Source organism: Lissotriton helveticus, chromosome 3_1, assembly GCF_964261635.1.
Source record: "Lissotriton helveticus chromosome 3_1, aLisHel1.1, whole genome shotgun sequence".
Lineage (NCBI taxonomy): Eukaryota > Metazoa > Chordata > Amphibia > Caudata > Salamandridae > Lissotriton > Lissotriton helveticus.
The window spans coordinates 500402388-500474476 of NC_136061.1; positions in this window are offsets into that span (position 1 = coordinate 500402388).

Sequence of the window (72089 nt, forward strand, 5' to 3'; positions counted from 1 at the left end):
CTGAAGATGGCCGCTCTGTAAGAGGGCTGCACTAGCCACCAGCGAACAAGCCCGATAAATCCGACACGATCCGGCGTTTAGACAGCAACCAGGGACAGGAAGCCGCTGTAATACGAGGTGGCTGTCCTGCAACTTGCAACGGCCGCTTAAATTGGTGCAAGACACTAGATAAGCAGTGAAATGGAGGAGCAGCAGGCAGGGCAAGATGGCGCTGCCAGCCTAACGCGGGGAGTGGGACCCGAGACGCCAAGACCCGAGACGCCAAGGTGCCCTGCGGGCTCACAGGGAGTTTCCCTTCAATGCCCCGGCACATAATTGTTATTGTTAATTTAATCTTACTAGGCGCACAGTTACCCAAGGTTTTCCCGGTGCCGCCTGTCAGGACAGAGGGAAGACAAAGATAGGCTCTACATATTAAATAGCCAGGTTTTTTTAACCCTTACGATAATTCTCGTAACTGGTTTCAGTCCAAAGTGCCATCAGAAGGGAGTTCCACATCAATGGGCCAAGATAAGAAAACGACCGGTCGCCCGTACGGGACAGCCTGATCCTCTGCACCATAAAGTTAGCCTGGGTGGCCAAACGTAAGGCACATGATGGAAGGTAGAGATGAACTAAAGCGTTCAGATTTTAAGGCGCTTTACCATTTTTGATTCTGAACTTATAGCTCAGGGCTTTGAACTTTATGCGGTTCCCAACCCTGAGCCAATGCAGGTCGCGGAGAGTGCTTGAAATGGAAGCTGTTTTAGGGATCTTATAGAGCAGCCTGGCTGTCGCATTTTGAACCAGTTGCAGCTTTCGTACCACATCCTTATTGGCTCCAAGATATAGAATGTTGCCATAGTCCAGCATAGATGTAATAAGAGCATGGACCACAGTATGTTGTGTGGATGATGGCATCATCCAGAGGATTTTCCTGAGCCATTTAAGGATGGTAGAACAAGTGGACGACACTTTCACAGCTTGCTGCCTCATTGAAAATTGCTCATCAATTATGACAACTAAGTTCTGAACCTGCTGAATGAGTTGGAGTAAGACACCCATTTCAGGTGGCCAATGTCGGGGGCCCCATAAGTTTTCTTCCTGCCCAGTATGAACACCTCAGTCTTTTCTCCATTTAGTTTAAGCAGGTTGGCGTGCATCCATCCTGCGATGTTCCTCAATCCCAATTGGAGAGAGGATGGTTTAGATGCCCTATCAACTGGTAAAGAAAAGACAATCTGGGTGTCATCAGCGTAGGAAAAAAGAGAGAGCCCAGATTCTTCAGCAATCAGCGCCAAAGGCCTAACATAAACATTGAATAATAAAGGGCCTTGAGGGACACCATAGGGTGAGGAGTAAGGCTTTGAACTGGATGTAGGAGAAAAAACTTGGAAAGTGCAATCCGCCAGAAAGTCTTTTAGCCAGTTAAGTGCTACGCCAGTCACTCCCAAGGAAAGCAAAGCTTGCAAGAGCAGCGCATGAGAGACTGTGTCAAACGCGGCACTTAGATCAAGGAGTATAAGTGCCACGGTATCACCATTATCCACACAGTTGCGTAACATTTCTGTGACTCCTTATAAGGTGGCCTCTGTTGAAAAGCCTGGTCGAAAACCAGACTGTGAGCTATATAGGAAATTATGCGATTCAACAAAAGATGAAAATTGAATGTTGACATGTTTTTCCAATATTTTCGAGAAGGCCGGCAGCAGAGAGATGGGCCGGAAGTTAGACAGTTGTTTAGGATCAGCATTGACTTTTTTAAAAGTGGAAGAACCATTGGTACCTTAGCTTCCATTAGGGAGGCTTAAGCAACGCCATCATTATCAGTAGAAATGACGTTTTAAGTTTCTGGAGCACAGAAAAAGGGATACGGTCCCTAGGGGAACCAGATTTCAAACTATCCAAAATTCACCTAAAAGAATTGATGTCTAGAGGTGCCCAAGTTACTAGATTGCTAGTGGCTGTAAAAGATGTTCTAGCCCGTGGGGTTGTACTTGTAGTGGACTGATCGGGTGTCTTCATGTGCTGTTGGGTATCAACTGCTTGCTTCAGTGTGGCATAGATATTTTCTACTTTGTTGAGAAAGAACTTGGCAAGGTCATCACATTGTGATTCAGTGACATCAGGAGATTTAGGCAGGCACTTTGCGCCCGATAGTTCTTTTACAAGTTTGAATAGTGTTTTGGCATTGTTTTGAGCTTTAGCAATAGTGGATGTCAAATGTTCAGCTTGTGCAGCTTCACAAAGTGCATGATAGTTTCTTTTTTGCCAACTTATAGGCTAATTTAGTGTCTGGGGCATAGTTCTTTCTCCAGCGTCTCTCAGACGCTTTACATTTACTTTTCTCCTCTTTTAGACTCTCAGAGTACCAAGGGGCCGATGGCAGGTGGTTCTTCATCTTTTTGTCTGAAAGTGGTAAGCAGACATCAATGGAATTAAGTAACCAATTATGTATTACATCCCCATTACCTGCCAAAATTGGGCTGGTAATGGGGGCACTCTCCGTTAGAATTTTGTTAAAGGTATCCATGTTTAGTTTACCCCAGTTTCTTGAATTTGCCTTGTCACTGAACATATTGGGGACTGGGCTCAGATAAACTTTACTGACTCGAAAACTCAGCAGAAAGTGATCCGACCAGAGAACAGGAAGTGCTGGAAGACAGCTAATGTTCAGCATGTTAGAGAAGAAGGCATCCAGTAAATGACCCTCTACGTGAGTGGAACCAGAGTTACGTAACAAAATGTTCATAGTTGCTAGATCTAAGATGAGTTTAGCGCTAATGGAGCATGCTGGGTCATCAAAATGCAAATTGAAATCCCCCAGAATGGTGAAATTCACGGTGTCTAAGAGATATGGAGCAACTAGATCAGGAAAGGAGTCTGCCCATACCCCAGCAGGTCCCGGGGTGCGGTAGAGCAAGATGCCAAAAAATGTGACCTGAGGAGTAATGATAAGTTTAAATAGTGCAGACTCACTGTCAATGATAGGTAAATCTTCAAATTTACATGTGTAGCAATCTTTGTAAATAATTGCGATACCACCACCCACTTTTAAAGTCCTGTGTCTCCTAACTATTAAGTAATTGGGAGGTAATGCAAGCACAATGTCTAGTCCAGAACACTCCTGTTAACAGGTTGCCGTGAGAAAAATGGGGTCAGGGTGTTCCTTGGCCAAAAGGTAAAAAATGTCTGACTTGTGTTTGGGGAGTGATTGACAGTTTATATTATAGAATATATAATCCTTTTTATGAATTTGCACTGATTCATACCCACCTTAACCTGGGCCTTATTAAACCTTAGAGGGGCAACAGGCGAGCTATATCCTTTATATAAGTCTATGGTAGGTGCACAACTGCAACATGGACAGTTAAAGGACAAGGATTCTGGATTTAAAAGCTCACACTTGGGGGATAGAGCGCTTTTAAGGCTTATCAGCTGCTCCTTTGAATACCTTATAGATGGCCTCCTGATCGGTGCAGGGATCGTGGCCCCTGGCCCCGGTCGGACGCAGACGGGCGCAGACAGGCTTGCCTTAGGCGTGCCTTCGACATGCCAACGGCGCGCTGGCTGCGCATGTCCGCTGCGCGCGTCCGCTGGGCCTCCGATCCCGGTCAATTATATGGGGTAATGGCAGGAAGGCGTGCAAAGACTGGCGCGCCCACCCTAGAGAGCGCATGGCAACCTGCCAATGGCTGCCCACGATCCTCACAGTGAGGAAAAGTTACGAGGAGTATAACACACTCCACCACAAAATTAATATTTTACAAGCCCTCAGATCTTTGTGGAAATGTAACCCCAGAAAGGAGGAAACTGATTAAAAAAACTTTCAGAACACATTTAAAACATCAGAGATAAGAAAATGTAATTAAAACGACTCTGCAAAACCTCTCAGGCACTGCAGGTCAGATCCCGGTCCATTATATGAGGTCATGACAGGATGGCGTGCAAAGACAAGCGCGCTAACCGTAGAGATCGCGTGGCAACCCACCAATGGCCGCCTGCGATCCTCACGGTGAGGAAAAGTTCAGTTACGAGGAGTATAACACACTCCACCACAAAATTAATATTTTACAAGCCCTTAGATCTTTGTGCAAATACAGCCCCCAGAAAGTAGGAAACCCATTTTTAAAATTTCTTTCAGAACATATTTAAAACATCAGAGATGAGGAGAAAACGTAATTAAAACGACTCTGCAAAACCTCTCAGGCACTGCGCCTCCAATCCTGGTCCATTATATGACGTAATGGCAGGAAGGCGTGCAAAGACTAGCGCGCTAATCGTAGAGATCACGTGGCAACCCACCAATGGCCGCCCGCGATCCTCACGGTGAGGAAAAGTTTAGTTACGAGGAGTATAACACACTCCACCACAAAATTAATATTTTACAAGCCCTCAGATCTTTGTGCAAGTTCAACCCCCAGAAAGTAGGAAACAAATTTTAAAAAATTCTTTTAGAACACATTTAAAACATCAGAGATGAGGAGAAAACATTATTAAAACGACTCTCAAGCCAGAGAATGGAGAAAACGGAGTGCCCACCGCTGAGACACCAAAAATTTGAATGGAGACTGCAGCAGATGGACCTACCTCCACAGTCGGGGTGTGCAAGTTCGTACCGCGCACTTGATCCGGCTGACGAAAACTGAGCCGGTAAGGAGACAGGCAGCTGAGGAAACAAGCGCTTCAGGGACAGCGCAGGACAGGAGGCCAGCAAGCTGGGTTGTTGGAGGGCCGACTGGGAGCTTGTGATATGCTCCCCCGCTCATTGCCGGTGCAAGAGGAGAACTGCCTTACAGTTGGTCGAGTAGAGACACTGCCCACAGAGATTCATGACCAGCGATTAGCTTGTGGGTGAGGGGCCGGATTCTCAACAGTGTGCACAGTGAGAGCCCCGCACAACATCATGCATGAGCAACTGGCCATACAGGGTGAGGCTCTGGTAGGAAGTGGCAGGGGGAAATCCCACCCCTGGAGCGACTTAGACTGTGGGCTACTCTCGGGTTGGGAGGTGAAAGCTGTGGAGCGCCTGGGATCCAAGGTTGCACCTACAGGGAAGAGAGACACTGCACAGTGGCCCCAGTTACTGGTGCTAACACCACATACCCAGGCCAGCAACACCACAGAGCGCAGAACCTGAGTCAGTTGGTGAGACCCTGCACAATCTGGCTATGGGCCACAACAAGGTGTTGGGGCCTGGGCAGGCCAACCACTTAGATAAGTACACTGTGGCGGTGAGCAGAGAGGGAGGTGTGACAGGCGGTAAAACACTGCTAGGGCACCAAGATCAGTCCCCAGATCCCTCCCTGAATGATATTATGAAGGCAATTAAGGAACTGCATGGGACCCTGGAGCCTAAGCTGGACTCTGTCACTGAGGAGGTAAATCTGCAACGTGTTGACCTCTGGAAAATTTCTGAGAAGGTATCTAGGCGGAGGCAGGTATTGGGTGCCTACAGTCCAAAATCAAATGCCTAGAAGAGCAGGTCTCAGCACTTACTAAGAATCAAACCAAAATCTTTGCCAGACTTGAAGACCAGGAGGGAAGAGCCTGGCGCAACAACATTTGGGTGGTGGGTGTACTGGAGGGAATGGAAGGACCATCGACTGACCTCTTCCTGGAAGGTCTGATCCTCAACAAATTGGAGCCTAAACGCCTATCCAAATTTTTTCGTATAGACAGTTCGCACCGGGGCCTGGAAGGCAGATGCGTCTGGGGGCGCCCCCTCGCACGATCACAGTCCGGATTCTGAATTTCAGGGATAGGTACGCTATCCTGCATGCAGCGGGCCAGCATGGGGACTTGCATCATGAAAATGCAGTTCTCAGTACCTTCCCGGATTTTACACTCCATGTCCAGCGCCAGAGGCGGACATTCGATGCAGTCAAGAGGGCAATTTGAGAGCAAAATGTGAAATACATGATGCTGTTCCCGGCTAAACTTAAAATAATTGACGAAGGAAAGGTGTATTTTTTCGACTCACCGGCTGAGGCAAGCAACTGTCTAGAGGGCTGTTAAACTGTTGAACGGAAAGGGGTTAAAAGTCGATCATTGCCCAAAAATGGCCACACCGCTGAGGGGAGAGGGACGGAGCAGGCGCCAAACAGCCCTGATCAGTGACAATGAACAGATAAGTGACAAAATGGGTGTTCTCCTCAGTAATGTAACTAAATAGTCCACTCCTGGAGACATTATAAGGGAGGGGGTGGAATTTCATGACCGATGTTATAAGGATATGGACTAATTTGAAGCGAGGAGCCCAAACGGACATTTGCAGTGCTGAGAAAATTCTCATCCATTGCAGGGATCAGTGGAGGCTTCTGACAGATAAGGTTGCTATCGAAATATTATAGAAGGGTTCACCTGTATACAACAGCAGAATGATTCCACTTCATGCTGGGAGCTAGCCTATCGCCCCTCATTAATGTCAGTTAATGCACAGTTGGGGCGACAGAAATTCTGCGTGTTTGGGAGGTGGGAGGGTTGTCACTCACCTAGCAGGGTTGGGAGGGGGGAGTTGGGTAAAATGTTTAGATTCATTTGGGGTGTTTATATGTGTGCTCAAGACCACTGCAGCCGTACAGTACAGCAGGTTGATGTAAAATTATCACGAGGGAGGGGGGGCGACCGGAAGTTATGGGAGACCAAGCTAACATACAGGTTTGGACCTGGAACGTAAACGGGATGGGGAACAAGATCAAGCGCACACTGGTCCTTAAACATATCAAGAGACATTCCCCGGACGTCGTACTAATACAGGAATCTCACCTGAAAGGGAGAAAATTCAGTGCTCTGGATCGCTTTAGGTACAGACTAGTGGCCCATTCTGGGTATTCGACAGCGGCGCGGGGAGTGGGAATCCTGCTTCGCAACATGTTGCCCCTGGTTGTGTCTTGCACCTGGGTAGATGAGGCGGGGGTGCTGTGCTGCAATAGTGGGTAAATGGGTGGGGCGATTGATTGTATTGTGTTCAATTTATATACAACTGGGGCTACACAACATTATCTTTCCGAAGGTCAGTTCGTTCCCGGTTGCACTGCCTCTGGGCACGTTTTTAGTTGGGGGAGACGGGAAATGCTGTTGTGAATCCGGAACTGGACCGGTCTGGCAACCGAGTGGGCCAGAAGGGTGAGCGCGACCTGCAGGCTTCCTGGAGGCCCTAGGCCTGGTACATCTGTGATGGGTGTATAACCCGATAACCAGTCTGCACAGCAATATACATATTACTCAGAGTGTCATGGATCCTTCTCTAGGCTAAATTACCTCTTCACACGGAATGATAGAGTGGGAGAATGTGCAAACCCAAGGGTTATGGCAAGGGGCATCTCGGATCACTTCCCGGTCGGGATGACCATCAGGGGCCCACTGCTAGACAGGGCAGCATTCCCGTGGATTGACCTCTGGCACCTGTAACATCCGGCACTAAGAGACAAAATCCGAGAGAGCTCAGAGCTATACTTTCGGGAAAACAAGGGGACAGTAGACTCATACATAACTTTATAGGAGGCCTGCAAGACGGTGTTGAGGGGGCAAACACAAGCACTAATTGGAGCCAAAAAGAAGGAAGATCTATACAAATAAGGTTGTTAGAGCAGGAGATAATTCAAATGGAGGCAGAGATGACAACACTAGTGACCTGCGCCACAGACTGGCATTGCGTCAGCGTGACATACAAGCTATGGCTGAAAATGAACCGAAAGCATATGCCCTGGCAACTCAGCATCACCTATATGATGTTGGCGACAGAGCATTAAGACTCCTAGCGTGGATGGAAAGGTGCAATAGGGAATGATCGTGGGTGACCGAGGTGCGTGACACAAAAGGGGTACTGAAAACAAGGAGTACAGTTATAGAGGAAGCATTTTGAGGAGGTTTATGCACCCGTATGCACTAGATCCAAAAGTGACTGTGAAGAACTACTTAGAGACTTCTCCCTACCTATGTTAACTGAAGAAGCAAGTGAGATCCTTGAAGCTGACCTCACGGAAGAGGAATTAAGGGGGGTCCTGGGACTTCTCCATTCAGGGAAGGCAGCGGGTCCACATGGACTCCCTGTTGAGATCTACAAACGTCAGGCATCCATAATAATACCTCCGATACAAGACATACTGTTAGAGGCATGAAAACAGGGGCAGCAGCCGCCGGATCAACGGGTGGCCACAGTAGTGGTGATACACAAGGAAGGGAAGCCATCGGACCAGTGCGCCTCATACCGCCCAATTTCTTTGATCAATGTAGAGGCGGAAGTACTAGCTAAGGTTCCAGCGAACAGGTTGGTGCTGGTCATTTCGCGGATTATACCATGTAGACAAATCGGGCTTCATGCCGAGTATAAGCACCACAATCTCCGGAGGTTGTACTGAGTGCTCCATCTGACACGGGACCCCGCTTTTCAGCAGACGGCATTGATGGCATTGGATATGTCAATGGCGTTTCATAGTATAGAGTGGCCCTACTTGTTCATGGTATTGGGCAGGTTGGGCTTTGGCCCTAACTTTTGTAGGGTGGGAGGAGAAAAATTAGCTTTATGTGGAAGACATCTTCCTGTACCTAGCAAGATGTACCACTCTATGGCCAGAGTCCTTCATATTTTTGAGTTGTTTCGGAGTTACTCAGGATATAGGCTCAATTGGACTAAATCAGTGGTTTTCTCGTTATCGGGCCCTCAGTCGAGGATACCGACGTGATGTGTGGCCCCAGTGGTGGAAGAGGGATTTACGTTCTTGTGCATATATATTGTGAGAGACCACGGGACGTTCCTGGAGAAGAACCTCGAACCCCACATAGATCGGCTGAGTGCCAACGTATGCCACTGGCGTACTCTCCCATTGTCTCTAATGGGCAGAGCAGCCCTTTTTCAAATGATGGCCCTGCCGCACCTTTTATATGTCCTCCAAAATACTCCCTGTCCAGTTCCCCCTGCAGTTTTTAAAGGGATAGTCCAGGAAGTTAGAACACTTCTGTGGCTGGGTGGCTCTCTCAGAATAGCACTCCATAAACTATAAAAGGGAGTGTATGAAGTGGGAGAACATATAGCAATCATGGCGCCAATACAGAGAAACGTTGGGTGAATAGTAGGATGGGTAGGCTATGTCTTGATATAAGAGTGGAGGGGGACTGTTGGACGGGGTATTTTGCCTTCTGCCTGTGGATGTCGTCTGTGGCCAACCTGTGTCTTTAAAGCTACTGAAGGTATATGTCTCCCTGCCTATCCCTCATGCAATAGCTGTGATGTCAGAGCTGTACCATGTAAGATTATATGTGATTGATGTTAAGTATGGTATTTTTTGTTTGAGCAATGTTAATAAAAAGATTTATAAACAAGAAAACAAATTATATAATAATAGTGTGTCTAATACAGCACAAGAATCGTTAAAAAACTCATTATTATTGGTGTATGAATATTGTGCATAGCCCCTGCTGCTGGTGTCTGTCGTAGGAAGAAGGATAATGAAGAGAAGCTGGCAAGAGTGAGAGCCAACAGAGTGGGTGTCACCTCCAAAAGGCAGGTGATCTGAGTGATATGAGAACAATCATTCACTGCCTCCCTTCCCCACCCCGAGAAATGCTGAACGAGTTAAATGCCAATCAGGCTGTGCATAGATAATGAAGTAGGTAGATGACACAGTTACCCTAAGCTGCAAAATCTCGCACTACAGTGCTGTGACAATAAACGTTGTTGAATGTCTCTTGTTTAACCATCACCTGATCTTGTATGTCTTCACTATCAACCTATGCTTGCTTCTTGTCTCCTAGACCCGTAGGTGATTTTGTGGTAGCTGGTTCTCTTCATTCCAGTGGTATAAAAGGGGAATGTCTTTATAAATATTGGGAGCTTAACCTCTATGTCCAGATCATATTCCCAAACTCCTCTTTCTAACACACACTATCCACCTTAGACAATTAAATATTTTCCTCTGCAGTCTGATTTATCCTCATACCCAATGGATTTGCTTGGGGTCTGAATAATGATATTCTGCAATGCTAAATTACTAATCTGTTTAAAAAGTCTCTAATGAATTTGGAGGCAAATTGCACCTCATCATCCTATATCATGGTCTTGGGAATACGTCTTTAAATAATATGTATTCTTAAAAATTAAATGATCCTATCTGTTGTCACCTAAATACATTTTATTCCAAACCACTTTGTCTGATAATCAGATTCCTTAGCTCTAGATCATATTATCTCAACAGGTCCTAGAACATCTAGTGCTAATTTCTCCCGTGGTCTACTGGGTGTTTCTAAAGAGATGAATTGTGGTTCTCTATCAGCTCTGGTTATTTCTCTGTTAGTGGGGGCATAATACATTTTCACGGGGAACGACCTTTACAACGCAACTTTTACGACGAAGTACCATCACAATGCAACTTTTACCCCGCAGGTGCCATTACGGCGCATTCCATTACAACGCATGGCATTACAACGTAGGTGCTTTTACAACGCATGCCATTACAACGTAAGTATAGGTAAGGTAAGTATTTAATTTTAGTTTGTATTTTTTTTAGTTTTATAAATTACTGTATTTAAAATAATTATAACATTTTTAATACATTTAATATTTTTTTAAATTATAATGTAATTCTTTTAATTAAATTTTTTTTTAATTAAATTTATTTTAGAATTGTAGTTTAAACCCCTACACTATCCAACACTTACCCTACTATTACACCCCCCCGGAGTTAGAATAGTAATTTTCACCCCTACACTATCCAACACTTACCCTACTATTACACCCCCCTGGAGTTAGAATAGTAATTTTTACCCCTACACTATCCAACACTTATCCTACCATTACACCCCCCGGAGTTAGAATTGTAATTTTTACCCCTACACTTAATCCAACACCTACCCTACTATAACACCCCCCCCGGAGTTAGAATAGTAATTTTTACCCCTACACTATCCAACACTTACCCTACTATTACACCCCCGGAGTTAGAATAGTAATTTTTACCCCTACACTATCCAACACTTACCCTACTATTACACCCCCCCGGAGTTAGAATAGTAATTTTTACCCCTACACTATCCAACACTTACCCTACTATTATACCCCCTGGAGTTAGAATAGTAATTTATACCCCTACACTATCCAACACTTACCCTACTATTACACCCCCCTGAAGTTAGAATAGTAATTATTACCCCTACACTATCCAGCACTTACCCTACTATTACACCCCCCAGGAGTTAGATTAGTAATTTGTACCCCTACACTATCCACCACTTACCCTACTATTACACACCCAAGGAGTTAAAATTATTCATTAAAAAATATATTTAAAAATTAAAAATTAATTACAATTATTTATTGAATAATTTTTATAATTTATTTAAAATTAAATTAATATTAAAAAAAAACCTATACTTACGTTGTAATGGCATGCGTTGTAAAAGCACCTACGTTGTAATGCCATGCGTTGTAATTTAATGCGTTGTAATGGCACCTGCGGGGTAAAAGTTGCGTTGTGATGGCATGCGTTGTGAATGCATGCGTTGTAACGTCGTGCTTCTCCTGTGATGCCCCTTTTGGGCCACCCTTATTATTTTTGCTCTTATTCTTCACTCAAGAGATCTTTACGTTGTAAAATCTCTTTTCTTCTTCTCTCCAAATACTTATATCTTTCCCACTATTAGTAATCTGCCTCCTTTCCTTCTTCCTTAGCTAATTCGTCTTCAAGTAACACAAGCAGTCTAAATGTATCACAATCATGTTATCAATTTCTTCCTTAATTGAAAGCCTAAACATGCAGTCTGCCAACTCATTTTCAGTCCTTTCACATACTGAGCTCTATGGCTAAGACCCAGAACACAGTATTATTAATCTCGTTATGTTAAGTGTCACATTGATTGTCACATTTCCATCTAAATCTCTTCCACGTTTTCAAGTATTAACTAGTGGTCTATGATCAGTCTTAGCAGAACCAACACAAAGTACTTTACATATTCCACCTCCCTTTAGCATCCATTGCCTGTCTTTCAGTTACCAAATGTGACAATTCTACACTTTTCAATCTCCTAGTAGCAAATACTACTATTTTCTCTTAACCATGAACTTTCTCCACCAATACTGCACCTAAACCATGATTGCTGGCATCCATAGTTATAAATGTCTTACACTGGCTCTCAAAATGCTCTAATATGAGTGCCCTTACTATGTTTTATATTATTCTGCTGATTGCTTCATAACATCAATAAATATAATAAAATTGCACATTTGTATCATAATCCCCTTAATAGAATCTGCGCTTTCAAATACATTCCTGACATACTTTGATTAATATTCACCTAACTACAAGAATAACCACACTTGTTCTCAGGGATTTCTCATCTACAGGTGCCCGAAACCCAGAATTATTACACAAATGCAAGTATTTGTATTATATAATAAACTTCCTAATTCTCATGTATTATTCTGCTACAATTCAGCAAGAATGACCATAATAATTATATCAACATAGCAAATACAACTATTATAGTGCATGTGAGATATACTCTAACGATATTTCATCCCATATCTCTTCACAGGTAGTCTACAACCCTACCTAATTAGAGTTTGGCGGATGCATATGGTCCGTCAAAAAAACGTTCTCTTTACTCATCTGTCTGGCTGATTTAGAGTATGGCGGGTTGACAGACAAAAGTCCATCAAACGTCCTCCATCGCACGTTCCTTTATTTGTTGACAGAGTTGTACTCCAAATATAACAGATGGAGCGACGAAAAGTCACTACTCTATCCACCATATTTAGAGTTTCATTTTAATTTTCATTGACAGAAACATGGAGGTTTATCCACAACACGTGTTCTGGAGGGTAAAAGAGCATCAATGGCAAATTGTTAGACAGGTTTAAAATACAATATATCTTTAAGTAAACTACAGACACATTTATTTTAAAATAATATTAACAAAAGAGAAAGGAACACCATATCTTCCTCCTTTGGGTGTAATATATCTACAAAAACAAAATGATAAAAAGATGTCAAAGTCTGCAGGTGGGTTTGAAGCAAATTGTGACCTGTCACCGTCAATCAATTACCAAATCATTCCAGGCATGGGGCTTCCCTAACTACCATGTTTAACAATGTCCCCCGCATGGATCTGTCCATTCTTCTGGAGCTGATGTCATTCTGTGCATCTCCTTCTTGGGATGTGTTTGGGTTTTGTGGATGTGTTTTAGGCAGGGTCATGGCCAGGTGGTTCTGGAGAGAGAGGGTGATGGGAATGGTGATGTTTGGAGTATGTGAGTGTTTGTGGGAATGGAATTTGTTTTATGGGTTTTGATTGTGGATTGGTACAGGTGGAATAGCAGAAGGAGGTGGTGGGATGGGGTTAAAAGACAAATTGAAGCTAGCTTTGGAACAGGCTCAGGGCTTTGAATGGGGCCTGGTGTTGTATAGTGTCAGGGGAATGGAAGCAGAAGCAGGAATAGGGGCAGGGGTTCACCGGTATTAGCTGAGGTACTAGGAGACAGCAAATCTTTCTGTAAGGCGGACAGGGCAGAGTGAATGCCATCCAGTATGTCTATTACTTGAGTCAGTTGCTGACTTACAACACGGATGGCATACATCAATATTAGTTGTCCCACAGAGAGGTTTTTAAGAACTTCTAGGCTTCCTCCGACACCAGATTTGTTGCAGGGATTCTGTTTGGAAACAGAACTTGGCCTGGGATCACAGGATGTCAGAATGTAGGGACTGAGTCACCATATCACATCAGTACCAATGGGCCCAAATCTGACTAGGTCACAGTGTCTCACCTGTCCTCCTAATTTTCCCAGAGTAACAGGTGAATTTGCAACATAACAAAACTCTCTAGTCCTGAAGGGCACCGTGGAAACAGATCATCACTTTTCGTTTTTTTACATATGCTTGTCCATAATAAACAAAAGAAAAGGAAAGTTTACAATATTTATTGAAACTATTGTAATCTATTATAAAACAACTGTGATGCGATTTGAAAACATATACAACTGAGGAAAGTAATCAACATTACTGGCAAACTGTATAAAATAAAAAGCCCTATCATGGCGAATGAGATATCTACGTAAGCCTACCCTCATTACGTGAGCACAGGGATATATCAGTGATCTCTGGGGTTAGAAACAGACCCAATACCTGGCTTATGTAGTTAGGTGGTCCTCATCTCAGGTTGCGCAAGGCTGGTGCATCTGTTCCAGTATCTTTGCCCTCTGCTAGAATCCTACTCTCTGTTTTCCAAAAGGCAAGTCTCAGTTTATATGATAAGAAGTGCGTGTTAAAAACCAGCAACTCTGTCTCTATGTTGTGTCTAAATGTTAGTCGATGTTGCTAACCAAGTATAGAAAAACAGGGCACCATGTTGTTTGACCTTGTTCGAAATGTTCAGACTGACTCCCAAGAAGAAGAACTGAATAATAATAATGTACAGCGTATTTCTAAAATACGTGTGGCTGTGCAAAGCAAAAGCGCCCTAAAACAGGTAGGCTAAAATAAGGGAGAACCAAATTGGGCCCTAAAGTGAACTTACTATACCCACTCCTTGGTCGGGAAACTAACTTAGCGAGTAATAAAATAATAAGAGGCATTCTGAAAGCAAATTCAATGCTTTGCTAATAATCATGGCATATATAAATATATACATAGGTTTCAGGGGCGTTATAGTTAGTTGGACATTTCACTCGTACAAAACCATAGAAATTCCCCCGTTATAGTTAGTTCAGCTAATTATAACTTGTGCGCCCGCAATGCACTGCTGATGACATTACATATTACATCACTCATGACATGGTCAGTGACATCACTCATGACATCACTGAGGACATCTCAAATGACATCACTGATTTAATCATCCAGTGAATGTGTGTTTTTCTGAAAATTAAATATGTTTTATATATGTACATCTCAAGGTCGAAGGAAGAATAAATGTGTATATAAGTGTCTAAATGGATGATTTTCTTTTGTAAAATTGATTGTATAACTGACTGATTAAGTGTATCTTGGAGAATACATGGGTTAGCCATATAATTTGTTGATCAAATAAATAGGAACCAACTTAATCTTGAGTTCACTGCCAATATGAGTAAATCCTCAGTAGTTTTCTTAGATGTGGAGGTATTTATAAAGCATAAAACAATCTCCACCATAATGTACCGCAAGCCTACAGCGGGAAACTCCTTGCTACATGCTATGAGCCATCACCCGCAACACCTGATTCAAAGCATCCCCATGGGGAGATGCTTCGGGTATGGCGCTTATGTAGCAGCGACATTGATTGTCAGGTGGCTCAGTTAAAGAGTAAACAAAGGTTCTTAGCGAGAGGTTATGCCCCGGGAGTTGTGGACAGAGCGATTAACAAAACAAAACTGCTCACCAGGGACCAGGCACTTGTTAAAAAGAAAGACATACAGGTGCCATTAAATAAGGTGGAACCGTCCAGCAGGGTCATACTCACATATGACAAACAACATAGAGCTATCAGGAAAATCCTAAATAAAAACTGGAACCTGGTATTGAATGACCCCGTAATTGGTGGGGATATGTCTACACAATGTCACAAACCTCAATTGACTATCAGAAAGGCCAGATCTATGGGCAACTGGCTGGTTAAAAACAGTCCAGAAATTAGAACACCGACTAACTGGTTTTCAGCACAGAAGGGCTTTACTAAATGTGTAAAATGCAAGGCTTGGAAATTTGCTAAAAATACAAAGGATTATATAACACCTTTCAAGCCAAATCCAGTATGTATCACTAAAACACTTAATTGTAAAACAGACCATGCCGTGTATGTGTTGGAGTGTACTTGTGCATTAAGGTACATTGGTAGTACTAAACCACCAGTACACAAAAGAGTACTCCAACACATACGAGCCATTACCAACAAAGCTCAGGCATATCCTGTGGCTAGGCACTTCGAGGTGGCTCACGAAAGTAATCCAACACATCTCAGTTACTTTGTAATTGATTGGGTTCCGCCGCTCAGAAGGGGTGGTAATCGTGAAGGCACCCTCCGCTTGTTAGAAACACGGTACATACTGGAACTAAATACAAAGTCACCAATAGGGCTGAACTCCAGTGAGGATTTATACTCTTGCCTTTGATTAATGTGGCTTGCTCTTTTAACTTGTCAATCCTCCATAACCTGAATGAAATTTGTACAAATGGCGCTAAGTTCTCCAGACCCTTTTCACATATCTCCCTGTTTTGCACATATTTATTCACTACATTTGGTTATGGTTATTGGTCTAATGTATCTTATGACACTTAACACATATCAGTGCACTCCTTGTGCCGGCTGGCTCCAGGATTATTCATGTTTGTTCGTCCATTCTTTTGAAATTCAGCTGTATATGATGATCAGAAATATACACATTGGCCCACTTGGGCTGTATGTTATGGGAGGACAATCAACATGTTACCTGTTCCATATAGATATACATTTTAGCGATATTTGCACTTAATATTGTGCTTAGTTGGACATTCAGGGTATAATCACTTTTATTTATTCCATGTTGGTATTTAAATTGGCATTTTTAGCTTTTCTACATTATTTAATGTTTTTTATAGATTGTAAATGCTCAATGGTTTACCCTTTTATGTACAGACAATATTTATTTATTTATTTATAAATATGTCCTCGCTATATTTATTTATTTATATTTATATGCATTTATGCCGTGATTTATAAATATGTTACTCCTAATTATTTTTTACTTCTGCATCATGTGGACACTTGAGAAAGAAAGTCTTTCTTCCCTGTCTCTTGCACACTGATCAGCTGATGACAATTGTAATTTGCACTTGCACTTTAAATGTTCCTTTACACATACACAACACGTCATGTGATCAAGGCACAGGTGGGGCTGAAACGCGTTGTGGCGGTGATGCAGGGTGATGAGAAGAAATAAAATATACCTGGCAGAAAGAACCTTGGGTCCGCGCTTCATCTTTCCTTGCGAGTAGATATTCGGATGAAAAGACTGTAAATATATATATATATATATATATATATATATATATATATATATATATATATATATATATATATATATATATATATATTATAGTTAGTTAGACATTTCACTCGTACAAAACCTTAGAAATTCCCCCGTTATAGTTAGTTCAGCTCATTATAACTCGTGCGCCCGCAATGCACTGCTGATGACGTCACATATTACATCACTCATGACATGGTCAGTGACCTCACTCATGACATCACTGATGACATCTCAAATGACATCACTGATTTAATCATCCAGTGAATGTGTGTTTTTCTGAAAATTAAATATGTTTTATATATGTACATCTCAAGGTCGATGGAAGAATAAAAGGGGTATATAAGTGTCTAAATGGATGATTTTCTTTTGTAAAATTGATTGTATAACTGACTGATTAAGTGTATCTTAGTAAATACATGGGTTAGTGAGTAATGTTTAAATATGTAAATACCTGTATCAGTTTCTCACTTTGTGTATAAGTGGCTGCATGGGTTGGTGAGTAGCTACATGAGTGTCTATATGGGTTATTAGTTGGTTTTTGAGTATCAGTATGAGTATCTGAGTGTCTGTATGGTTCGGTGGGGGGTATTACTTAGTGCATAGATGCATGAATGAGTGACTCACTGTTTGTATGTGTTGAACACAGCATGTATGCAGGACTGTATGGGTGGATGAGTGTGTGTATGGGTGTTTTAGTGAGTGAATGACTGTCTCAATAGTATCTTTATGAGTAACTACATATGTTCTAAACTAGTATATGTGAATATTGGTGTATGTGAGAGTGAGAGATTGGAAGAGTTCCTGTATAAATACGTATGTGTTTCTAAAAGTGATTGTTTAAGAGAGTAAGTATGTGTAAGGTTCTGTAAAAGTAAGTGTGGTGGTGTGTGTATAACTGTATATGCGAGTAAATGGATGTTTGATACTTTGGGGCAGATTTACAAGCCCCTTGTGCCACGTTTACGCCGCTGTTGCGTCACGCAAGGCGGCGTAAACATGGCGCATCCCTACGTGGCATTTACAACGTGACGCATCTATGGAGATGCGTCACGGTGTAAAGCCCTGCGCCACATGAAACCTGCGTCAGGTTTCATGTAGGCGTTCCGGTGCAGGGGGGGCGTTCCGTCGCAGGAACGCCCCTGAAAAGTGACTCAGTGAAATCTACAAGATTTCACTGAGTCACTTTCCCAACGCTGATGCATCAAAACCCTGCGCCTGCTTGAAGCAGGCGTCAGGCTTGACACACCACGTTAAAGATAGGGCAAGTTGGAAAAGTGCTGGAGTTGCGTGCCACACGCAACACAACTTCAGCACTGCGCCAACTTTACGCCCAAGATGCGACTCGCATCTGTTCATTCCTGCGCAATGGTGCGGCGCATTGTAAATGCGGCGCATCATGGGTAGTGCAAAGATGAACTTGCATGCCGTATCTTTCCTGGCGCATCTCTGCCGATTTGCAGAGATGCGTCAGGCAACGTAAATCTGCCTCTTTGTTTGCATGTGTGACTATGTGTGCGAGTAACTCTATGGATGAGTGTCGGTGTGTAACAGGATGGATAGGTGTATGAGTACAGGGAGAAGTGTGGCTCAGTGGTTAGAGGCGGCAGACCCGGAAGCTGAGATCGGCCGTGGACCAGGGTTCGATTCCCTGCCTCGGCGGGTCTCGGGCTCTAAAATTCCACGGACTTGATAATTCTCGCTCCGGTGCCTACTCAACTCACGGGGTCACACTCTGCGACTCTGGGCAATAGCTTGCTTAATCTCCACTACGGCCCCTCGCGGCGGGATGCCTGGCTTTCACCTTGTGGATACCCTGCCGGGGTATCTCACAGGGGAATACCAGGACGGGTTCCCTAAGCAAGCGCTTAGATACCGTGTCGGTGATTTGCGCTATATAAATACATGTACATTTACATTTACATTTACATATGAGTGACTGTATAGGACTGTTGGTGAATGAGTGGATGTGTGTGTAGATCGGGGAATTACTGAATAGGTTGTTGTAACTAGTATTGGTATGTCCATTGTTTTGAAAATGGTAATTTCTCGTTTTGAGTGTGTGTATCAATGGTTATATTAGGATGAGAGGACGTCTGCCACTCTATCACAAGGATGATGTAATCAGTGATGTAATTTGAGATGTCATCAGTGATGTCATGAGTGATGTCACTGACCATGTCATGAGTGATCTAATATGTGACGTCATCAGCAGTGCCTTGCGGGCGCTCGAGGTATAGTTAGCTGAACTAACTATAACGGGGGAATTTCTATGGTTTTGTACGAGTGAAATGTCCAACTAACTATAACGCCCCTGAAACCTATGGTTTTTTCAGTGAATTTCTGCATTTTTTTAAATGCTAATTTCAAACTATAACGTGCCTGACACCTATATTGTTTTCAGTTAAATTCAAAGGTTTTAAAAAATCTAATTTCGAACTATAACTTGCCTGAAACCTATGGTTTTTTAAGTGAATTTCTAAGGTTTTTTAAATGCTAGTTTCTAACTATGCCTACAGAGGTAGGACATGTGAAGAAAGAAGAAAAAACATACAAAAAGAACCAAAAGAAATGCAGAAAGAAACAACAGAAGTCCACTAAGACGAAGAAAAGTGCAGGAAGAAGCAAGACATGCAGAAAGAACAAACAGAGGAGCAGAAAGAGGCCTTGTTGCAAAATCATCCTGTGCCCTCAACTTTTTCAGACATGTACTGGTGGTAACTGACACTGACTAACCAGGCCTAGAGCCAGTGCTATGCTATAAGACACTTAGAAAACAGTGAAAACACCTACATACACTAGGGAACACTATGCATTGGGGTACCCCTGTGATTAGCATGACCTCTTATAAGTGCTTGGAATTTGGCAGAATGATTGGATAAGTGCATGGTGCTGACTGGGTGATTGGAGGAGTGCATACGCAATGACAGGGAGATGGCTGGACTGCATGGGTAGTGCTCAGGGGATTGTAGCAGTGCATATGTTAGGTTCTGGGTCATTGCATGAGTACATGGGTACTGACTGGATGATTAGAGTACTGCAAGGAGAGTGAATGGTAAATTTATAAGTGCTGGAGTTTTGGTGCAGTGATTGGATAAGTACATGGTGATGACTGGGTGATTGGAGGAGTGCATGGGTAGTGACAAGGATCTGCATCTGGACTGCATCAGTAGCCCACCAGGTACCTCCAGTAAGCACCAGGGAGCTGCGTTGCAGAGAGGTGGTCCAAGGCCATGCCCCTTTTTACACCTCTCTGCAATACAGCTCTGTGGCACCTACTGGAGGTAGCTGGTGGGCTAGTTGGACACAAGGGACCCTCAGGATTCAAGGGGACTTAATCTCCCAACCTACAATGCCCCAGAGGGCCCGTTTGCACAGTGGTGAAGGGACGGGGGTCGGGCCTGATGTGAAAAGTGTGCAAACACGCCCGTGGCGCATTTTAAGTTGGGGGATTAAGTCCCCTTGAATCCTGAGGGTCCCTGGGGCCCAATTAGCCCAGAGGTGGTGCCCCTTTTTACACCTCTCGGTACCTTGTGGGCTAGTTGGCCCCCAGGGACACTAAGGATACAAGGTGACTTAATCCCCAAGTCAAAATGCGTGGCCCCCTCCCTGGCAACTTCTAGCCCCGGTGACCCCATCCCCGGGGCCTGCCCACTTTGTTGGGGACTGTGAGGGGAGCCCCAATTCCCCCACGGTCCCACCGGCTCCCTGCCTCCTGCAGGAGCCGGCATTGCTTTACCACACAGGGAGCTCCTGACATGCAGCTCCCCGTGTGGAAAAGCAATCTGCTTTGGATATTGGAAGTGAGAGCAGGAAACCTTCCAAAATCAAAAGCAGAGTTTGCTATGACAGGGCGGGAGCCATGCTCCCACCCTGTCATAGCAAACAGCAGTCTCCCGGGGGTCGGCACCCCGGGACGCTGCAGGAGTCGGCCCTGGGGGATGGCAGTCCCCAGGACCATCAAGGGCTCCATGTGGCACCCCTCCCTACTGTTTAGAGCCCCGGGGAGATGGCGGTCCCCGGGCGTGTGGTGGTGCGCGAACCCCCACAAAGGTTTTTCTTTTTTGGTTACCATGCCTTGCCATTACCAGGCATTACCTTTACCATGCAGAGTTTTACAACCCATATGCCTTTACCAAACATTCCTTTAAAATTATTCATTGTACAATTTGGCAATTACACTCCTGGGCTTAGTTAGGTTCACTTATTTCTGCCACCAAATCACAGGCTAGCCTTAATTCAAGGCTGATTTAAAATTCCCTGATTTTTCGGCTGCCAATCGTTCACTATCTGACTTAACCCTATGGTCAGTTTATTGCAGCTGTGCAAAATATTGCAGATCTCTATTAAACATATAGTGCCTGTGCTAGTGCCATATAATACTTGGGCTAATAATGATAGGGAGAGTGGACCCTAATCCCATTTGAATGACACTCACTATCACTGTGCAAGTTTACAAATTTCATATGTGCAAAAGAGCAAGTGTGCAAATGGCAAAATTATTTATGTCCAGATGGCACATATTCGCAAAAGAGCAAATATGCAAATGGCAAAATTATTTATGTCCAGATGGCACATATTAGTGCTCCCCATTTTTTTGCTGCTATTATATATATATATATATATATATATATATATATATATATATATATATAAGAAAGAGTTGCCCCTGGGTGGGATGCACTTACAGGTAGGAATTAATGCCAACGCAAGGGCGCGAGCCGCGAACAAAGTCCTTTTCCTGCCAGACGCGTTTCGGGCCAACGCCCTCTTCAGTGGCAGACCATGTGACATGACGGCAAGCTGCAAGCACTAGTAAATACCCACAGTAGTTATACACAGGTGTAACACCTGAAGCAATACTTTCTGGGACTGGTGGTTTAGTAGAACCCAAGTGGGTCGCTGCTGCCATTCACATGCAAAAAAGTATTAAAAGGATTGCCAATGTCGTAAGTAAAAGGCACCTCCCGTACCACAGTAAGCTGCCCAAATAAGGTAGCTGTGGACCCGCAGTATTTCCACGGTAGTGCAAACCAGCGACCGGGCCGGCCGCTAACAAATGGAAGAAAGAGTTGCCCCTGGGTGGGATGCACTTACAGGTAGGAATTAATGCCAACGCAAGGGCGCGAGCCGCGAACAAAGTCCTTTTCCTGCCAGACGCGTTTCGGGCCAACACCCTCTTCAGTGGCAGACCATGTGACATGACGGCAAGCTGCAAGCACCAGTAAATACCCACAGTAATTATACACAGGTGTAACACCTGAAGCAATACTTTCTGGGACTGGTGGTTTAGTAGAACCCAAGTGGGTCGCTACCGCCATTCACAGGCAAAAAAGTATTAAAAGGATTGCCAATGTCCCCGCAAGCACCCCGTAAGTAAAAGGCACCTCCCGTACCACAGTAAGTTGCCCAAATGAGGTAGCTGTGGACCCGCAGTATTTCCGCGGTAGTGAAACCCGCGACCGGGCCGGCCGCTAACAAATGGAAGAAAGAGTTGCCCCTGGGTGGGATGCACTTACAGGTAGGAATTAATGCCAACGCAAGCGCGAGCCGCGAACAAAGTCCTTTTCCTGCTAGACGCATTTCGGGCCAATGCCCTATTCAGTGGCAGACCATGTGACATGACGGCAAGCTGCAAGCACCAGTAAATACCCACAGTAATTATACACAGGTGTAACACCTGAAGCAAAACTTTCTGGGACTGGTGGTTTAGTAGAACCCAAGTGGGTCGCTGCCGCCATTCACATGCAAAAAAGTATTAAAAGGATTGCCAATGTCCCCGCAAGCACCCCGTAAGTAAAAGGCACCTCCCGTACCACAGTAAGCTGCCCAAATGAGGTAGCTGTGGACCCGCAGTATTTCCGCGGTAGTGCAAACCCGCGACCGGGCCGGCCGCTAACAAATGGAAGAAAGAGTTGCCCCTGGGTGGGATGCACTTACAGGTAGGAATTATGCCAATGCAAGGGCGCGAGCCGCGAACAAAGTCCTTTTCCTGCCAGACGCCTTTCGGGCCAACGCCCTCTTCAGTGGCAGACCATGTGACATGACTGCAAGCTGCAAGCACCAGTAAATACCCACAGTAATTATGCACAGGTGTAACACCTGAAGCAATACTTTCTGGGACTGGTGGTTTAGTAGAGCCCAAGTGGGTCGCTGCCACAATTCACATGCAAAAAAGTATTAAAAGGATTGCCAATGTCCCCGCAAGCACCCCGTAAGTAAAAGGCACCTCCCGTACCACAGTAAGCTGCCCAAATGAGGTAGCTGTGGACCCGCAGTATTTCCGAGGTAGTGCAAACCCGCGACCGGGCCGGCCGCTAACAAATGGAAGAAAGAGTTGCCCCTGGGTGGGATGCACTTACAAGTAGGAATTAATGCCAACGCAAGGGCGCGAGCCGCGAACAAAGTCCTTTTCCTGCCAGACGCGTTTCGGGCCAACGCCCTCTTCAGTGGCATACCATGTGACATGACGGCAAGCTGCAAGCACCAGTAAATACCCACAGTAATTATACACAGGTGTAACACCTGAAGCAATACTTTCTGGGACTGGTGGTTTAGTAGAACCCAAGTGGGTCGCTGCCGCCATTCACATGCAAAAAAGTATTAAAAGGATTTCCAATGTCCCCGCAAGCACCCCGTAAGTAAAAGGCACCTCCCATACCACAGTAAGCTGCCCAAATGAGGTAGCTGTGGACCCGCAGTATTTCCGCGGTAGTGCAACGCCGCGACCGGGCCGGCGCTAACAAATGGAAGAAAGAGTTGCCCCTGGGTGGGATGCACTTACAGGTAGGAATTAATGCCAACGCAAGGGCGCGAGCCGCGAACAAAGTCCTTTTCCTGCCAGACGCGTTTTGGGCCAACGCCCTCTTCAGTGGCAGACCATGTGACATGACGGCAAGCTGCAAGCACCAGTAAATACCCACAGTAATTATACACAGGTGTAGCACCTGAAGTAATACTTTCTGGGACTGGTGGTTTAGTAGAACCCAAGTGGGTCGCTGCCGCCATTTACATGCAAAAAAGTATTAAAAGGCTTGCCAATGTCCCCGCAAGCACCCCGTAAGTAAAAGGCACTTTGCCCGGTCGCGGGGTTGCACTACCGCTAACAACTGCGGGTCCACAGCTGCCTTACTTGGGTAGCTTTCTGCGGTACAGGAGGTGCCTTTACTTGCGGGGTGCTTGCGGGGACATTGGCAATCCCTTTAATACTTTTTCTGCATGCGAATGGCGGCGGCGACCCACTTGGGTTTTACGGAACCACCAGTCCCAGAGAGCATTGCTTCAGGTTTTACACCTGTGCATAATTACTGAGGGTATTTACTGGTGCCTGCAGCTTGCCGACATGTCACATGTGCTGCCACTGAAGAGGGCGTTGGCCCGAAACGCGTCTGGCAGTAAAGGGACTCTGTTCGCGGCTCGCGCCCTTGTGATGGCATTAATCCCTACCTGTAAGTGCATTCCACCTAGGGGCAACTCTTTCTTTCCATTTGTTGGCGGCCTGCCCGGTCGCAGGGTTGCACTACCGCTAACAACTGCGGGTCCACAGCTGCCTTACTTGGGTAGCTTTCTGTGGTACAGGAGGTGCCTTTACTTGCGGGGTGCTGGCGGGGACATTGGCAATCCCTTTAATACTTTTTTTGCATGCAAATGGCGGCGGCGACCCACTTGGGTTTTACGTAACCACCAGTCCCAGAGAGCATTGATTCAGGTTTTACACCTGTGCATAATTACTGAGGGTATTTACTGGTGCCTGCAGCTTGCCGTCATGTCACATGTGCTGCCACTGAAGAGGGCGTTGGCCCGAAACGCGTCTGGCGGGAAAGGGACTCTGTTCGTGGCTCGCGCCCTTGCGATGGCATTAATCCCTACCTGTAAGTGCATTCCACCTAGGGGCAACTCTTTCTTTCCATTTGTTGGCGGCCTGCCCGGTCGCGGGGTTGCACTACCGCTAACAACTGCGGGTACACAGCTGCCTTACTTGGGTAGCTTTCTGTGGTACAGGAGGTGCCTTTACTTGCGGGGTGCTGGCGGGGACATTGGCAATCCCTTTAATACTTTTTTTGCATGCAAATGGCGGCGGCGACCCACTTGGGTTTTACGTAACCACCAGTCCCAGAGAGCATTGCTTCAGGTTTTACACCTGTGCATAATTACTGAGGGTATTTACTGGTGCCTGCAGCTTGTCATGTCACATGTGCTGCCACTGAAGAGGGCGTTGGCCCGAAACGCGTCTGGCAGGAAAGGGACTCTGTTCGTGGCTCGCGCCCTTGCGATGGCATTAATCCCTACCTGTAAGTGCATTCCACCTAGGGGCAACTCTTTCTTTCCATTTGTTGGCGGCCTGCCCAGTCGCGGGGTTGCACTACCGCTAACAACTGCGGGTCCACACATGCCTTACTTGGGTAGCTTTCTGTGGTACAGGAGGTGCCTTTACTTGCGGGGTGCTGGCGGGGACATTGGCAATCCCTTTAATACTTTTTTTGCATGCGAATGGCGGCGGCAACCCACTTGGGTTTTACGTACCCACCAGTCCCAGAGAGCATTGCTTCAGGTTTTACACCTGTGCATAATTACTGAGGGTATTTACTGGTGCCTGCAGCTTGCCGTCATGTCAAATGTACTGCCACTGAAGAGGGCGTTGGCCCGAAACGCGTCTGGCAGGAAAGGGACTCTGTTCGTGGCTCACGCCCTTGCGATGGCATTAATCCCTACCTGTAAATGCATTCCACCTAGGGGCAACTCTTTCTTTCCATTTGTTGGCGGCCTGCCCGGTCGCGGGGTTGCACTACCGCTAACAACTGCGGGTCCACAGCTGCCTTACTTGGGTAGCTTTCTGTGGTACAGGAGGTGCCTTTACTTGCAGGGTGCTTGCGGGGACATTGGCAATCCCTTTAATACTTTTTTTGCATGCGAATGGCGGCGGCAACCCACTTGGGTTTTACGTACCCACCAGTCCCAGAGAGCATTGCTTCAGGTTTTACACCTGTGCATAATTACTGAGGGTATTTACTGGTGCCTGCAGCTTGCCGTCATGTCACATGTACTGCCACTGAAGAGGGCGTTGGCCCGAAACGCGTCTGGCAGGAAAGGGACTCTGTTCGTGGCTCACGCCCTTGCGATGGCATTAATCCCTACCTGTAAATGCATTCCACCTAGGGGCAACTCTTTCTTTCCATTTGTTGGCGGCCTGCCCGGTCACGGGGTTGCACTACCGCTAACAACTGCGGGTCCACAGCTGCCTTACTTGGGTAGCTTTCTGTGGTACAGGAGGTGCCTTTACTTGCAGGGTGCTTGCGGGGACATTGGCAATCCCTTTAATACTTTTTTTGCATGCGAATGGCGGCGGCATCTCACTTGGGTTTTACGGAACCACCAGTCCCAGAGAGCATTGCTTCAGGTTTTACACCTGTGCATAATTACTGAGGGTATTTACTGGTGCCTGCAGCTTGCCGTCATGTCATATGTGCTGCCACTGAAGAGGGCGTTGGCCCGAAATGCGTCTAGCAGGAAAGGGACTCTGTTCGCGGCTCGCGCCCTTGCGATGGCATTAATCCCTACCTGTAAGTGCATTCCACCTAGGGGCAACTCTTTCTTTCAATATATATATATATATATATATATATATATATATATATATATATATATATATATATATATATATATATATATTCACTGAAAAAACCATAGGTTATAGACCATATATAGTTAGGAATTAGCATTTACAAAACCTTGAAAATTCACTGAAAAAACCATAGGTTATACACCATATATAGTTAGGAATTAGCATTTAAAAAACCTTATTTTACTCACACAAAACCATTGAAATTCCATATATAGTTAGTTGCACTAACTATATATCGCGCACCCGCAATCCACTGCTGATCATGTCACATATTACATCATTCATGACATGGTCAGTGACATCACTGATGACATCTCAAATGACATCACTGATGAGATCACTGATGACATCATCCAGTGACTGTGTGTTTCTGTAAAGTTTAAATATGTTTTACATATTGAAGAATGAGTAGATGTATAAGTGTCTGGACGAAGGATTTAGTAGGTGCATGACTGAATGTATGAGTGAGTGATTAAATGTGTCTCACTGAGTGCATGGGTTAGTGACTAAACTGTCTTAATTTGTGCATCATTATGTCTGTTGTTCTGTAAACTGCTGCATGTGTTGATCAGTAGCTATATGATTAACTATATGGGTCATTGATTGATTGTCCAAGTATTTGTATAGGAGACTGAGTGTGTGTGTGGCTGGCTGGGAGGTGTGTGACTCTGTGCAGATCAATGTGTACTTGTATCAATGATTGTATAAGAAAGTAAGTATGTGTTAGTATATGTTTGAAAATGTAAGGTGCTCTATGTTTAACTGTATAGACAAGAAAATGGAAGTGTGATTGATTCTTTACAGGACTGACTAGGTGTGTGAGTAACTCCATGGATGAGTGGCAGAGTGTAAGTGTCTGTATAGGTGTATGAGTGCATATGATAGTGTTGTAAAGATGAGTGATTGTATGTATGAATGATTGTATGGGTGAATGAGTGAATGTGTGTGTAGACGTAGGAATCAGTGAGTACGTATGTAGTAACTAGTATTGGTGTGTCAATGGTTTCAAAAATTATACTCTGTATTTAACACTGGGTGAAACAGAGGTTATATTAAAACGTGAGGAGATGCATTGTATTGTCACATGAATGATATCATCAGTGATGTGGTCATTGATGTCAAATGAGATGTCATCAGTGATCTCATCAGTGATGTCATTTGAGATGTCATCAGTGATGTCACTGACCATGTCATGAATGATGTAATATGTGACATGATCAGCAGTGGATTGCGGGTGCGCGATATATAGTTAGTGCAACTAACTATATATGGAATTTCAATGGTTTTGTGTGAGTAAAATAAGGTTTTTTAAATGCTAATTCCTAACTATATATGGTGTATAACCTATGGTTTTTTCAGTGAATTTTCAAGGTTTTGTAAATGCTAATTCTTAACTATATATGGTCTATAACCTATGGTTTTTTCAGTGAATTTCAATGTTTTTTTTAATAGCAAATATCATAAGCTGTCGAATGTCAAGTACGTGGTAAGTAAAAACATTTTCGTGTTTATGCACACTGATCTGCTTTGAATGCTGCCCCCCACCCCTCATTTCTATTAGGAGTACTCTCTCTTTGCAGATAGTGAAGGGTAGTTAACGCAGCCCTTTGCCCCCTTTGTAATCCGTCGTGCCTGCTTCTCTCTCCATTTGATTGATTGTTCTCTTTGGTTCATTCTCTATTTACAAACAAGCACAGAGTCGCAATACTCTGTTTAGTCTTTGCAGATAGCGAAAAATCGTGTAAAAAAACAAAAGGAATCGAGCAAAATCAGTAGGCCACTAATGGGATCTCTTTTTGACCTCGCTAAAATAGAAACATTAGGAACAACCTGTTGAAAATAGCAATGCGTATGTACATAAGCGGCGTTCATTTGTGTTCACAGTACCCCTTGTTGATTGTTTGAATCGAGCATTGAATTGTTCGAAGTTAATTCTCTTAAGGATCTTCTCTGCCTGCAAACGAGGAAGAATAGGAATATTCTCTCTCCCTTTGCAGATAGTGAAGGGTAGGTAACGCAAGCCTTTAACACGTCGTACCTATTTCATTCCTCATTGATTGATTGATTGTCCTAACATTGACTGTTTGGGAATTAGTTCTTTTTGGAGGTATTCCCTGTTTGCAAATAAACGTAGGAAAATCTTTGCAAGTAGTGAAAGGGTACGTAATGCGGACCTTTCTCCCCCGTTGTAATCTGTCATGCCTATCTACTCCCCACTGATTGATGCACCTGTTTCACCCGGACCATTTACTAGAGATACGTCATCTGGCCCGACCAGAGAGCACCCCTAGTGAAAAGGACATATGCAATAATAACGAAGTGATCACTGTATCCTGTTAACAGAAACTTTAGCATGAAACAACCTGGAAAGAAAAGAATAGGAAAACGAAAATCAGTAGGCCACTGATGAACATGAACTTTTATTAAACAACGAACAAAGAAACGATAACATAACGTAATGATAAAACCTATTAATGTCCTAGAAACAAGAAAACGTTAAAATATGCCAGTGGTGAGAGACCAGAAAAACAGTAAGAGAAACCAAATCACCCCTCGCTGTCCCACCGCCTGCCACGCCAAAAAAATCGATAGACTAGGGAAAATGCAAGTCAGTAGAACATCCGCCCCCACTCTGGAAACTTCCAAGGTGGGGCAGGGTTCCGACTACGCCCAGCCGGGAGCAGCCCATATAAGGCAGGTCCTGCTGCCACGCCTCGGCCAGGAGATCCTAACGTAGGGTGTAGCCGGAGGAGAGGCCGAGGCCAGCGGGACCCGGCCAGGGGATTGCCTTTACAACGCTGAACAGTTGCAGGGGGGGGGAATGTCTCCTCGACCCTCCCCTCTCTCTCCCAGTCCGGCCGCGGTGGCCCTTGAGAGTTGCAGGTAGTCCCGCCACATGCTCTTCCGGTCCGGCCACCAACGGTCGGGGGGCCGAGGCCGACGGGATCCGGCTGCAGCCGATAAACCAAGAAACCCGTTCATGGGGCCAGAGCCAGGGGCGTCCGGCCGACATCTACCGGAAGCCCGGCCCGAAGACGGACGGGACACTTCTTCTTTCTTGAATAATGGCTGCAACAACACTGGGGGGGGATGTCTTGCACATGCCTCCGACCCCCCCCCCCTCGTCCTCATCGCCTGGTCCGGCCATAACAAATCTCAAGCGAGACGCCGTGGGGTGCACTGGGAGGGAGAGACGGTGCGAACAGGCCTCTCCCGCCTCCCCAGGTGGAGGCTTCCCAGCTGCACCCTCAGCGCTCCAGGCGCCCGGAAAAGGGTTCTTCCACTGTGGCCATGCTGCAACGTCTCGCCCGGCAGGGTGGAGCCCGTCCGCTCATGTGACCCCGCGATCGCCGGTAGCTGCCGAACTCTCAAAATGGCGGTCGACCTGGCAAGAGCGGGCCCAGCATAAAGAAATGGCCCGGTCACTGGTTGACTCTACCACCGTAGTCCTCCACGACCTTGAAGATTCTAGAGGAGCCGCGGGAGTCTCCGACCCCCGATGGGGAATGACTGCCATGATTGCCCGTGGAGTGACGAAACTGTATCCGCGGGACGTCGGCGCTCCCATGCTGGCGCCAGCCTCACTTTGAATTACTAGAATCCTGCAGACCTCACTTCCGGTGAAAGCACAGTGTGACCCGGTAGGAAAAATTATTGCACCCCCTCCCCTTTTTGACTGATAGTTCAAACCACCGATCCTTTCCTTTGCCCTTTTAACGGAACTTTGGACTGCCTCCCCCTCTTTTACATTTTCTAGAGAAAACAAAACATTAACCACTACATTAGCATAGCAGTTGACACCAGAACTGTTTTCAAATTGAAAACCAACAACATCTTCAACAGAATCCTTTTTGTTTCTGCTGTGACCCTGCTACAGCACAGGCATTGTCCCCAGCAGTAATTCTGCAATGCCGGTAAGAATAGCTGTGGTGCCTACTGGACTCACTCACCCCCGCGGCGCCCCACGCCGTTATTTGCTGGGCGGCAACTTACTAGACATCACCTTCGTGCCATCTAGATTTCAGCGCGTTCTGCTGCCTTGGAACTATTCGCACAACAGACCGCTACTGACAAGAATATTTCATTATTGGTGCTGTCAATTTCAATAAATCTATTGGATAGTTCAAAAGAAATTGCCACGGTCTCTTCGTTGTTTAAATGTTTTTACTGTTTTTGTTTTGTTGTATATATTTATATGTTATTAAAGTTTTATATTCCTACTACTTTGTTGGAGTGCTATATATTTTTAATGTGACACATAATTGTAAAAACTTTGATGTACAAAGAGTCATTCCTGGAATCTTCCGCTTCAGGCTCGGTCCCCTCCCCAATCACAATACAGGATGGTTTTCAGATAGTAGGAACACGTGTGGTGTGACGGATCTCATCGGGTGTGGGCCTTGATCTACTATAACTCCTTTGAAGAGGGGTGATTCTTTACAGCTGGGGCCATAAACTACATCTGCAGGGCTAGCTGATAGCCTGGACAATCGGACACAGAGGAAGAGGAGTGTCAGAGGGTGCGGTAGTGAATAGGGCGAAAGGGAGGTGTCGGGCGGGCACAGAGTGTGATTCTCAGGGAAGAGCAGCGCAGATGGGGGGAGGTTTATTGCCCATGCATAAGACAGAGAGCGGTGGTGACCAGTGCCTGGGGAAGATGCTTGCGTGGGTGAGGAGCCATGCTACGAATCGACAGCGTGCAGAGAGTGGGTCTGGTCAAGACATCTAAAATGGCTGCCGTGCACGACAAAAGTGTGGCATTTCAAAAAAGGCAAGATGGCGCAGACAATGTTTTTCAACACTTCCTCATTTCCTTCGAATCGAACGTTAACAGACGTTGGGGCATATTACCAATGTTAAGCGATATTTATCGCTAACGATGCTTACCAACGAATTTTTTACCACTAAGCATCGTCAGAAATTATCGAAGATAAACCTTGCTATTATCAAGGTTTATCGCAAATGCGATAATAAACGGCCGCAATGCATGAATATCGCTAAAAACTCAGCGATATTCATGCATTACCGAGCTAATGCTCTTAGCCATGTTATCCACCTCCCATTGGATAACATGGCTAAGAACTGCTCAGGGCAGGTGTTACTTTTTGGAGATATTCGCGCTTAGCGCGAATATCTCCAAAAGTTGGTAATAGGAGATAGATATCTTGCATGTTGTAATGCAAGTTATTGTGGTATATGGAACTCATACCATAATCTCTCAGGAAAGCAGAAACTGATCCTTTTGGGACCGCCTAAAAAGGCCTAGGGGGTGAGGAGTACTCTACTTTGCCCCCTTTTCACGTTCCGAACTATTTTATTTTACTCTCTTCTGTAATTACACAAAATAGCAGCGATAAGATGCATCGGAGACACACAGTGAGAGAAAGGAGGCCGGAGATGAAGAAGAGATGTCAAATACACATTGGAGATAATATAGTGGCAGAAGGGAAGTAAATATGAGTAAACTTACCATGTAACATAAAAATGTTGCACTCTATACTATAAGTCTCATTTTATACTACAATCACTTCGCTACAACCTCATAAATTAAAAATAAAAATGAATAATGTCTCAAACAATTTTTGATTTCTAAATATAAATTTATTCTTCAGAATTTTCTAAATTTGAAAGAACTAGTAACATGTCCTCATCAGCAATGTCCTCATGAAAAGTCTCCAATGATGATTCTTGTAACTCTATGGTCTCCAAACACTCGATAAATTCGCCATCAAGAGATTGATCAAAAAAATCATTCAAGTCATCTCCTCCTTGTGACAATATTTCATTATTGGTGCTGTCAATTTCAATCAATGTAGTGGAATCATTCAAGTCATCTCCTCGTGACAATATTTCATTATTGGTGCTCTCAATTTCAATCAATGTAGTGGAATCATTCAAGTCATCTCCTCCTTGTGACAATATTTCATTATTGGTGCTGTCCATTTCAATCAATCTAATGGAATCATACAAGTCATCTCCTCCTTGTGACAATATTTCATTATTGGTGCTCTCAATTTCAATCAATGTAGTGGAATCATTCAAGTCATCTCCTTGTGACAATATTTCATTCTTGGTGCTGTCCATTTCAATCAATCTAATGGAATCATACAAGTCATGTCCTCCTTGTGACAATATTTCATTATTGGTGCTCTCAATTTCAATCAATGTAGTGGACAATTCAAAAGAAATTGCCACGGTCTCTTCATTGTGAGCCATTTTATTTTGAAATTGCTTGCTGTAAATTGCAGAAAAAAATAATCACTTTCATTTATCGTTTTTAGTAATACATAATATAAAACTAACTTTATCAAGTATTTAGTATAACAGAAGGACTGCAAATAAATAACAGAAAACATTTTTCAAATTATCTTCAAGTGTACAACATAGTTCCCCTTACAAATTAACAACTCACCTTTTTAAAAGTAGGAGAAGTGTTAGTACTGTGTAAATCAAACACCAGAAATTCACACCAAAAATTCCTCACAAATGTACCTCAGACAGTAGTATCACAAAATGGCTGTGGTTTCCTCTCATTTGAAATATATACATAACCAATTAACTTTCATCACACACAAATACAAAACCAAAGTAACATTTTAATTGGTTCTAAATTTCAACACTTTCAAATGTGTTTTCCCCATGCAATTTTCCATAGGACATTTACATACGTCTACAGCCTGAATGGCTGAACGGAATTACACCAAACTTGGCAAAATGGTACATCAAACCTAAGAGGTCAGGAAGGATCTACTATGCCCCCTTATGGTCATTTCCCCCTTCGCTTTGGCCTCCTCTTGTCTCTCAATCCTACCGAGAGACAAGATGGCGGCCGCTACGGACTGTTTGGAATGTTGACAGACGCCGGAGAACCAATCAGCTTCGCAAAGCTCCGTAACGCAAAAAGTACGCGAAGCGGAGCGCTGTTACAGATATATATCTTTTTTTGAACGTTAATTTCTCAAAATCCACTGGAGCACATATATTGAGACCTAGCAAAGGCACATCGGGCTACCAGTCCCTAATATTTTGCCAAGTTTCGTGCAAATCCATTCAGCCGTTCGATTATTATTATTTTATTTTTTTTTGCCCCGCGGGGCCCTTTTAAAACCTCCACATCAAACGTAGGGGGTCAGCGAGGATCTACTATTCCCCCTTATGGTCATTTGCCCCTTCGCTTTGGCCTCCTATTGTCTCTCGATCCTACCGAGAGACAAGATGGCGGCCGCTACGGACTGTTTGGAATGTTGACAGACGCCGGAGAACCAATCAGCTTCGCTTCACAAAGCTCCGTTGCGCGAAAAGTACGCGTCCTGGAGCGCTGCCCGGTCCGCTGTTACAGATATATATCTTTTTTTAAACGTTAATTTCTCAAAATCCACTGGAGCACATATATTGAGACCTACAAAAGGCACATCGGGCTACCAGTCCCTACAATTTTGCCAAGTTTCGTGCAAATCCATTCAGCCGTTCGGGCTAAAAGTGAGGCCAACCGCCCTATGGAAAACTCAATGTTAAAAACACGTTTTGGGACCCCCCTTTTTTCTCAGCCCCCCCTTGACGAACACCCCCCAAATTTTCAAGGGCTGCTCAGAAACAAAATGTGCCATTTTCCTGAAAATTTCAGCCAATTCCGTCCACAAACGCCAAAGTTATTAGACATAGAATTTTCAAAAAACCCATAGAGAAAAAATCCTAACTATATATACCTACTGGCGACCGCCAGTAGGTAATATATACATATATATATATATATACATATATATATATATATATATATACACATTCCTACTGGCGGTTGGCAGTAGGTTGTTATACCTAGGACTTTGTTTCTATTCAGAGTGTTTTATCTTTTGCCAATATCCTTGGCAGCGTTTAAAGAATCTTCTCAGAATTTTCAAAACTAATGGCCCACTCACTTCAGCAGATGTATTGACAGTTTGAGGTGATCCATCAAGCGGGGGCTGAGAAAAAGGGGGGGTCCCACAATGCTCTTTCTCCATGTTAATTTCAATAGGAAACTTTAGACACTGCTTCAGCCCGAACTGCTGAACGGAAGCACACTAAATTGGACAAAAAGGTAGCTCTTGGTTCAGAATGCATTCTTTTTCTTAAATGGTGTAAATCCGTTTACTAGTTCCTGAGAAATATAAACATTCCTTAGATATACAAATATGGCAGTGGAGAAGCCGCAAACCCTCCTGATCTCAAGCCTGAGATCTGAATGGCTGCCACCAGTTCCAACTAGGAAGTGTTGGCAGCCATCTTGTGACTTGGTTGAACCGAGACACAAGGAAAAAGGTAAAAAAAAAGTTAATAATTAAGAAAAGGGGGCTAGGCCTACACCTTTCCCGCCGAAATGTAAAAATGTTCAGCAGGATTTCTGTTGGATCTGCGAATCCGGCAGAAAATAAAAATAAAAAAAACGAAGCGGGGGTCGCAATCTCGTGGCCGAGTCAGGCTGATGCCAGAGGCCACTACTACCGGCAGACGTGGTGGTTGCTGGAGTCGGGTCTGACTGCCTGAGAGTGCGTCGACTTGAGCAGGTGCAGCGGAACACTTTGTGGCTGCCGGGGGTCTCATTCAAGGTTAGTGCGTGACCCTTCCTCTACCTCATATTCACCTCCAGGGCATCCAGCCATCTCCCGATCGGACTGTGTTCCGGCCTAGGCCTCCTCACTGTACCACCTGCGGGACACGTCAACATCCTTTGGACCATCTTCCCTGCCTGCCGGCTACTCTCATAGCCGTGGTGCGAATCAGTCGGTATCAGGGCCGATGCGGGGCTGCTCATTCTACTCTCCTTACTATTGAGGCCCCCTCCACACATGCACTACCGCTGGGGCTGGCGATTCCTGCCAGTACCTGGAGCCCCCCCTTCCTAGTTCTGTGGGGCAGGGAAAAACAGCGGGGCAGATCATTGATCGGCGTTGCACCGGGCTCGCAGGTGCCTTTCAACGGAGAGCCTGTGAGGGCGCAGTCACCGATACACGCTGCGGAGTGTGTCAGGGTGCCGCGGTTAGAGTAAGCCAAAGATTACTGCACTCCATCACGCGGTTTGGGTTTACACACACCTATCATGATGGCTTCACTCGAGGTTCCCGGGGAGTTGCAATCCTCATCCATTGCAGTGTCCCATTTGTTCATAGCAGCATGTGGTCAGATCCACAGGGTAGGTTCACTGTCATACACTGGACACTTTATGAAGAACCCATTGTTTTCGGCAGTGTCTATGCCCCTCCATCTCTCTCCTGGTTCCTAGTGTAAATCACGCCCTCTGTGGACTACCTCTACTCGTGAACCACGCTGTACAGTGGAAATAGAACCTGGCAGTGGCACCCAATAGGGGTGTGGGGGGTCCCCTGCGTGTGTAAGCGGCCGGACTAGCTCCCGGTGGGGCTTGTGTGTGGGTGGACTCCCTGCCTGCCTCCCTGCCAACTTTGATGTGACTATTTGCTGTGGGGAAGCCCTCTTCATCTCTCGCCCCGAGTACTCTTGTTATCGTGACTGCTGCCTGTGGTCCAGGTGGGCCGCATCTTTGTTCCTGCGGGACTCGGTCAGCATTGTGGGGACTTGCCTCCTGCCATGCACCATGACTCGCGACAAGCTACACAGCGCTAAACAAAGTACACTCGATCACCAAGTCGCCACTGGAGCACAATCGATGGATCCAACGAGTCAAGGCTCTGCTGGCTCAGATAACGCTGCACTGATGGCGGCCATAACACAAGGGTCTCACACTCCGGGCAGAGGATGCCGAGGACAGGGCTCGAAGAAATAATCTTCGCTTTTTCGGTTTTCCTGAGGGGTGCAAAGACAATAAATGTAGAACGATTCCTTACCGCATGGATAAAGGGCTCGATCCCTCAATCTTCCCTATCTCAATGCTTCATCATTGAGTGCACAAATCGTGCCCTGATGCCAAAACCTCCACGAGGGCCAGGCCTCGGCCCATTATTGCTAGATTTCTCAAGTTTCATGACCGTGATGAGATCCTTATGCAGGCCTGCTTGGCGGGCAAACTCCAGCATGATGCCTACCACATCTTTCTCTTTCCCGACTACACAAGACTGATCCAACAATGCCAGCAATCATTCATGGCTGCTAAAGCCCACCTGCGAGATCTTAAACTACAATATGCATTGCTCTTCCAGGCCTGGCTAAGAGTAATCTACGAATCACGTACTCTCTTCTTCGATACTCCTGAAGAAGTCTTCACCTGGATGGATGAATGACGGAAGCTCAGGCCACCTACCCCGCCACGGTTTGATTCTAAGTCGTCTTCTGGAGAGGCCTCGCTGCAGTCTACCAAGACTAAAGGGAAAATTAACCAAAGATCGCGGTGCCGCTCGAAATAACTAGGCACTTCCGGCTCCTGGGAGATGGGACTGTAGTGACTCCCCGCCGATACTTCAGAGATTGAAGACCACGGACACCCTTTATATATGGATCGGACTGGCTGGTGAACTTCAACTCACTTTCCCTATTGTATATTTCTCTCTATATGCTACAACACTGATATGGGAATCTAGAAATTGTGCTTTGATCGTTCATTATATTGATGGTACTATGCAGGGGCCTCTGTGAGGCCCTCTGCCCTATCCCTTTCTTCTCAGCCTTTGAGAATTTCATGTTAATTTGGGGAGATCTTCATGGGGAACCACAAGATTTAGCCAAAGTCAAGAGTAGGGAGCTTCGAGTCCTTAGCTGAAATGTTAATAGTCTGCTGGATAAGATTAAGAGGGGTGCAGTGTGTTGCACCACGCAAAGCGACATAGGGCGGATGTTTTCTTCCTGCAGGAAACCCATCTAACTGGCAATAAGACACTTTGCCTGGGGCGGTTTGAATTTACACACACCTATCATGCTGGCTTCACTCAATGCTCCTGGGGAGTTGCAATCCTCATACATCATAGTGTCCCATTTGTTCATAGCAGCATGTGGTCAGATCCACAGGGTAGGTTAATTGTGATACACTGGCCACTTTACGAAGAACCCATTGTTTTCGGCAGCGTCTCTGCCACTCTTCCTCTCTCCTGGTCCCTAGTGTAAAAATTGACGATGGTCTGGTCCGATCTTCCTTCGGCAATAAATGTGGTAGGAGGCGACTGGAATGATGTTATGTCCCCATTGCAGGATATATGGCGTACCACGACCCAAGCTGCCGATACTCCAGATTCCAAACTCTTACCCGTGGTTCAAATTTCAGGGTGGGATGATTCTTGGAAGATTACACAACCAACACATATGCTTATACCTATTTCTCTAGAGCCTATGATTCCTTTTGCCGCTTAGACTATGTCTTCCTCATGGTGATCCACATCCATAGACTGACTAAGGCTACAATTCTCCCCCGAAGGCTGTCTGGTCATTCACCAGTATCCATCCTCCGGTACTTAGATCCCAGACGCGCCTGATTTTGGTGGCTATTATCACCATGGCTCTAGAAGGATGAGAAATATAGGGCACATATGCACACATCTTTAGAGGACTATGTACTATTTAACACGGGCACAATGGAGACGTCCGACCACCCTGTGGGAGGCTATAAAAATTCACTCTCAGGGGAGTGGATATTGCCTTTTGTACAGCCCAGCGCAGAGAGAGACGAGACAAGCTGCTCAGAATTAAGGCCCATCTACTTGATTTAGAGCGCGCTAGCAGAGATACAGCGGGACAGGCTGTGTGTAGACAGCTGCTGACAGTGCAGCAGACATACACTAGCGAGCTCATTAATGAGGCCCGCCTTTATTGGCTCACCACTCGTAGCCGGATTTACCAGTGGGGAGATAAATACCTGTCTGCCATTGCTTATAGCTTTGCCTCGTACTTCGCAGACCTGTACGCCCCCCATGAGGCATTACCTGCTGCCCTGGGTCAGAAATGTATTGATGACTTTCCTCCCTGCTCTCTATCAGATACAATACCGGATGCGCTAGATGCCCCCTTGTCTGCAGATGAACTTCTGCCTGCCTTATTGGATATGCGGGTGGGAAAGGCACTGGGCCCGAATGGCTACCCTTGTGAATACTATCAAAAATATCACTGCAGCTCTTAAAACCGTATCTAGCGGCCCTAGAGGCCTCCTGGGAATTGTTGTGTTTTTGAAACCAGGCCGTCCACCAGAACACTTCTCGTCCTATCATCAGATTTCTTTGCTTAATGTTGAAGCTTAGCTTCTAGCTAAGGTGATTGCATACCGTTTAGTCCCATAAATCACAGAGTTGATTCACCTGGACCAAGCCGGATATATGCCGAACCGCTCCACTCAACATAACCTCAGAAGTGCTCATAACGCCATTGCTGCAGTTGATAAACTTGAATGAATAATGAATGAATAAAGCCTTATATCGCGCAGCTTAGCCCAAGGGCATCAAGGCGCCAAAAGCAGGTCATCCAACACATAATCAGGCAAAGTCGGCTTTACAAGTACGCTTCAGAGAAGAGCCAAGTTTTTAAGGCTTTACGGAGCAAAGCGAGTGAGGGTTGCCCTAAGAGCTCAGGGCGGAGAGAGTTCCACAATCTGGGTGCTACAGAGGAAAACGCTCTGCCTCCCCATTTCGCTTTTACAAACCTGGGGACCTCAAGAAGGTTTTTATTGGAGGAACGAATGGATCTACTAGGGGAATAAAGATAAACAAGTGACTTAATCCCCTCTGGGCCAGTGCCGTGGAAAGCTCCATAAGATAAAAAGAGAATTTTAAAAGTGATCATGGAGTGTATAGGGAGCCAATGAAGGTTCTTCCGGGCTACAGAAGCAGAAGCAAATCTAGGGAGGTTCAGAACCATCTTAGCCGCAGCATTCTGGACCATTTGGAGGCGATGGATAAGGCTCTTATTAACGCCCAAGTAAAGGGCGTTACAATAGTCCAGTCTAGAGGAGACTAATGCTACTGTAGCCTGTTTCTGAGCATCCGGGGAAAGATAATGGGCACTCTTTCTGAGAACCCTAATGATGCCACAGCAGGTGGAAACAGTCCTATTGACCTGACGGTCAAAGGAGAGGGCAGTGTCCATTACCACCCCTAAGTTCTTAGCATACTGGCGAGGGGGGGGGGCATTCCCCAAGTGAGGGCGGCCCCTATCCCTTGACCAGATATCCTGATTGCCCACAAAGATCAAAACCTCAGTTTTCTCCCCGTTCAATTTCAGGAATTTCTGCACCATCCACTGAGAGACAGCCTCCATACAATTCCTGAAATTCTGGGCAGAATCCTTCACGGAGTGAGTAAGAGAAACCATTATTTGGGTGTCGTCAGCATAGGACAGCACCTCCGGCCCAAATGATCTAACCACCCTGGCAAGTGGGCCACATAGATGTTAAACAATGTGGGGCTCAATGAAGAGCCCTGAGGGACCCCACAATGCACAGGTTTAGGGGCAGACAGAAACTGGCCCAGTTTCACTCTCTGTTCCCTTTCGTTAAGAAAGGAAGCAAGAAGGCTCAGGGCAGGGCCTCCGACCCCTAACTCCCTGAGGCGGGACACCAGTATAGATGGGGACAGAGTGTCGAAGGCTGCCGTAAGGTCTAACAGGACCAAAAGAGTGGTATGGCCTTTGTCGACCTGAGAGCGAATGTTGTTAACAACAGCAGTAAGAGCCGCTTCAGTGCTGTGATGTTTCCTAAAGCCCTGCTGAGAGACATCCAAGAGGGCACCGTCCCTAAGATACGAACTGAGATGGAGATTAAGATGGGACTCCAACATCTTTGAGGGGGCAGGAAGAAGGGAAATGGGACAAAAGTTTTTCAAGACGTCTGGGTCTAGAGCAGGTTTCTTCAAGAGAGGTTTTACAAACGCCATCTTCCATGAGGAGGGAAAAGCTCCCTCCGAAATGGCACGGTTCATAACATTCATAAGAGGTGGAATAACCGCTTCCCGGCAGGTTTTCAAAACTTTGAGCGGACAAGAGTCTAAGGGGGAGCCCGATTTAGTATTGTCCAGAAGCTGGGTCATCACCTCTGATGTTAAGAGAGGAAAGGACAGAAGTCTCGGGAGATGCTCACCAGGCAGACTCCTGGCCTCAAAAAATGAAGGGGGAATGGAGAGTCCCATACCCAAGTTTATAGTTTCAAGCGTGCCATAAATATTCCACCATAGAGTCTGCTACCTGGGTAGACGATAGGGAGTCTATGATTTTAAAAAGATCTCTAGTAGAGTTAAGAGAGGCAGTGACCTTAGAAAAATAAGCCCTCTTTTCCTCCACAATGGCTAACTTGTATTCCTTTAGACACCCCCGCTGCGCTTCCTTTGTCAGATATGAACAAGGCTTTTGACTCCCTAAGCTGGATATATCTGTTTGCCTTGCTCGATCGCCTTAATATTGGCCCCCGGCTGTTCAGCTTTATTCGTTTACTTTACACAGACATAACTGCCTCAGTCGAGTGACTGATTTTTGTGCTTGATATGGAACTGCTAGCGGCTTAGATACGGATAGATGCACAACTGTGTGGCTTCGAGTGGGCGCCGGGCATCTTCGACCGTATAGCACTCAATGCAGATGATGCATTGTTTTTTCTTACGGACCTGGATCGGACTATTCCGCATCTTTTACGCATTATGCAGATTTTTGGTGAAACCTCAGGCCTCTATATTAACAGGGGAAAATCCTTCGTATGGCCGCTGCTGGGCGAAGAGCGGCTCGGTGAGTGGTCTAGGGCAGTGGTGGTGGCCCCAGACAGCTTTAAATATTTGGGAGTATATATATCACATCGTCTCAAGCCCTGGTGTGGCATAAGAAACTCGCCCGCCCTGTGGACACAGGTGGGTGACCAGACACGAGTATGGTCCCACTTGCCTCTATCTCTCTTTGGCAGATCCGCAATTTTTAAGATGATTTCCAGAATCATCCCTATCCGATCAAGCCTAATGGTTCCGCCAATTGAATGCTATTTTAGCCCGGTTTCTTTGGCGGGGCGTCGCGGATGGCCCTGGTGACTTGCTTCCAATCCACCTACACCGGTGGCCTGGCCACCCCTGATGTCCAGGCGTAATATATGGCCTCTCACTTGCCTGTCTTTAGTGATTGATGGTATAGTGAACGTGGGGACCCAGCGTATGTGGTGGAGTGCGGGCTGCTGGGAGACAATACTTTACATGTAATTCTCTATTCAGTGGCTTTGCTTCGTGTGCTGCCTCCGGCCACCTCCACAAATTTTAAGATTTGGAGGGCGGCGCTCCGTCGGGTGGGCTGGTGGGGAGACTGACTAGGGAAACTCCATTGTGGAACAATGGACAACTACCACAGTTGATGCGCCTGTCTGGCTTCCGGGGTTGGGAGGCCATTGGGATACATACGTGGGGGCAGTCATGCGTGATGTACCCTCAAGTCCTTTCTAGATATACAAACTGAATACGGTATGCCCCACACACACTTTTATCGTTACCTACAATTCCGACATGCCTTTCTCCCATACTTGTCTCACTTGACAGAGATCCCTGAATTCAACCCCATTGAAGCCAAGGTTTTTATGGATGACCTAGGAGATCATAAAATCACCAAAATATACAGCACACTTATCAATAACACCCCCACCACACTACATAAAATTAGGGAGGCATGGCAGAGGGATCTGGGTCCCCTGGAGGAGGAGGAGGAGGATGACTGGGTGGACGGTCCGGCATCCCCACGCGGCGCAGCGAGTGTGGCTCGTCTGCGTCTAGTCCAATTTAAATACCTACACAGAGCATACTACACCAGACACAAATTATGGCGCGCCGGCCATATTAAATCCCCATATTGCTTGCGTTGTAAGTCAACGGAAGGTACATTCCTTCATACCGTGTAGACATTTACATTTACATTTACATGAACAGTATTGTCAAGGTGTTGGAGGGGGGTCTTCACATGCCTCTCCAAGGTTCTGGGATGGGTCATTGAAACCTCACTCATGCTGGCTATGCTACATATTACAGCAGACATAGGTGGAAATAGGCATAAGTGCCAACTCCTGTTTCTGGGCCTCACACTAGCCAAACATGATATTGCTAAGGTCTGGAAAGATGAATCTTCACCTTTGCTCAGGGTGTGGAAGAAGGATCTAGATTTTTGTAGGGGCCTGGAACGCCCGGTCTTTGAGGCTAGAGGATGCCCCCGTAAACACTACTAAATTTGGAGGAGGAGGGCTGATTACAGGGGACTGAATTTGGAACCTCCTCCTCTCTGCTTGATACTGAGGAACCATTACTTTGATGTTAATAAACCGGCATCTACGTAAGGCTGATAATTACTTCGACCATGGGTGGCAGAAACTTTCTTCTTCCTTCAGATTTGTGTATTTCTTAAACGGAGGTAATATGACACAGTTGCTTGTTTTTCTATTTTTGCCTTATTTTTTGGTTTTACCTTTAGTTTCTTTTGTAAAAGATTCATTGTGGAATCAATCCATTGTACTTGCGAAAAATGTTGATGCATATATTTGTTATGGGAAACATCCATTACAACAAAACTTTTACAACGCACTACCATTACGACGCAACTTTACAAGGCAAACCATTACAACGCATAGCACTGGGGGGCGCTCTAGGATAGGGAATGTATTTAATATACTATCCAACACCTTCCCTACTATCCACGGGGACTGGAGTTGGAATAGTAAATTAAATAAATCACTATCCAGCGCCTAAAAGCATTATGCGTTGTAATGGTATGCGATGTAAAAACCGCGTTGTAAAGGCATGCGATGTAAAAGTATGCGTTGTAACGTCATACATCCATTTGTTATTGTATATATTTGTATCGGGTGCTCTGAGAGGCCCTTGTAATATATTGGATGTCAACAATAAAATACGTTATGAAAAAAAAAGGAAGCGCATACTCCCACCCTTTGTTTCCTTGAAGCCCCCAGGTGGGCCAGGTCCTGGGGGCAATGTTAAAATGAGATGCGGCCCTGCAGCCCTGGGGACTGCCACCTCTCCGGGGCTTTCTTTATAAAACAAATGCATGGGGGGGGGGGCTCCTGCCTCTCCCACGAAGCCCTGGGGAACTCCACCTCCCTGGGGCTATTTTTATTAAAATGTGCGGGGGCCATGCGCCCCTGCAGCCTCTGAGACCACCACCTCTCCAGGGATATATATTAAAACAGAATGCGTGGGGAGGCTCCAGCCCCCCCATACGGCCCCAGGAACCACCACCTCCCGGGGCTACATTACAACATGCGCAAGCAGCTCCTGTCCCCCATGCAGCCCCGGTGTCCGACCACCTCCCAGGGGCACAAATCAAGTAAAGGCGGGGGACCGTTGTAGCCCCCTGGCACCAGAGATCACAACCTCCTGGGGTCTACAGAGAAGATGGGAGGACCCGGAGCCCTCCATGGCCCTCTGGACCTCCACCCCCCAGGGCCGGCTCAAGCAATGTCTCTGGGTGCCCAACCCTGGGACATTGCAATTTGCTATGGCATGACCACTGTTCTCGCCATGCCATAGCAAACTCTGCGTTCTATGTGGGCTAAATAACGTTGATGGATTAACCCAGATCTGTTGACTGGGTGTGAGTGTTTGATTGGTTCAGATGCTCCATCCATCACCACCCCCTTTTGTACCACTTTGTTCGCCATAAGTTGGCAGGGTATGCTCAGACGTGAGTCCCTTGCTCACTTTGCCACTGGATTCAAGCAAGCCGGGCTGAAGACGGCTGGAATGCCAGAAACCGGTCCTCGGAAGCTTGTTTCCGGTCCAGGGAAGGCATGGCTTGGCAGTTCGGGCTGGACTGTTCCCATGAGGCACAGGGTCAGACTGATTTGCATATGGCCATGTCTGAACTGGGGCGGCAGAGTGGGCTAAAGAACGGTGATGGATTAAACCCAGATCTGTTGACTGAGTGTGAGTGTTTGATTGGTTCAGATGCTCCGTCCATCACCACCCCCTTTTGTACCACTCTGCATTACTTTAAGGTCATGACATTTTGCCTCAAGAACACTCCTGCCACTTTTCAGTGCTTGGTGAACTATGTTTTTTCAGAGCTAGAAATGCCCAGTGGCATTTATTAATCATGGACAGCTAACAACGAAACAAAACTGGGCTGCCATTGAGAAGAAGCATTATGCGATAGTGTGGGTCTTGAGGAGGTTCGGACCTTACCTGCATGGTATCAATTTTGTGTTCCAGATAGCTCACTTCCTACTCAATTGGTTCATGGAATTAAAGGGTGAGAATACCACGTTTCTGAGATGGTCCATCTCATTGTGGATTTCAATGCCGAAATGCAGCATTAAATACAGATGGACTTTCCTGCTGCTTTTGTTAAGCCGCTAACTGGATTATTCCTATGGTGAATTATAAATCTGGGAGGATCTGGAAGGGCCTTTTGTTACATGGGATTATCTCATGCATGGTAAAGCGATGTGCAGCCCTGCTCCAAGTAAACTCACTGTATGTGAAACTGATATCCTGATTTTGATTTGACACTAACGCATTTTAAATCCTTCATGTGCACTGAAGCCTGGCCCGAAACTGACCATGAGACCCAGGGCCTGTCTCTAAGTTCAGGAGTGGCACTAAATGTGTACTCTCTAGCAGACACAAGGCTACTGACTGTGCCATTATGAAAAGTGCTGTGAGAGGTGGTGGCAGCATACAATATTTGAATTCATAGCGCCGGGCAGGTCTTTATACCTGTTTAAAGTGAGAACGCTACAGGGCTGCTCATATAACATTCTGCTTACATGTTGTGCCCAGATCCTGCATTGATATCCGTCCTTGTATGTTGTAACCAAGGTGAAAGGTATGTATGCATGTATATGATATTTCTATTGCATGAACCTACCGAAAAGGCAGTGAAGTGATGTGCATGGTCAATTACAAGCAGAAAGGCACCGATTAAGAGGAGATGGAGCTGAATTGAGGATGGTTAATGCATTGTGGTGTAGTGTTATTTAAAGAGGTGAGCCTTCAACTCTTTCCTAAACTGGATGGATGTTGGGGCAGCCCTGATGGCTATCGAGGTGTTGTCCCAGATCTTGGGTGTATAGATCGAAAAGGCCTGCTGTCTTGCTAATTCTTGTTTACACTTCTAGGTCTGCATTCTGATGGTGTCCTGTCTGCGGTTATGCCGATATCCACTAGAGATTGTAAGCTTGTCAGCAAGATAAGCTGGAGTTCTGGCTATGAAAGTTTTGTAAAGCTTTGTAAATGATGCATCTTGTTTTGAAGATAGTGTGGGCCAGCAAAGGGAGCTGATTAAGTTCAATCTGTATGGGGGTGATGTGATGATAGTTCTTCAGGTCCTTGATAAAATGTGTTGCAGCTTGTCGAATGCCCCTAAGGGGTTGAGTGTGGCACATCAGAGGCCATGGAGTAGGGCATGACCACTATCCAGATCTAGCAGAAGGAGTGCTTGAACAGCAGTGCTGAACTTGCCTTCTTAAAGAAATGGTTTGATTTTCTTTAGAGGAGGAAGAGAGATCGTATTCGGTTTTTTTGGCACTGTGTTCCACTGTGCGGCCAAGACTGCACACCGTGCTTGGAAATCCTGAGTGCGGTCCACTTCATGCAAGGAAGACATCTGAACAAAGCAGTCACTGGGAACTTGACTAATAGGCTTAGATGAGGCTTTGTTGAGATTGTTGCAGCTCGATTAAGAGAACTGCTTAGTCATAGCATGCAGACTAACCTATGGGTCAGAACTTGGGGAAGTTCCACCTTTTCACGTGAGTGAGCCTGTGCTTAAGCCTAATGATTCGGTTTGTGTAGTAACCCCCCTAGCATCAGTAGAATACCTTCCCCACAGTGCTGCATATCCATTATGTATAGTACTGAGTTATGAGTTAAGTGCTTAGTGTTCTTAAAAGACAACAACTAGGCTAGGCATTCACTTTTTGTGTAGATTGGTTGTTTGCTTGAGTTATGAGGGGCAGATTTACAATAACCGGCGCATCCCTGCATATCAGCAGGGATGCGCCAGTTATTGTGCGTCACAGCTCTACCACCATGGATGTGCCGCATTTACAATGCCGCGCACCATGGGGCAAAAATTGACAGATGTGTGACGCATCTGCTGCCGTAAAGGCGGCGCATTGCTGGAGTTGCGTCGCAAGCGCGAGGCAGCTCCAGCAAGGCTTGGGGGTGCCCTATCCTGTAAATGCTGAGTCAATCCTTACACCTGCTTCAAGCAGGCACAGGGTTTTGACGCAGCATGGGCTTAAAAGTGACTGAGTGAAATCTTGTAGATTTCACTCAGCCACTTTTAGGAGGCGTTCCTGCGCTGGAACGCCCTCCCTGCGCAGGAACGCCTACATATGGCACAGGGCTTTACAACGTAACACATCTCCCAGATGCGTCACGTTGTAAGTACCCCGCACCATGGCGCTGGATTGCGCCGCTGCTACATCACAAAAGTGATGCAACTGCGGCGTAAAAGAGGCGCAAGGGGCTTGTAAATCTGCCCCTGAGTCCCTACCTCCGACATTACCTCGCTCAGACTCCTTGGGAGCTCGCTATCATTACCCTGTGAGTCACATGCAGTAAGGGTTGTCACATTTCACAGCTCCACAGTAGGATGGATCCCAGGATATCCGAGGCAGAAGAACCCAAGCCATACTGTTCTGGCCTGGGAACCCCGGTCTCACCTGTGACTTCCCCCGAACTAGGTCTAACAAGTGGCAACAAAGAAGCGATACTAGACACAGCCCAAATTTCTGCCCCGTATGGTGCACCCACTGTGTATTAGCCCTGTACATTTCCAGCAGTGCAAAACGGGGGCTGTTTCTCAATGTTTTAACCAAAGCAGCAACTACATGTGAAGTGTTTGAGAAAACCTGTGCGTTTGGCAATATGTGCATCCCCAGTTCCGTACCTGCTAAATTTCAAACCCAAGTAATCAAACTCCTTAACCGTCTGAACAATGTGGTGAATAACTACTGATGATTATTGGGTGCCGTTGTGTGGTGGGTGTCTTTAGAATTAATAACCCAAGTTATTTTGCTCTAAACATTTAACATATCACTTCATTTCTTGTCCACTTAACTTAATTCACCCAGGAAACAAAATGAGATGATGTTTATACACTTTGCAGTTAAACTCTGCAGTTAATTTTTCTTTTTCATTTCTCTTTCTCGCATCTTCAACAATTTACATTGTTTTCAGTGCTTTCTTCTGTGGCAGTTCCAATGGGCAGCGTTACAGCTCCTTCACCTTTTTGGAGGGTCCTGGCTATCCTAACAAGTGGCGGCATTCGATAACAGTGGGTATACCTTATTTAGGTGCCATTGTTGGTTTAAGGTTCAGACCTGATAGAACAAGATACTATAATACTACGTAGGCAATGAAGGGCAGAACAAATATTATCTTCTGCCACGAATAGCATATGAAGATGAATTGGATTTGGATGAATTCTGAGTTGTTATCAAGAAGTTTGAAACGTATTTCAAGGTACAGCAACACAATTATTTTACAAGGGCACAAGGTCCAGATGAACCTGTCTAAGTATTCGCAGGGCACAGAAAGAATTAGCCAGCAGCTGTGAATTGTGGTGGTTTAGTAGCAGAGGATTGGCCTCAAGTAGCATGTAAAGCAATTCTGAGAAAGTGCAAGAAAGAGTGAATGTTGTCATGAAAGTGTCCTACTCTAGACAGAGCACTTGACATATCTAGAAACATTGAGCTTTCTCAAGATGCCAAAGTATTACACACCAACCTCCGAATATCAGGTGTAGCTAGTATTTTCAGTTTGACAGGTGGATCTGAGCAAAGTTTCCATCAGCTGATCACAAGCAGCAACTGGACGACAGTGTCAGACCCAAAAACGTCTACAAGCAAAGTGTTAAGAATATAGGCTTTCAGTGCAGTTCAACCATGCATTTCACATATTCTGTAAATTGTCTGGCCTTAGGTCAAATCTGTAGGAAGTCTATAAAAGTTGCTCCTTTTAGTAAGGTGTGTGGAAGAAGGAGGACCTTGGGAATTGGCTGCGTATTGAATGAAGAAAGTGTAGAACTCAGAAAAAAGTGATTCTTTACGTAGTGGCATAGATAATTTAATATTAGCTGTTTAAATGGTTGATTTTACCAACGATAATGTGGCCCACAGATGTAGAGACCCCAAATGATAGCTACCATCAATAAGAAGGATATCGATTAGTTGGTAAATTAAGTGACCAGCGTCACCATCAATTTGTGTGTAAGTCATATGCAGGGCTGGAAACACACATTTCTACTGCCACCAGATGTAACTACAGTAGTGATTGAAGGCTGTAGAATCGATTTGTTGGGGTAATTTTGGGGTGATATAGCTTTCAAGGACAGCACTATAAAGGGCAAACTACATCTGACAAAAAACAGATTCAACATTCTGGGATGGTGGCATCAAATTGTTTTTAATATGGTATTGAGGCCAAGAAAGAAGGTACACGTTTTGCTAGTTGGGTACTCTTGCGACCTTGATCAGGGGGTTTTGGACTCATTGTCCCTAAGTGCCTGGGGTCCCAGGAAGCGGCCCCATCAACATCTCTGCACAACCGCTGTAGTTTGGAAGCACTATAAATAGCGTGACCCTGTTACGCCACTCTGGACTCTTGTGATCTCGATCAGAGGATTTTGGCCTCATTGTCCCAGGGTGCCTGCAGCCCCAGGAGGTGGCTCCATCAACATCGTGGCACATCGGCTCCAGTTTGGAAGCACTATAAAGCGCGTGCCCCCATCCTGCTGTGCGGAACAAGCCCGGGCAAAGCCCAGGCCAAGGGCAGGCCCATCCACGCCCGTTTGAGCCCGTAGGAGGTTGGGCTTGGCCACACCACTTGGGTTTCCACATCCGAGGTACATGCTTATCCCCAATGTCATTCTAACTGATGTTAAACCCATAGCGGTCACTTGCATATGCTTGGTTTATGAGAGTAATATCTAAAATGGGGAAGAGAAAAGTGGGAGGAGGCTCAAGCACAGCTAAACTTCCAGCTACATCTACCTCAATTGATGGGATGATTCAACGAGCTGTGAGCATAATAAGCAATGAGATTGTTCTCACTGAACTAAGGGGCATATTATCAAGACAGGCGATAAAATTATCGCCGTATTAGCGGCAAACGGCGATAATGGGCTTGATAATATGCTCTATGGAATTCCAATTGAAGCCCATGTTAGATGTCCTTCACATTTAACATGGGCTTCAATTGGAATTCCATAAAGCATATTATCAAGCCCATTATCACCATTTTAGCGGCAGTTTTCTGCCGCTAAAACTGCGATAATTTTATCGCCTGTCTTGATAATATGCCCCAAGACTTTATCTTGGTTCCTCTAATATGGTGGGCCTCAAAAGCAAATCTCCTTCACCATCTTCACCACCTGCCCCTCCCATGAGCACACCAGCATACTCATTGTCACCCTTCTGTGGTATTTTGCTCAGCAGATACTCCCCATCTTCCTGCAGTGGTTAAGCACCTAAAAAGCTCCGCCAAGCCCCGTACAATAGAAAATGCTGCCCAGACTAATTTCTCCCTCTGGCGCCGCACAGCAGCTTCAGCGCCAGTTCAATCAAATCCATTATTACTGGAGTAAAGTGCAGGTGACCTTTTTAAATCCTCTGGTGCAAGGAGTCTGATTGAGGGTTGTTTAGATAAGGGAAAGTATCTTCTGCTAGCAGAATTGTTCCTAGTCTTAACTCGGTTAGATGCTATAGAAGGTACACTGCTAGTCCTTAAACAATTATGGGTACTAACTGTGCAGGGCCCCATCATGTAATTTGTTGCAAGCCCTGGTGAGAAGGAGGGTCAAGGACTACATAACAAAAATCTCCCCTGGCACCGACCCTGCCCAACCGTGGCATTGACAGTAAGCCCTGCTCATGATTTCCCAAATTCACGTTCTAACACTATGAACTCCAAGCAAACATGTGATCGACGTATTTCCAGGCCAAACAGCCATTTTGAACCAGAGGTACATCCTACCCATACAACCCAGGAATCGGGTAGGATTGGCCTGAGTTGTCATGTACAACTGGCAACACAGCCAGTGATCAAACTACCCCCAGCCTTGTGCCCTTATGTGGCAATGTTCTCCATAGTACCCTCTCTGAGATTGACTCAAAGGGAGTCTCAGGATGACCTGTTCAACAAGACACTGAATTAACTGGGTCGTAATAGAAATGTTCCGCTTCCAATGGCAAATAATATCTTTCCTGACAAGGAGGGTGGGCTGGATAGGTGAGGGACCCGTGGATCGGTAAGGGGTCTGTATCATTGTCAACTCCAGATCACCCTTCCTGGTTCAGAGTTTACTCTTTGGGCACATGAGTAATCAGTTAGGCAATAGTAACATTGTTTTACTGCCCTTGGGTTATTTCTACAAGCTTGGTCCTCACACATCATGGGACAGTAATTGGCACAGTGAAGGACACCCCATCAGCAGGTCACGGATCAGGTGATGTTGCTTCAACTCTGACCCCTATCATTTTGATGCTTCGACAGATATAGATTGACTTGATGGGGTTGGGTCAGGCTCAGCTTGCGTTGTTGATAGCGAGAGTGGGTGCCTGGTTAAAGTTCACACTGTTCCGATTTGGCAAATTGATATCCTGGAATATAGCAGGACCTTTGCTTAAACATCCCTGCCCAGAGTGGTGCGCCTTTATAGATGCCTATGACATATCCTTATTTCAAGAACCTTGGTCGATAAGCCCTTTGTATCACTCAGGGTTTACTTCGTATAGCAAGGAGACCTTTTCATCAGCGAGAGGTAGACCAGCTGGTTGTGTCACAATCTGGCTTAAAACTGCGGTAATGTGTCATATCAAGGAACTCAACCTAAGTTCCCCATATCTGATGTGCACTTGCTTGACTTCCCTGGGTAAGGCAACATGTTACATTTATAATGTTTATTGTAGCCGTTTTGGAAATAAACTAGAATCAGGAGTAATTGAGATATTGTCCACTCATTTGGATGCACTTCCTACAGAAACGGTTATGATCGTTTGGGGTGATTTTAATTGCCAGTTTGAGCCATTTACTGCCCATTTTAAGTTACATTTAACTGAAGAAGACCAACTCTAGTCTATGCCAGAGCTGGTCATTCCTCCCATAAAAAAGTGGTCCCCTCTGGCTTTATAACTCAGTGGATTCACCAGGGTTTAAGACCCTGCAATGGCAGGTATCAGTCCAAAAAATATGGCAACCATACGTTTAACCGTCCGCAGAGCACAATTTCTTATAGACTTTTTTTGGGTTGATATCCACCTATGGCCCAAGTGAATATATATGGTTGTCATACCACGCCAGGACAGAGACCACAATGCGCATAGTCCTAGAACAGAGGATTTTAGTCTCTGTTGCTCAGCCAAATTGTGACAAGCCCTTTGATAGAAGACTTGCCCTGTCTACCAATAGACGCAGGGCTAAATGGAGCATGCTGTCACAGTCAAGGGAATCGGTTGCACAGGTATATAAAATGGTTACTGACGGAATTGGGGAAATTATGTCATTATTAAACCTGCCTTTGGGGAAGAGGGAGGTTCTGACCAGCCTCATTATATCCACATCCAAATGTTTCAAAAATTGAGACAGGAACTTTTTTGTGGAAATCAGTCATTCAGTTAGGAGATGTAGAGCCCCCACCTGGTACAATAATTGGTGCAATGATGCACGAGGGGCTGTAATAGGTGCTATCAAATTACACGATAGACCGCTGATTCAAGCTACTAGAGGGGCCTATAAAAAAGTTATTCAGGAAGCAAAGAGAGTGGGAAATCAGGAAGTGGGAGGGTCTGTTAGCTACATCAAAAAGAGGTGACTCTCACTCCATTTGAAATTTTGTTTTACTGGCACAACCGAAGGGTTTTCTCCTGTTGAAAATCAGATCATGTCAGCCTGGGTTGTCCATTTTTCCAAATTGTATTCCCCTGCAGAGCAGAGTGAATTCCTTGAGCAGGCATCTAGTTATACTTGTGCCGGTAGCCCCACTGGCCTAGAACGTACAGCAGGCCTATCTGCCCCATTAAGCGGTCAACTGAAAGATATAGGAGTCAGCCCCGAGGAAATTAGGCAAGAGATTTATAACATTGTTCCACACAAAGCACCGGGGTTAGATAAAGTCCCTGGGAACCTATTCTTGGATGGGATTGATGTTTAGACTCCTTACTTTGTTCTAATCGTACATTGAAAGAGGCCCCCATTCCCTCCCTCTTGGGCCGTTGGTGGGATCATTCCTATTTTCAAGAAGGGAGCCCGCGATCTTCCCTCTAATGATAAGCCCATAAGTTTTATTGATAGTACCCAAAGGCTTTTTGCGAGGGTTATCCTGAAGAGAGTGCAGGACTGGATGATGGCTTTGGATATACTAACCCCTCTACAAGCTGACTTCAGAGAATCCTCCAGCACAATAGATCAGGTGCTCTGCATCCAACTGTTGTATTGGAAACTCGTTCATCTAGAGGTCTGGGGCCTTTATATGGTGTTTGTTGATCTTAAATCAGCCTTCGACCTTATTTCGCACTCTAAGTTGTGGCAAATTCTGGTCGACATAGGGGTTCCGCATTATCTACTGAATATGATCAGGAGTCTTCATGATGACAACTGTGCACAAGTCAGATGTGGGCAGATGGAGGAAATGAAAAATCCATTCCCAGTAAACAGAGGGGCCTTGCAGGGGTGCATCCTCACCCCCACTTTATTTTCACTATTAATCAATGACCTGATAGCTTATGTGGACCTTTGCGAGTCCGCAACACCCCACCTGGCAAACATGAGGGTGCCAGCCCAAATGTTTGCTGATGATACGCTGCTTCTTTTCAAATTACCTCACGGGCCTGCAAAGAATGCTTGATAGATTTGACTGCTTCTGCATGATTTATCAGCAGCCTTTGACTGCGTGGCACAGCCTAGGCTGTGGCAGATTATGGAGGAGATGGGCATTGACCCGAAAATTATTAATATTATTCTTGACATGTATGCAGATGCTTCAGCCTGTGTTCGTTATAGGAGGAATGATGAGTGCACAAGGCCATTTAAAATTGCAAGAGGCGTGAGGGCGGGGTGCGTTCTCGCCACCTTCTTATTTGCACTCTATACTAATGGTGTGGAATCCGCACTGTTAGGTTCTACACTAGATGTCTCCTATATCAATTCAGTGCAAGTGACAATTTTATTATATGCAGATGACGCTGTACTTTTATCCCATACAGAGTCGTAGTAATGCACTGCGTCGTCTAGTCCAGGATTATACACAATTTATGTGTAATTTAAGCATGAAAGTGAATTATTCAGAGTCATATATCTTAGTAGCAGGTTCAAAATATCGAAAATATCCGCAAATCACTACTGAAGAGGGGAAAATGGGGGTTGTCGATTCCTTTAATTATTTAGGGATTATGTTTGATTCTCAAACAAAATGGCAAAAGATGATTACTAATAGAGGAACACAGATGGAAAAAAAACATCAGGGCTCTGACTAGGTTTATAAAAAAAAAACTGGTTTAAAACCAATAGATCTAATAAGAACAGTGTACCAAGCCAAGACTGTATCTACTGCTAGCTATGGGGCAGCTGTTTGGGGCATGAAAGACTGTACAGAACTGCAGATTATCAAAGATAGTTTCCTAAAAAGGATCCTTTCGTTATCACAGTCATCTGCCAACTACAAGTGTCACCTGGAACTAGGTGCCCCTTATATAACTTATATAATTGCAATGGCCCCTATCCTAATGTGGCACTCAATATGGCGAAAGGAGTCCCTTGTCTTGACAAGAGAGATTATCAAAGATGTTCTGAAACTAGATGGAGTAGGTAATATTGCTTGGCGAACTTATGTCGAAAAAACATTGAAGGAGGCTGGGCTTCATTACCTCTTCTTGGAACACTCTAACTGCAGTTCTATATCGAAAACTGACCTAAAAGCTCGACTGCTTTCAAATCGCCAGATAAAAAGGGAGATTACAAATATTAAGCACCCAACAGCCTAAAATCCTACCTAGCGTGCCCCATCATAGAATTAACAAACTCAAATAGAACATATCTAATCTTCAGTCTGAATTATATTCCGTTAATGCTAGGTACTCCGCGTAATGCTTTTGTTGTTTCTGAACTCCCATTTTGTACATGTGATAATATGACATGCATTTTTTGTTTTTCTGTAAATGTTATCATAATGAAAGGAAAGGTTTCATTATCCCTATAATGCGAAAAATGAATTTTAAACAGTGTCACGCGGCACTTTATTATCTCTAGCTACTTTCTGATCCTTTTATCTGTTTCTCTTTAGCATCTTTTTTATTACTGGCACTAAAAAGAGATCTATAACTACCTGAAACTATATTTCTATAAAACAAAATGATTTTATGATTGTGTAAATGATCATGAACTTGTATCTGTGTTTTTAAACTGTCGACTTTTTCTTATGCGTGTTGTAATGTTGTGAACTGTCTTTTATATGTAGTACACTTTTTATGCCTACTTTGTGTTGGCGAAATAAATTTTTCTGAATGACTGCTTCTGCAGGTTAAGAGGCCTGGACAAAATATATGGTTTTTAATCCTTGCCACTCCACTCACTCAAATCCCATGCTGTGAGGGTCCCTCTTGAAGCAAATCCACACTTTTCATTTTTTTGGGTGTCACTTTAACCAAACACTTTAACTGGCAAATCACTATGGCAAAGTGTAGATTCAAATTAAAACAAACTTCAGGGGTAAATTGAAAATGCATAAGGCGTCTCAATTTGCCCTATTTCCCCTGCATTCCAAGTCTATAACTATCAGGCACTAGGATCAGCACTGTATGGTGTTGAACTCTGTTGATCTCTGGGGACATAGGGAGGTGTCCTCTTTTGTTGCACTTGAAAATCGCTTCATGCAGTAACTGACTGCCCACTCTCTAAGGTTGGAATTGGGGCTAAAAAATATTTCTGACAGAGCCAGTGTAAGGCCCATTTTGCTTTGCAGGAGGATCTGGGCAAATCCCAAGTTGAGTCCTTATCATTTGGGTCCTGCCGATGTACTAGGTCTGTCAGGTGCTCTTGATTGTCCGTGGTTTAGGCATGTGAGGCTAGCTCAAATATTGAGCTTGAGCGACTGTGGCATACTCCTGTGGAGGTCTGTATGCTCTCAAAAGATAAAATCAAGAGGGTGTACTGGCAATACAAAATGGGCTTATTGCAAAGCCAGTCCATAAGGGGTCCCTTCACATCAACTTTTTTAATGCTGGAGGATGGTTTTGAGACAGAGCAGTTCCTGGGTGAAATAAATCCTACAACTGCCAGTAAGCTCTACCTACAATTCAGATATGGGACCCTACCGCTCTCTTCTTTTACAGGTAGTCGGACGCAAGAACCCACATTAAGAAATGGGGAGTGCCCATTCTGCAGTAATCAAAATGAAGCAATTGAGCATGTTTTATTTTTTACCCCACCTACCGGAGCTTAAGATACAAATGGATTTTACTGCTCTGTTGCAACATAGGGGTAGAGAATCTAGAGTTGTGAAGGATTAGGCAAAAAGTACTTCAAGCTGTATTGTAAAACTCGAAGAATTATCATTTAGTTCCTCTCCTGCAAGCATTCTGGCTTTTTTCTTTTCTACGTTTTTAATACTCAATGTATTAATCAATTATTTGCACTGTGTATGGTTTTTACATACTTTTATGTAGATTGTATCCATTACTATTTATTTTCTTGATTTAAAAAAAATGTACAGTGATGTTTTATGTACTTTGATGGCAAATTGCAGAATAAAGTTGTTTTGAATTGAATTGTTAGTTGAAGAAAATGTCGTTGACAAGTGAGTGGAGTGGACAATTACAAAAATGTGCTTGAGGATAGATTAGATATGAACATTGTTAGAAATGGGTCTCTAGTTAGCAGTGGTTTGCGCCCAGTCCAAGTAGGTACCCTCACTCTAGTCAGGGTAAGTAAGTTACACACCTAAGATAACCCCTAATCAAACCCTTGGTTGCTTGGCACAGAGCAGCCAGGCTTATCTCAGAGGCAATGTGTAAAGTATTTGTGTATATAGACACAGACACACACACAGTGAAAACACTCAAAAGGGCTCCAAACCAATTTAGAAAAGTTATCACTATTTATCTGAATAAATCAAAACGTAAACTACAAAAATCTAACATACACAAGTCAAGATATGAATTTTCAAAGATTAAATAAAGTTCAGTTCTAAAAAATCAATAGTTGTGCTTGATCAGGATAAAGTACCTGAGATGCGTCAAAATCAAAGATGATGCGAGATGCTGGGGAGCTGAGGTACCAAAAAAGCAGGCAATGCGTCAGTTCCTTACTGCTACAGGTGTCGATTCCTTTCTGCTAGGAAGGGGAGGTGATGTGTTGGTTTCATTCTGTCGCAGGTGAGGTGATGTACCGTTTTTGATCACGTGGCCTCAGTTCCTTACTGTGGTGCGGCGTCTATGAAGAAAATCGCGCCCAGGGACAATGCATCGATGAAGTGTCGAAAGTCAAGTGCACTTGGCCTTCACCCTATACTCGGGGCTGAAATGTCGACATTCCTACCATACCAACCTGTACTGGAACTATATCCAATGTTTAGATATCAAAAATGGGAAGTCAATAACTCACTGTGGATTACATGAAATGTGTCAATAATTCCCAGACAGGTTCTAGACTTATGAAAATGTAGAACATTGTATTTAATTTTTCTTTGTATTCTTACCTTCTTCAACCTTCATCTAATTCACGAGCACTTAATATTCTATCTATTTCCTTGCATTTACTTTGGAGAAACTGCTCGATTTGTTTTATTAATTTTCACTTTTAAGCTTAAATGTGCCAATTGAATAACAAATTGCTAATAATATATAATGAAAGACTGAAATCAATTTCCTAGTGGCATGTATTGTTTTTTGTTGGGTTTGGAAAAAAAAGTCTCTCTCTGGAAGAATTGGTGTTCTCTGCTAGGACCACCAGTGTCTCTTAACATATACTACCCAGGTCCTACGGATTGTTTTTGGGTCTCCCCATTGTTTATAATGACGTCGAAAGTCAAGTCGTACTGCGTTGATTCCACAGCATTAAAACAGGCGCTGCGTCCAAGTCTGGGTCAAAGCATCACAGACTTTGGTGATGCAGTGTTCGAGACTCACAGAGCAGCGGTTCTTGGGAAGTGCTGCAGCAAAAAGCTAGGGCCTGCATTGTAAGCCACAGTTGTAGCATTCAGCAGGAACCACGTTCCGCTGCAGGCAGCAGCGATGCATCGAGTTTTGGCAGTGCTGCGCCTATTCCGAACAACGCTTGGAGTCGATGCATTGACTTCTTTGTATCTTGAGAACTCACTTCCAAGGGCCCAGGAACTGAATTTGACACCTCTTGGCAGAGTAGGACTCACATCAGCAGAGCTCAGGTGATTGCAGGTAAAGACGTTTATGGCTCTAAGACTTCTTAACAGGCAAGATGAAATCAAGCCCTTGGATAACTTTGAAAGCAGAAGGTAGAAAGCCAAGTTCAGTCCTTTTACTCCCAGGACAGAAGCAGAAGCAGTAGCAGCAGCCGCAGCAGCAGCAGCAGCAGGCCAGCACTGCACAGCAAAATGCAAAATGGCAGTTTCTACTGACAGAAGTCCAGCTCTTCTTCCTCGCAGAGTGTCCTCAGCCTAGAAGTGTTCAGAGTACGTGGTGTAAGAGTTCCAGTACTTATACTCATTTCAGCCTTTGAAGTAGGCAAACTTCAAAGGAAAGTCTTTGTAGCGCACAAGACCCTGCCTTTCTCTCCTCTGAATCCAGACACACTAAAGGGGGGAGGGGTGGAGACAGCTTTGTGTGAGGACATGCACAGCCCTACACAGGTGTCAGTGTCAACTCATTCCACCACGCTTGCTCGAGAAGTCACATCAGCCTGGTGATGGGCCATATGGATATGCAGGGAACACCTCAGCTATCTTTGGGTGGCTGTTTAGAGTAACTGTGCAAACAGCCCAACTGTCATCCTGACCCAGGAGGCAGGCAAAGGCACAGAATGATTAAAGTAAGAAAATGCCAACTTTAAAAAAAGTGGCATTTTCGGATTTGCAATTTAAAAACCAACTTCACTAAAAGATGTGTTTTTGAGTTGTGAGTCTAGAGACACCAAACTCAAATTTTCTCTCTGCTTCCAAGTGGCAGGTACACCTGTCAGATGTTACAAGGCAGCTCCAATGCTAACTTATGGAAGAGATAGGCCTTGCGGTAGCGAAAAACTAAATTAGCAGTATTTCACTACCAGTACATGTAAAACACAACAGTAAATGGCCTACCTTTTTAAATACACCGCGCCCTGCCCATGGGGATAACTAGGGCCTAACGTAAGGGTGCCATACATGTAATAAAAGGGAAGGTTTGGCCTGGCAAGTGGGCGCACATGCTAGGTCAACATGGCAGTTTAAAACTGCACACACAGACACTACTGGTACAGTTTAGATAGGGACTACTTGCACTTTAGCACTGGTCAGCAGGGGTAAAGTGTCTAGGGTCCTAAAATCAGCAAAAACTAAATGCTGCACACAGTCAACAACAGGAGGTCAGAGACAAAAAGACAGGGGAAGCAACACCAAAAGAAGTTAGGTCTAACAATCATAAAGGTTAAGCAAGTGTTTCATCGATTAAATGCTAATTTAGAAATGCTCAGCATAATATTCTAGGAAAACTAGGAAAACTGATTGAAGAACTCCTCAACAAGATATCCTAGAACCCGTAGACGCATTAATATGTTTTGGCCAATTGTTCTCGCTCACAAAAGATTGGGAGAATTACACATGTGAATTGACCTCAGCAGTTTGAATGAAGCCAGTTGTGTCGAAAGCTATCTGTACGAAGGATAGACCCAGTTCAGGCCTTATAGTATGCAAAGGCAGACCTAAGGGTGGAATGTCACAGAAAGTGATGCAACCTGACTCTCACCATCTCAGTTTTCCATGATTTTGTTTCCACCAATGTGGTTTTGTAGTGTATTTCCTATATTCCCAATAGGCTCTGCACATTGGAATAATATATCCTATAGATTAGACGTAGGACTGAGGTCGACTAGGTCTCTATCGAATATACTAAACTTAATAGTGAGGGCCAGCTAGCTCAGAGGTCACTAGAAACTTTCTCGAATTCACAAGAAGGGATTAGTTTCTAACAACCGCATAAATATGACAGCTATGCTTCCCAAGAATAAGAAATATATCTCTAGAGTCGCGGAAACAATAGATAAGTGTTTCACTCGGTCAATCGTGCATGCTTCGTTTCAACAGAGTTGCAGAGAAATAGAGAGACGGGCGTTTTCAATAAAAAGGTTTATTGAACAGTCTTCTTTCTCATGCAAGAGAAGTGAACTGCTACAGCGTTAAGCAGACTGCAAAGTATAATGCGTACAGCAAGAATATTATTATAAAATAATACTGTAAAAGCATTGTATGGATTCTAAGCCATATAAAAATACATACATAAATAAAATTGACGAAAATGCTCAACTGGTGTTTCTAAATACGCCTACCCCAATGTACCTAACCTAAGTCTAGTACGCGGGAAGAAGTAAGTATTGTGTAGCATGTAAATGTAAATGTAAATGTATAGGCATTTATATAGCGCACTACTTACCCGTAGGGTCCCAAGGCGCTTCGACCGCTGCGAAACCCTTCCTGGCTTCCCTGAGAGATGGTCCCTTAATGGGTATCTCCAGGGTGAGACCAGGCATCCCCGGCGGTCTGGTGGGGCCGTTAGTGAAGATGAGGCAAGCTAATGCCCAGAGTTGCCGAGTGTGAACGCTGATCAGAGTGGGCACCGAAGCGAGAGAATTATCGAGTCCGCTGACCCTGGTCCAGAAACCTGCCGCGCCGGGAATCGAACCCTGGTCCCGGGCTGTCCTCTGCTCTCGGGTCTGCCGCCTCTAACCAGTGAGCCACACTACGTCACTACATAAGTTTAGTTGTTTTTGCCAAGAATCTACCAAAGGTTTCTCTAGGTTCTAATCAGCTCCATACCTTAGTTAGAATGAAGGCGGTCTGGTATCTCTGTGGTAGGACTCGATTTCCTAACACCCCGCAAGGGGAGCTTGGAAACACTGGAGCTGGATTCTCGTCGAGAGAAGGGCAGCCTCCTGATCAGTGCATCAGCTGGAGGGTCAGCTTCCTTCGTCACTTGCTGTAGCGAGCTGCGTAGGGCAAGTAGATAGTCAAACTGCTCCGAACCACCGTAGTTTGCCATAGCAAGTGTAGGTATATTTATGCCTTGAAGGTGTTTAGGGATGCCATAGATTGACGTAAAGTCGGGCATAATAATGTCAGGTAAGAACCCCTAGGGAATAGTTGTTCTTTGCAAAGTACATGAGTTCTTGGACAAATCAATATTCAAGCAAGGGGAAGTTTCCTAAGTACTTGAGCGGTTTTTCCAAGAATCGTTGTGACGTTTAGTACGGGTGGAAGTAGCCATGCCTGCATTTGGTCTGCATGGGTAATGTCTAAAAAAGGGATTGATTTCTATGCCTATATAAGGGCAATGTGAATTCTACCTATATAAGGGCATGAATCGGGAGAATTCGCTCGGAGATTAAAACGCCACACAACAGTGTTTCAGTTTTCCTTTCCAATAATGTTCATATAGCATGCCTCAATACCAGCTCTATCTATTAATGAATATGAATTTGTTCCTCCCTGAATGCAATTATAGGACTGCAGACCTAGTACTTTTGCATCTGGTTGGTGGTAAAAACCTTCTTTATGGCCTTACAACCTCCATAATGGCACCTCCATATAGCATCTTACACTCCATAGCACGCCTCACCAAAGGTCTGTAGGAATATCACAAAATTACCGTCAACCAAATGGATGTGAACTGCCTCCCCCTGACAACTCGCAGGATCTTGAAAACTAGCTGCATCATCTGGAAAGACATCTCAGCTGACAACCCCTTCCTACCTGGTTGACAAGCTCAGCACCCTGAAAGTTTTTGTGCACCTGCAACAAGGACAACATCAGTCTGGAGAAGAAGTGCAAAAATGAAAAAATAGGACAACAGATATTTTCCATCTTTGTACCCAGGATCTGAAATATCACTACATCATTAGGACAACCCTAACCATATTCCAATTTAAGAAAGACCTGAAGATGCTCTGCTTTAAGGAGAATTACATCACAAGACAAGAGTCTACTTCTGCATTCGGAACCCAGCTACCTGTCCAATAATTCACTGGCTGTATCTTTGTCTCTGACTCTTTACAAATAGCGTTCACATATATACATACCCAGGCATACAGACAACACACGTACAGACACTAATGCACACCTGTGTGTGTGAAGTAAGCTTCCGTTCTTGATGTTCATGTAATCCATGAATGGGAGAATGCAGTGCTGATATTTGTGCTTCACCAGTTTTGTGTTTGTGGAGGAAGCTTGCTCTATCTTGCACGTTCTCTTCTGTACTCTTCATTCCGCTTTCCCCTCTGTGTTGTCCATTGCCCACTCCTCTAGCCTCACCACCATCTTAGTAGCTTTTGCTTTTGTGTCAATTCTGTTTATTTCATGCACCAGCACCATTCGTTAATACACAGCTGAATGTCTACAACCACAGACAGTTTAACAATTAGAAACAGAAATTCCCAAACAACCCCCAAACCCCCATTCCTTCCTAGGAAACAATTGAGTCATTGGCCATATAAAAGTACTGTGACATGGGTTTGAATAGGTCGAATCTTGGAGATCAAGATGTCTGTATAGAGTTGTTCCCCAGAGTGGGTTTTGACATAGGAAGCAATCGGAGTAGCCTGAGAACTTATGTATAGTGTATCTGTGTTCATTATGCTTCACTAACAACCAACACAAGTACAGCTGCAGTGCAGTCGTTCACAACACAGGAAACAGGACATGTGGAGCCTGCTTTTTCTCAAATTGTTTTTATTGATTCCATCAACATACACAGAGCAGAGTAGCACAGCGACTTTTGAACCATATGTTAAGCTTGAACATAATGGCGAACAGTATCCGTCAACAATGGTTACTACAGAAATCACAGCTTAATTGTCCATTAAACTATACCATTCCACTGCGCAATTTAATATTTTCCTTTTAGAAAACTTAAGCTTGCAAACAATACAAAATGAGCAAATTGAATAAAACAGTCACACACAGAGCATCAGTAATGTCCACTGACATACTGCATACGTAATAAAGGAAATACAACAGCAGAAAAAGATATTCAAGATTGGTGTGGGGCAAGTGGTCAATCAACAGCGGGCCTAACTCTGGAACAGGTGGAAGGCCCGGGCAAGCGGGTGGCATGATAATGGCGTCAACCCCACTAAGAGATATCTCACCAGAGCACCCCATATGTAGCCAAACCTCTTTCAGGATTTCGTAAGTTTGTCTGGCAGACGTTCCATGATTAAGCCCTGCCACAATCAAACCACTGAGAGAGAGAGAGAGAGAGAGAGAGAGAGAAGGGACAAGCGGTTCCTTCCAGGGAGCAGCCAGCGCCATCTTGGCCACCCCCACAAGAGCCACATTATGGATCTGACTCCCACAGTTTGATGTTTTAGAGATGGGTCACGAAGTCCCAGCAAAACAAAATCAGGCGTCAAGGGCAGGGGGTATCGGAAAATGTACTTCATCTGGGCCAAGATCTCATTCCAGTAAGATCTAATCAAAGGACAATCCCACCTTATATGTCTGAAGTTTCCTAAAAGCCCACACCCTCTCCAACATCGGTCAGTCCTATCTGGATATATCTTGTGGAGCTTTGCAGGGTAGAGATACCAATCGTTGAGAAGTTTATAGTGAGTCTCTCGTAGACCTAATGAATGGTTGTACTTAGGATGTTGCTGAATAGTTTGTTCCATTGTATTGTAGTAATTGTACTCCCTAAGGTCTGATCCCAGAAGCTTCTATGCCTTGGAATATGAGTGGTAGGCACTTTGTTAAGAAGATAAATAAAAAAAGAGATATTCCACTTAGATGCCCCCAGGTCGTGTACACATGTCTCGATGGGGAGTAGATCCCTGGTGGCTGCTTGCCTGAACTCAGGCTGTGTCACCCAGTAAACCAATTGAGGGTAATGAAACCTCTCAGTGTTGGGAAGTTGAAAATCTCTACAGGAGTTTTTTCTGCTGCAGCACTTTATCCCATACCTTTAAATTAGTTCTGGTAGGAGTGCTTGTATAGGCATTGTGGGGTCTAGAGTCTCTAGGTTTCCAGATGACATCCCAGTTTGTTCTACATGTTATCGCACTGTCCATATGGAGCCAATGTTTGTATGACTCTCTCATCGACCACTCCGAAATCACCCTAAGTTGCGCCGACCTATAATACAATAAAAAGTTCGGGAGCGCAAGTCCTCCCTCATTTTTAGGAAGCGTTAATAGTTTGTTAGAAAGACGGGGTCTATGTTTTTGCCAAATAAAAGATGTTAGTTGGGAACACAGAGAAGTCAAAAATTGTTTCCCCACCTTGAGGAGAAGGCCCTTGAAAAGATAAAGTACTTGGGCAATATCGTCATCTGCCCGATCACGTCAAGTACAATGGGCTCCTTCTCTTCAGGTCGTGCTGCAGTTGGCAAAGGAGGGGTCAGTAGTTAGGCTTGTACAGGTCCACGACCCGAGGTGTAATCTTTATACCCAAATAGGTATTCTCCTTATGCGCTAACCGAAAGGGTGTATTGGAAGCCAGGTCTCTCATCTACCCTATAGAGAGTGTCAGATTAAGAAAAAATTATGTATACAAATTTAACTTAAAGCCTGCTAGCAGTTCGAATTTGTTTAGCTCTTCCTGTAAAGCTAAAAATAAGTTCTGTGGAGAGGTAAGAGTCAGGAGTATCATCCGCAAACAGGCAGATCTTATGGTCCACCAAGCCAAAGGGAATCTCCTGTTTAAGCGGGGATATTCTTATTTTAGTCACTAAGGATTCAGAACTCAAGGCAAAAAGAAGGGGGTCAAGGGGACACCCCTGTCATGTACCCATCCCCAGTGGGAACAGGGCAAAGACCGTTCCATTCACCATAACTCTCGAGTGAGGGTTAGCGTAGTTAGCTTGTTTCATCACTATAAATTCATCACCAAATTCAATGTGTCATCGAGTAGAGAAGAGGAAGGACCAATCTGCCTGGTCAAATGCTTTTTTAGCATCTAGTGCTATCATCACTGCAGGTATTTTCCTCCTCTCCACCTTTTCAATCAAGTGGAGCACTTTCCATAGGTTTTCATAGGTTTGTCTCCCCTGAATGAATCCTGATTGATCAGGGTGTATCAGGTCTAACATTACCTCTTCTAATCGGTTAGCCAATATCTTGCTATATAGCTTTGCATCCAAATTGAGCAAAGCAATTGGCCAATATGAGGAGCACATACTAGGGTTCTTACCTGGTTTTGGGATCACCTTAATGTGTGCTTCACCCATGGTGGAAGTGACTGCATGAGTCTCCGAGAATGAATTAAAAAGAGGGGTCAGATGGGGGTGGTCAAGTCCGAGCTAGAGATTTCATAGAACTCGTCAGTGAGCCTGTCCGGTCCCAGGGATTTATGTTGTTTTAAAGAGCCAATTGACAGCTGCACTACTTCCACCCTAATGGGTTCGTCTAACTGATCCTGTTGGGCCTTTGAGATTCGAGGGAGTGCAGATTCTGTCAAGTACTCCATTGGTAAGGAGGTAGTCACTGCACCTTTGGAATGTAGAGCCATGTAGAATCCCCTAAAAGCCTTCACTTTGCCACACGCTGTATGAGTGAAAGTCCCTGCCATGTTGCGAATAGAACCTATATATTCCTTTAAGTGCTTCACCCTTGGTTGTCGGGCTAAATGAGAGCCCATCATGTTCCCCTTCTCGTATACAGTTTGTTTGAGACTTAAGAGTGTTAATGATGCTCTATTGGAATATATAGCTGCTAGATTGCCCCTAAGTGCCGTCATTTTATGTTGCAACACAAGGGTGGGTAAGTCTTTATGTGTTCTTTCAACCTATAGTAGCTTAGCTTCTAGTGTTAAACGCTCCTTAGTTTTTGCCTCATGAGGGTGGTCGTCAGAGCTATATACTTCCCTGGGATTATAGCCTTGAAGGCGTCCCAGTGTGTGACAAAATTAGTATCTTGTGGATGATATGTATGACAGTACTCTCTAGTCATTGACCTAAGCTCATCTTGAATGTACAGTCGCGGGTCAGGGTACCTGGAAAAAACCAATCGCGAAAAGGTGATTTCAGTCCCTGCCAACCTAGTGTAATTTCAAGCATGGAATTGTCTGATATGGAGAACAGGTGGACTACTGTGGTGATAATGGTTGATTGTAATGCCTGGCTCATAAAAATATGGTCTATTTGGGAATAGGTTTTATGTGTATGGGAAAGAAAGTGTCGTTTTTAGTAGTGGCATTGAACGTAAGCCAGCCATTCACCAGCCCCAACTGAGTAATCGCTTGCTTCACTTGTTGGGAGAAGACTCCGGTATGTGCCTGCTTGGGATGGGTACTATCCAGTGCTGGTCCCCAAATAAGATAAAAATTGCCCAGGTGAACAATCTCACCTTCTGCAGGCCACCCCAATTGGTGAAGGAATGAGAGGAGGAACCCTTTTTGATTTGCATTCGGGGCATAACTTGTGTCTATAGTGCATTTGCATCCGTGTAGAAGTCCTTTGACCATAATCCTCCTACTCTCTTTGTCGTATTTAACTTCCATTGTCTGAAATTTAAGAGAATAGTGGAAAAATAAGGCCACCCCATTGTGTTTAGAGGTTGCAGACGATTTATAAATCAGGGGATAGGACCTATGTTGTAGTCTATGCGCCTCAGTGCATTTTAAATGGGTTTCTTGTAGGGCTACTATCCCAAACCAATGGCCCATAAAATATTTCCAAAATTGACCTTGTTTGTGTGAGGAATTGAGGACTTTAAGATTCCACTTACTTATAGTTACTACCATGAGATCAAATAACTTTCCAGCACATCAAATATTCCAAACCATGTCTCTCATCAGTGTGGCATCCCACATACATCTGTAATCCACCAGGGCCCTGTCCCCTTCCTACCCCCAGGCCATCCCCCACAAACCATACATCAGCTCTGAGTATGCATTTAAGGGAACAAGAAAATAGGAGAAAAAAAACTTGGGAGCTCCGGCCCCTCAATAAACATAACACTTATCTGTCGATACATGAAACTAGGGTATGCGGTCACACTGCAAGTCATCAATGAGAAGGCTGTTTGGTGCAGGCTCCAATGAAGTCGAAAACAGGGGATAAGGGGATAACCCAGTGATCTCCCCTTAGTGGACATAGTATTTATTTATTTTATTTATTTTTACCATTTATAGAGCGCACTGCAACCCTGCGGGCATCCTTGCGCTTAGACAGCAAAAACGGACCGGAGTGCAAGACAGATAACTAGATGGGGGTCATCTTAGGAAAAAGCCAAGTCTTGACTTTCCTGCGAAAATGCATTAGATTCGGCGTGCCCCAAATTTCCATGGGAAGGCTGTTCCAAAGGCATGCAGCCGCCACGCTAAAGGGTCTTCCCCCCCATGGTTGCTCTCTTTGTCCTCAGTATCCTGACCCTTGTTGAAACAGAGAGGTAATGTAACATAGAAGACCAGGAGGTGTTCCTGTAGTCACTCTATATTCAGTTCGGATGTCTATTTTTTTTATCCAATGTTCAAGTATCCCCACAGTGTTGCAGGGCTAAAAGGTAGCACATACATCGTCTCACTTCCCAGTGTGTCAACCCTTGCGCTGGTACTGCCATTGTCCCACTGCGGGTCGTAACTTTCGAGGGGCCATTCTCCTCCTGCGTGGTGGAGATGTCTATCCCCAACAGCTCCACTGCTCCTTCCACCTCAGTGAAGTGTTATGATTTGTTTTGAAATTTAAAGGATATGCCAAAGGGATATGTCCATCTATATGTGATATGGCTTTCGCGAAGACGATCAGTGACTGGTTTAAGTTGCATCCGCCGTGCCAGGGTAGTAGGAGCCACTTCCTGAAACAGGGTGCAAGAACCACCCTAGAACAATATTGGTTCTAGTTTGCAGGCTTCCTGGAGAATCTTCTCCTTCACCTTGAAGGAATGTAGCTCGGCAAAAACATCCCTGGCTCGGCCGTTTTCCCCAGGTCTTTGCGGTCCCACTCAGTGAACCCTCTCCAATCCTACCTCAGGATCGCGATCTCCCAAGATGTTCGAGAACATGCCAACGACGAAGCCCTCAAGGTCATACCCCTCTGCTCCCTCCGACAGACCCCTTATTTGAATATTATCACATCTCGAGCAATTCTCTAACTTTTCACATTTGAGTAACGTATTGTGTAGCTGGGAGCATAGTTGATCTGTTTCCGTCTCCAGTGGGCAAGACGCCGCTTGAGGTCTATATTTCATTTCAAGGTCTACAGATCTTGCCCTTATTGAATCCACTTCTGCTTAGAGAGAGGATAGATGTAAGTTGATGTTGCTCCTCACAGTGTCTAGTTTGGAGCTTGAGCCATCTCACAGCACTCGTATAGACATGTGGAGCTTGAGCGTCCCAGCACTGTGTTATGGGCCACCAGCAGTCACTAACTAGGCTGAGTCAGGCAGACCTCAGCCGGTCCAACTCTCAACTCTGGTCCAGGCTCCTGTGTCTCACCTCCTCGGGAGCCCTAAGATCAGTCTCATAATCTTAAACAATCCCATGTAACTCCCAGTCTCCCACATATAAACTTTGATCCCTGGTTTTCAAGCTGCCTTTATTGAGGACTGAAGGCTCCAGATTGGAATCGCTCTAAATTGAATTGTTTCCTGTATTAAAAATAGGAATGACCCAAAATTCTGATGTCCTTTTCGGACAGAAGTTCGTTCGAGGACACATTCGTTTTCTATGTGTAAATTGATACACGAAAGCACATCATATGAGCGTAGTATTTTGGCAAATTAAGTCGTAATGCTCAATCCATTTTGAAGTTGCAGCCACTGAACATCAGCAGTGCATTCCTTGCATTCTGTACTGTATTATTAAAGACATAAAGGTGGATATTTGTTAACACAAGACAGTCTTTGAAGCTTTTATAATAGAAATATTTGGCCAGTACTAGCATTTCATAATGTGTAGGTGCTTCTTTCGACAATGGTGAAGGTTAAGTGAATGGTTGTGTAAAAGATTTTCTCCACTCTCACTTTCTCCATTGTCTAACAACAGTTAGAGGCAGAAATTTTAGTCACACTCCCTGGTATCCGCAATTTGCTGGAAAAGACAAGCGCCCCAGAAGGCGACGCGTCTGATTGGAAAATTCAGAGTAGACTTGATTCAGTGATTCATTTGACACATTGCTATATGCTCTATGGGATTTGAATGGTGTCCCATGCCATGTTGGGGTCAGGCAGTCGTGTATGCGGTGCTCTCCAGCCTCCGTGGGCGGCATCAGTCTCCCCCCAGCAACTCGACCACGGCGATCATCGATGGGTCACAGATATCGTCCAAGTCTCTTCTTTGTTGAGGCCGCTGTTAATTCGGACGTATAGTCCCAGTCGACGGAGCCGCTCTCGATGCCCCCGCCGATAGTCCTCACGGTTTTGACACATTTTGGGTCTACTACATGCCTCCATGCAACAGATAAGTGCAGTGGAGAGCGGAGCCTAAGAAGATTGCGTCCACATGCCCATGACGGTGGGCCACACCACGAGCCTGCTTTTTCATGCTCTCAGAACTGGTGCACAATGTTCAGCAATAGTACCAGATTCCTTGTATGTGTGTGAATTGAGCATTAGCATAAGTAAGGAAACAGCTTTTAATCTACAACACCACAATTCCTGAATATCCTTCTTACGTATTTGTACATATTTATGTTTTATTTTTACTCAGTTTATATGTATGTCTGTACATTTTCACATGTATCGCATTACAGGTTACAATAAAAACATACTTAACGATGAACCCAGTGCTTCATTTATAACAGTGTCAACATGCGTAAGCCCATATATGTTGTTCCCTTCTCCTTTGAGCATTTAAATAAAGTTCTCCATGTACATGGTAAAAGTTAGACCTCTTGGTTTTATCACTGTTTGCTTGTTAGGATCAGATCTGAAATAATAATCATTTACCTTTTATTTGAACAGAGAAAGTTCCTAGGTAAGGCATTTATCCACCTTCTGACAACACAGCTTTCCAAAACAATGTACCTGCAGGAGTGGGTTTCAAATAATTCTACAAATTGAATATAAGCTGGGATGTCCTCTAATCTATAGGGAAGGCTCCCCTTGACAGTCTATAAAGGACTCTCACCATAGGTTTTAGGTAATATTAATGTAAAACGAATGCAAACAGTTTGTTTGCAGTGTGTGATTTTTCTGCCTGTAATCATAACCTTAAACAATCCCATGTAATTTCCAGTCTCCCACATATAAACTTTGATCCCTGGTTTTCAAGCTGCCTTTATTAAGGACTGAAGGCTCCAGAATGGAATCGCTCTAAATTGAATGACGTTGTTTTGTTTATTAAAAAAAGGGATTACTCAAAATTCTGATGTCGTTTTCGGACAGAAGTTCGTTCGAGGACACATTCGTTTTCTATGTGTAAATTGATACAAGAAAGCACATCATATGAGCGTAGTATTTTGGCAAATTAAGTCGTAATGCTCAATCCATTTTGAAGTTGCAGCCACTGAACATCAGCAGTGCATTTCTTGCATTCTGTACTGTATTATTAAAGACATAAAGATGGATATTTGTTAACACAAGACAGACTTTGTAGCTTTTATAATAGAAATATTTAGCCAGTACTAGCATTTAATAATGTGTAGGTGCTTCTTTCGACAATGGTGAAGATAAAGTGAATGGTTGGGTAAAAGATTTTTTCCACTCTCACTTTCTCCATTGTCTAACAACAGTTATAGGCAGAAATTTTAGTCACACTCCCTGGTATCCGCAATTTGCTGGAAAAGACAAGCGCCCCGGAAGGCGACGCATCTGATTGGAAAATTCAGAGTAGACTTGATTCAGTGATTCATTTGACACATTGCTATATGCTCTATGGGATTTGAATGGTGTCCCTTCTCTTTCCCCAAATTACCCAAAAAGCATTGGTCTCGTTGCAGGTGCCCTAGTGCAGTGGCGGCTGGAGATCTTTGAAAGGGTTGAGGGGCAATGGTTGCACTGCAATGAGTTGCAATGAGTAAGTGAAGTGATGAACATGGGATAAAATAGTGCATTTTAAAGCTAAATGCTCACATACATTTGCTAAAATAGACATAGGCTCTGAACGGACACTCATTAAATACTTAAGTATTTTCGTGGTGTACGAACCATTGAAACCTGACGCTCTCCATGAATTAACTCCTTTATTTTCCAAATGTTTTATGGGTACCCCAAATGGTCAAAATGTACTTCCATTTTTCCAAGTCCAGCATTTTTTCACTGTTGCCCCCTCCCACATGCTAAAGATGCCTCTTTATGCCAGTGTAAAAACTGTGCTGTTAGTGCAGTGAATATGCCATGAATGGAACTTATGTAAAAAAAAAAAAAAGTCTGAGCAAGCATTTTGTCATGGTTGCTACCCTACCATTTGCCACTGTTGTCCTCTCCTGGGGCAAGAATTTCCTCCAGTATACCAGAAACAGCATTGTTTCTTGGTTGCTCGTATGCCACATATTACTTCCAGTTTGCCAGTGCCAGTATTTCTAATATGTGTGCCCTTTATACCAAGTATTGCTTCAAGTAGGTTATTACCAGTATTGTGTCACAGGTGCCTGTCATCTAAGAATTTCCTCCAGTATGCCATGTTTTTCAATGGGTGCTTCTGTAATCCACAAATTGTCTTTAGTATGCTAGGGCCAACTGCAAAAGCATAACACCACATTCTCACTCACGCTCACTTACATTCACTCATTGTCACTCATTTACACTCATTCTTACTCATCATTCTCACTCACTTTGGCAGTCACCTTGTCTGTCACATTCATTGACTCGCTCTTTCTCACACACAAAGACCCACACAGTCATACATACACAATTTCTCTCTCTCTAACACACTCTCACATACTCTTTACATATATGCAAAACATTTTATTTTAACTTACTTCATTTGCCAGCGAGTGCCCTATCCCATCTCCGGGTGCTTTGTTTTTGTATTACACTAACAGTGAATAATAAACTAGTATGCGTTATTAGTATAATAAAAAAATGGGTAGAAAACAAGATGTGCCCTTGTGTTCTAGGCAATGGTGTGCACTAGTTGCAGTGGCGGCGGATTGTAAACCTGTTGCAACTGCAGCGGATTAGGCGCACGTTGCAGTGCCGGTGGATTGAGCGCTTGTTGCAGTGGCAGCGGATTGTGCACTTGCTGCAATGACGGCGGATTGTGCGCTTGTTGCAATAGTGGCTGATTGTGCACTTGTTGCAATGGTGGCAGATTGAGCTCTTGTTGCAATGGTGGCGGATTGAGCGCTTATTGCAATGGTGGGGATTGTGCGCCTGTGGCAATGACGGCGGATTGAGCGATTGTTGCAATTGTGGTGGATTGTGCGCTAGTTGCAATCAAGGCGGATTGAGCGCTTGTTGCAGTGGTGGCGGATTACTCGTTCTCCCTTGCCGCCCATTTTAAACACCTGCATTCTTGTCAAGTCTGGGCTCGTACTTATACCAGTTGAAACTGGAAAGGAACAAATACTGGTGTACTTGTTTT